This window comes from Lissotriton helveticus, chromosome 1_1 (assembly GCF_964261635.1).
Source record: "Lissotriton helveticus chromosome 1_1, aLisHel1.1, whole genome shotgun sequence".
NCBI lineage: Eukaryota > Metazoa > Chordata > Amphibia > Caudata > Salamandridae > Lissotriton > Lissotriton helveticus.
In genome coordinates this window covers 79517952-79590040 of record NC_136057.1, presented here as the reverse complement: position 1 = coordinate 79590040, position 72089 = coordinate 79517952, and positions in this window count along the sequence as shown.

Genomic DNA, 72089 nt, shown 5'->3' with positions numbered 1-72089 from the left:
GTTTGGGGCAGTGGCGGACCTCCTCCAGTAGCTCTAGCCTCGATTAGACACTTTGCAACCTTCTCGTTTGTCCATGATCTGAGATCTTGACATCGTTTTCTGATTTCCCTCAATGGATCTCTGCATCACACCAACAGAGTTGATTTTTTCTGTATTGCTTTCCATATTTAATTCTTTTGTGATAACGGCACTGTGAGGGATGATTTCCCAAAAGGTTTGTCATGGTGCCCAGCGCACTGCTCTGTCAATATTTCCAGTTTTTATCTTGAATATTTTATTTTGCGTTTCCAGGCCCCAGCCTCCTTCTCTGTGTCCTTTCTTGACATTCGATGTCTTTATCGGTGGATGCTACAAACACAGGTCGATGTTGTTTGGATACTTTCCACAATCTCCAGCATGCACACGCTGCTGTTTCCAATTGAGCATCAATGTTCAGTTGTGAGGTCATCAGGCTATGACAAAATACGACGGCCACTAATTCTGACAGAACTCACAATTATTGAAGTTGAAGAATGCGATTACCTTAGTAGCGCACCAAACAAATACTGATTCTCAAATTGTTGATGCAACTACTACTGTGCATTCTGAATAGAGATTTCCTAATTGCGAGGTGCTATTTGTCGCAATTAGGAAATCACACTCCAGTGCAGCAAATCTACTGGGCCTCTACACTCCCTGCTCCATTATATACTAGTGACTAGGCACTTATAGGTAGTCTGAATCCCCCTTACCTTATTATATCCTAGGGACTTACAGGGTCTCTCATTGCCAATTCTAATTATACGGAATTATAACATAATTTCAATCCAAACAGAGGCCCTGGGTCTGGTTAGCAGAGCCCATGGAGCTGTCAAAGTCACTAAACCAGCACCTAGTAGGCAAAACGGGGGCTAAAAGTGGGGGACACTGCAAACAGGCCCTGATTTCTCACAGTGCACAATTACTATGTATTTGCCTCTTTTACTGCATCTGTAATACAGCGTGGATGCAATGCCAGAAGGTTGCCTCGTTTCCCTGGTCCTTTACTTGAACCGGACGCCACACTGGCAAACAGCTGGAGCAATTGCACTCTAAACTTTTATATACAACAACCAACTTCAATACTCATCAAAGTAAGAAGTATAAATGTTGACAGCATGTGTACTAAGCCCTGAAGAAGTTCTTGGCGGACGAAATACATTGGCTACTGTTCGATTGAGGTGATTTTAAGAAAAATGGAGATGAATAAAGATTTACTGAAAGAAGAAATTATCTTCACATCTGTTTATTGAGACTAGATGATGACATTGCTTGAAGTTACAAATTGTGTACAATAGACTCATGTTTCACTATACACATTTAACAACTTTGGAATTGAGTGCTGAACCACTATCTTGTGTGCCGGGGCAGAGATGTTGGGGCCGATCCACAGAACTAACTTAAGACAAAATCCTAAACTTACTACTTTGGTATTCACAGAAGGCATTTAGTAGTAGTAAAGTTAGGATTTTTTCTTAAGTTTGACTTAAGACAAACTTAAGACAGACTTTAAGACAGACTTAAGACAGACTTAAGACAAACTGAAGACAAAATCCTAGCTTAAGTCTGTCTTAAGTCTGTCTTACGTTTGTCTTAAGTCAAACTTAAGACAAAATCCTAACTTTACTACTACTAAATGCCTTCTGTGAATACCAAAAGTAGTAAGTTTATGATTTTGTCTTCAGTTAGTTCTGTGAATCGGGCCCGTTGTGACTACTGCTGAAGACCTTAATGTCTGCAAATACAGGATACTTGGTGGTAGACTGGGAAAATATTAAAATTAGAAGCTGGCTCCCTAGCTGCTCTTCCAGAGAGGGGGTAAAACCTTGGACATTCTGTGTGGGCACCCTCCCTGCTTCATTCGTGGTGCAGGAGCATGGGCTTGCCAGAAGCTGGCTGGGAGCTGCAGACAGTGTTCATCATTATCCTCTCGGTGGAATAAATAATGTCTCATAACCATCCTGCTTCCACATGACTGCATGGGGTTTGCCATGATCAATAAGACTAGAATTAGGGGCAGTTACCACTTCCCTGCCACAGGGACTGCTTCTGTTCCCCTCACTGCCATTATCAAATTCATATCCCTGCATAAGCAAAGTTATGTTAGTTCAATTGTGTTATGTCATGTTGTTATGCTGTGCTGTGTTATATTATATTGTGTTGTGCTATGTTATGCTGTGCCATGCACAGAAGAATGTCATGTTGTTATGTTATGTTGTGTTGTATTGTGTTGGGTTGTGTTGTGGTATCCCATGTTATGTTAGTTATGTTATGTGTACAGCACACAAGTAACCATGGAGGGTATTCTGCCACTAAAGCTGGAGTTATATGGGCCGAGCCAGGCTCGGGGCTAAGGGAAGAGGCAGGGTTTCCGCTTCTTGGGGAATTCAAGAGCTGACGTACAAGGGCAGATCGTCCCAGGCTTTATCAGCGAGATGGGATGAGGCGCAAACTCCGGATCTGGTTCTGTGTCTGAAGGAGGAGGAGGGCAAGTAGGAGTCTGGCTGAACAGAGATGTCTGCAGGTTTGTGCAAGTAGATGATGTTGTTGAGGTACATAAGGCTGATGCTTATTTGCAGATAGGCAGTCAGTACAGCTCTTTGAGGTGTAACGTAATATACATGCAGGCTGGTGGGTTGAGGATGAGACTGCTGGCTGAGTTGTAAAGGTCTGTGAGGTGTAACATGCTATACATGTAGGCTAGTAGGTTGAGGATGAGGCTGGTGGCTGAGTTTTGTAAGGTCTGTGAGGAGTATTGTGTTATGCATGAGGCTGGTACGTTAAGGACAAGGCTGGTGGTTGAGTTTTGTAAGGGCTGTGAGGTGTAACGTGCTACGCATGCAGGTTGGTGGGTTGAGGATGAGACTGGTGGCTCAATGTTGTAAGGTCTGTGAAGTGTAACCTGCTATGCATGTGTGGGGTTTCGGAAAGAGGGGACATAGTAACAGGTAAGCCTGGAGGACCCGAGTCCGGGTCCCCCTCGTCACAGCATGCAGGCTGGTATGTTGAGGATGAGGCTGGTGACTGAGTTTTAGAAGGTCTGTGAGGTGTAATGTGCTATGCATGCAGGTCGGTGGGTTGAGGATGAGGCTGATGGCTGAGTTTTGTAAGGTCTGTGAGGTGTAACGTGCTATGCATGCAGGCTGGTGGGTTGAGGATGAGACTGGTGGCTAAGTTTTAAAGGTCTGTGAGGTGCAATGTGCTATGCATGAGGCTGGTACGTTAAGGACAAGGCTGGTGGCTGAGTTTTAAAGGTCTGTGAGGTGTAACGTGCTACACATGCAGGCTAGTAGGTTAAGGACAAGTCTGGTGGCTGAGATTTGTAAGATCTGTGATGTGTAACGTGCTATGCATGCAGGTCGGTGGGTTGAGGATGAGACTGGTGGCTGAGTTTTGTAAGGTCTGTGAGGTGTAACATGTATGCATGCAGGCTGGTGGGTTGAGGATGAGGCTGGTGGCTGAGTTTTGTAAGGTCTGTGAGGAGTAACGTGTTATGCATGCAAGCTGGTACGTTGAGGACGAGGCTGGTGGTTGAGTTTTGTAAGGTCTGTGAGGCGTAATGTGCTATCCATGCAGGCTGGTGGGTTGAGGATGAGACTGGTGGCTGAGTTTTGTAAGGTCTGTGAGGTATAACGTGCTATGCATGCAGGCTGGTGGGTTGAGGATTAGACTGGTGGATGGACTTTGAAAAGTCTGTGAGGTGAAACGCGCTATGCAAGCAGGCTGGTGGGTTGAGGATGAGACTGGTGGCTGGACTTTGAAAGGTCTGTGAGGTGAAACGTGCTATGCATGGAGGCTGGTGGGTTGAGGATTAGACTGGTGGCTGGTTTTTGTAAGGTCTGTGAGGTGTAACGTGTAGGCATGCAGGCTGGTAGGTTGAGGACAGGCTGGTGGCTGAGATTTGTAAGGTTTGTGAGGTGTAACATGCTATGCATGCAGGCTGGTAGGTTAAGTATGAGGCTGGTGGCTGAGTTTTGTAAGGTATGTGAGGTGTACCGTGCTATGCATGCAGGCTTGTAGGTGGAGAACGAGGCATGCCACTGAGTTTTCTAAGGTCTGTGAGGTGTAACGTGCTATGCATACAGGCTCGTAGGTTGAGGATAAGGCTGGTGGCTGAGTTTTGTAAGGTCTGTGAGGTGTAACATGCTATGCATGCAGGCTGGTGGGTTGGGGATGAGGCTGGTGGATGAATTATGTAAGGTCTGTGAGATGTAATGTGCTATGCATTCATGCATGCTGGTGGGTTGAGCATGAGGCTGGTGGCTAAGTTTTGTAAGGTCTGTGAGGTGTACCATGCTGTGCAGGCAGGCTTGTAGTTTGAGGACGAGGGTGGTGGCTGAGTTTGTAAGGTCTGTGAGGAGTAATGTGCTATACATTAACCCTGGGCGAAGCACTACGCTACTCTCCCATACTTGGTGAAGTTTCCGCTACTTCGCACTATGCGAACTGCACGTAGCACAATGCAAACACACGTAGCGTAGTGCAGCTGTCATTTTTTTGCTTGCTCGCGGTCCTTAACGTCAAGTTGGCGTCCGCGAGCAGGAAAATGACATTCCGGTGAGACTTTTTCCTTGATCGCGATCAGCAACATCAAGTTGCCGATCACAAGCGTGGAAAATAAACCTCCCAGCGAGATTCTCAACGCGGGGAGGTCAGGTTTCTCATTGCGAGCGGTAGCATATGCTTGCGACCGCTCGCGATGGGAAACTATCAGTCCGCGTTGAGAAAGCTGCCGCTCGAGTAAAAATCTACTTGAGCGGCAGAAAACTACAGCCCGCACTGTGCAAGATGCCATTTTCGATGATTGCACAGTGCCGGATGCTTGTCCTCACTGTGCAATCATTGAAAACTGCATCTTGCACAGTGCGAACAGGGTTTTAAGCAGTTCACGTAGTGCTATGCGTAGCTGGCGTAGTGCGAAGTGCACTTCGCATAGTTACGCATAGCGCTACTTCGCAAACTATACCCATGGTTACTATGCATGCAGGCTGTTGGGGTGAGGATGAAATTGGTGGCTGAGTTTTGTACAGTCTGTGAGGTGTAACGTGCTATGCATGCAGGCAGGTAGGTTGAGGATGATGCTGGTGGCTGAGTTTTGTAAGGTCTGTGAGGCGTAACATGCTATGCATGCAGGCTGGTGACTTGAGGATGAGGCTGGTGGCTGAGTTTTGTAAGGTCTGTAAAGTGTAACGTGCTATGCATGCAGGCTGGTGGGTTGAGGATGAGGCTGGTGGCTGAGTTTTGTAAGGTCAGTGAGGTGTAACGTGCTATGCATGCAGGCTGGTGGGTTGAGGATGAGGCTGGTGGCTGAGTTTTGTAAGGTCAGTGAGGTGTAACGTGCTATGCAAGCCAGCTGGTAGGTTGAGGATGGTGATGGTGGCTGAGTTTTGTAAGGTCAGTGAGGCGTAACTTGCTATGCATGCAGGCTGGTGGGTTGAGGATGATACTGGTGGCTTGGCTTTGTAAGATCTGTGAGGTGTAACGTGCTATGCATGCAGGCCGGAAGGTTGAAAACGAGGAGAGTGGCTGAGTTTTGTAAGGTCAGTGAGGTGTAATGTGCTAGGAGGATGAGGCTGGTGGCTGAGTTTTGTAAGGTCTGTGAGTTTCAACCTGCTATGCATGCAGGCTGCTAGGTGGAGGATGAGGCTGGTGGATGAGTTCCGTAAGGTCTGTAAGGTGTAACGTGCTATACATGCAGGCTTATGTGTTGAGGATGAGGCTGGTGGCTGAGTATTGTAAGGTCTGTGAGGTGTAACGTGCTATGCATGCAGGCTGGTGGATTGAGGACGAGGCTGGTGGCTGAGTTTTGTAAGGTCTGTGAGGTGTAACGTGCTATGCATGCAGGCTGGTGGATTGAGGACGAGGCTGGTGGCTGAGTTTTGTAAGGTCTGAGAGGTGTAACGTGCTATGCATGCAGGCTGGTACGTTAAGGACGAGGCTAGTGGCTGAGTTTTGTACGGTCTGTGTGGTGTACCGTGCTATGCAGGCAGGCTTTTAGGTTGAGAATGAGACTGGTGGCTGAGTTTTGTATGGTCTGTAAGGCGTGATGTGCTATACATGCAGGCTGGTAGGTTGAGGACGAGGCTGGTGGCTAAGTTTTGTAAGGTCTGAGGTGTAACGTGCTATGCATGCAGGCTGCTACGTTAAGGACGAGGCTGTTGGCTGGGTTTTGTGAGGTCTGTGAGGTATAAGGTATTATCGATGCAGGCTGGTGGGTTGAGGATGAGGCTGATGGCTGAGTTTTGAAAGGTCTGTGTGGTGTACCGTGCTATACAGGCAGGCTTGTAGGTTGAGAATGAGACTGGTGGCTGAGTTTTCTACGGTGTGTGAGGTGTAACGTGCTATGGTCATGCGAGGTCTCCACCTCACCCCTAAAGGCTCAGAAGCTGCAAGAGCAGAACCCTAGCACGCGGGCATCACACACCTGCCCAAACTGCAACATGCAAATGTTATGTTATGTTAAAAAGATTTCTGTAGCGCATCGCTGCCCCCAGAATGGGGCTTCCTGGTGCCAGTCACAAATAAGACGACAGCAAAAGAGGAAGGCAGGCTAGGCCAAGGATGAGAACAACCAGGTCTTTAGTTGCCTCTGAAAACTTAAGTGTTTTTGAGTCTTTCTTAGCGAAGCCGGCAGAGCGTTCTATACGGCTGGAGCAAGGATGGAAAAGAATTCCAGCCAATCCGGCTCTTGTCTGATGGGGAACGAAGGCCAGATTCAAGTCTGCTGTGCTTAAGACTCTCACAGAGGAATACAATTGCATCAGAGCAGCAAGGCTTGGCAAATGCAGGTAACCATGGGGCTTAAAAACTATGTGAGTACAAAGACTGAACTGCAGACCGAAGTTTAAGAATAAATCCACAAAGAGAAAAGGGAACTGAACTGTGGAGTGACCCCTCCAGGTCGCTCCACCTAATGCACGGCCCCCGTGTGCCAGGTCACCATTGCTGCCACAGCCACTGCTTCCTGATCGCCGTCCCTTAGGACTTCCCTCAGTCTCCCTGCTCGCGTGCTGCCGCAGCCTCTAGGGACTTCCCTCAGGCTCCCTGCTCGTGTGCCGCCGCTGCCTCCAGGGACTCCGCCCTCAGGCCTTTCCCCTCGCCGCCACCTCCGCTCTTCTTCCCGCAGTTTTTCCTTTCCTTCCCGACCCCCGCCGCTGCTCCCCTGCGGCACCGACCCCTTCCTCGTCCCCGATCCCCATTCGCCGCCCCGCTCCCGCCTCCCAGCTGTTCCTCCCTCCCAGTTGCACACATATATCTGGGACCGCACGGCAGTGAGCTGTGACCCCTCCAGGTCGTTCCACCTACCGCACGGCCCGTGTGCCAGGTCACCATTGCTGCCACAGCCACTGCTTCCTGATCGCAGTCTCTTAGGACTTCCCTCAGGCTCCCTGCTCGCGTGCTGCCGCTGCCTCTAGGGACTTCCCTCAGGCTCCCTGCTCGTGTGCCGCCGCTGCCTCCAGGGACTCCGCCCTCAGGCCTTTCCCCTCGCCGCCACCTCAGCTCTTCTTCCCGCCGTTTTTCCTTTCCTTCCCGACCCCCGCCGCTGCTCCCCTGCGGCCCCACCCCCTTCCTCGTCCCCAATCCCCATTCGCCGGCCCTCTCCCGCCTCCCAGCTGCTCCTCCCTCCCACTCTCCATTTATGGCAGAGTCCGCACGTACGCACAGCGGTCACGCGCAGCGGTCACGCTCAGCGGTCACGCCCAGCGGGCGCGCCGATTGTGCGCCGAAGGTGCGCCAAAGGCAAGCCCGACTGCGCCTGTCCGTGCCAGGCCCGCGCCAGCCCCAGAACCCCTGGCCCCTGCTGATGCAAGACCACCCGATGGACCTACGACGCCGCCACCCTCAACGCCCTCAACGCTGGCCGGAACACCGCCTCCTACCGAGTGTAGGAAGGTGGCTACCTGACTATGGTTACCCCAGATTTTTTTGCCTGTGTTTAGCTGGTTTTTTGGCTTAGTTGACCTGGTTCCCTGCTAATCAGGGCCCCAGGCCATCTGCTCTCTCTGTAAAATGGATTCCATGTACCCGAGGTACATACCACAATTGGAAATGGACCCCTTGTCAGCCCCTGTGTAATGCACTATAGGTGCCCAGGGCATAGGGGCCACCAAGGCCTACCAGGGGCTGCAGCATATCTTTTGCCACCCCTGGCTGGTTCTTAAATTGACACAACTGGCTGATCACTCAGCTGGGGTAAGGTGGTGTAATCACCCCTTACTTAGATATAGTATACCTATATCTAAACCTATATCTGGACACATATAAACCTGTGAGCCACTCCTATGGAAGGCCTCATCAATCCTGGAGGCAGAGTGCGTGGTTTAATGTGAGATGGAGCTCTAGCATGAGCTGAGCCTGTCTGCAGCTGTCGGGAACAACTCCCTAAGCTGTTTCAGGATAATGCCATACCATATACTCTTAAGTGCCTTATAATCCTCGCGGTTATATAGCAACTCTGGTTTGGCTTTATCAAAACATGTCGTGTAAGGTGTCATACGATTTGGAATACTATCCCCTCGCCAGTTCTGGCGACGGGGATAGCATTCCACCCCTCTAGAGGGGTAAGACATGTTACTTTACTTAAATGCGAATAATTTCTAAAAAGACCTTAGATCCACAAAATGGATGCCTCTGCCACAGTCAGAAGTCTGACCCCCTGAAGCTGACCGAAACTCAGCCAAATGGGGCCTGGACAAAGGGTTTCCTGTCGCAGGGGATTGTTACCACCCCTCAGACAGGAGATAGTGGATTGTAGCAGGGAGGTTTGAAAGAAACCAGACACTGCATGGGGAGCACAAGGCTGCCCCTTGCATAATCCGGCCAAACCGGTTCTGGGGCACTCCAGCCCTCGTGCCAGGGCGGCCTGGATCAAAGGAAGGGGGTGTATCCACCCACTTCCTGGGTCCCACCCATAGGAGGGGACCTAGCAGGTAATCCAGCCCCCAAAATTAGTATAAGACTGGGAGCAGTGCCAATGCACTTCAGATTATCCTGAAGAAACATAAGAAACGAAATTCTGGACCCTTTGACATCCTACTCGACGTAGAAGCCCGAAGAATCTCCCTTGTGGTCAAGGAGTGACCACCCTGTGCAAACAGGCACCATCCAGCCATCGACGTCTGCTTTGTCGCAGTTCCCGCCGGAACTCGAGCGACAGAGATCGACGAGATCAAGCTTGCCTGCCTTCCAACAGCCCGATCCACAGTCCCTGCAGAGCTGAGACCCGTGGAGGCGACCGGAAGCGTGGGGCACGCCATCTTGAATTGACCACGAGACGCTGACCGTGCAGCCCACGAGTGACCCTCGAAGCTGTACACCGGGGTTTAAGAAGCCCCAAACCTGAGCCACTCTTGCTCCGAAGTTCAGCCCTCCACACTCGACGAGTGCTGCGTGGGGCCCTTCTGCTCCATTTGGCTCAACGCGTTGGCCCGGTCACTTGCCAACCGGCTAGTGGCCCCTGTACCGACGAACTTTGAAATTCGACCTGTGAATCTGGTTGCTCCAGATCTGCACCAGCTCCCCTGAAAAGGAGCCCCCACTCTGACCCTCCTGGTTCAAGTGAGAAGCAATCTCCTGGTTCCGCGTGGATTGCTCTTGCCAAGTGTTGTTTGCTCCAAACTTGAAGCCGACTGCGCCGACGGTGAGAGCCCTCGTGGGACAGATCGTGACCCGCTCCTGGACGTCGCAGATGCCCCAGAGCCCACGTGACAGCGGAGAGAAGCTCCTCGACGACCACCTGATTGCGCCCGACATTGCCTGGTTCCGTCCTGGTTCCACCCTGGTCACTGCTGAGTGACCCAGACTCTGTCCCCTCTGCTTTCAGGTACTTTTCGACTCGAGTCCACCCTTGGACTCCACCGGACACTTCTCTTTCACCCCGCCTGCAGCCCTTTCAGCTTCAAGCACCAAGAGCCTGCGTGACGAAACCCGACTCAACTTCGACCCTGTGCACCCACTTCTTGTGGGTGAGGTAACTTTGCTCCGCCAGTGTTCCCACACTGGTACACATCTCTAGGGTCTGTGTCTTAAGTTTTGTTCCTCTAGGTTCAGCGGAAGTGTCCTTAAACTTTAACTTTACAACTTTTACGCACCATTGGTTAACATTGGTGCATGCGTGCGCTTTCCGCACTGCTCCCGAATCCCGTGGGCCTCTCCCGACTTCAGCATTGCTTGTCCCGACTGCTCCCAGCGATTCCCTAGGCCCTAGGCCTAACCACTGTTCGATTGGTATCTCTTATACCACTTGTTTAGTTTATGGTTTGAGTGGCCACCCGCCCTCATCCATAATTGTGCAACTTTGTATGTTTAAACTGTGCTTTTGATTTAACGCTTGTGCCCCTTTATTCATAAAGAATACTGGGGATTGTTTTTAGTAATAAATACATATATTTTTATAATATATACGTGTGTGGTGTCCTTTCATTTGATATTACAGGAATGTATGTGGTAAAACAGCTCGCTTAACACGACCTCTTAAGTTAAGCTTTTAGGCTGCTTAGTCCATGCTACCCCTAGGATAGCTTGTCTAACAAGGTTGACTTACAACCTGACACCATAAGGGATTGTTTGGTCTGATAATAGGTGGTTCCAGAATTGGAAACATCACCTATCAGGCCAACTTCTCACATTGGTGGCAGCGGTGCGGATTTGAGCTTGCTGTTGTTTTACCATTACAATCTTTTTATCAAATTGAAAGATCACATCAAGTACCTCTAGGTACATATAAATCAAAAGCTTAGCATATTAAGTTCTACTGAACTTAGTAGTTGTAGATTAAAGGGATTAGCACACCCTGACTACAACTCACTAGCAATGTACAGTAGGGAAACACTTAGTGTAGGTAGGTGCATCACTTACACCACACTAGAGTCATGTCTGACACAGGAAAAGCCTCAGGGTCTGCTCCTGTGACAGTTGACCTTACCAAGGCAACTTCCAGCTATGACAAATTAACCCGAAAGGACTTGATTGCCTTGTGCATATCAAGAGGGTTAAAAAGGGGCAGAAGTCCCACCTGTCCTATCCTGATAGCCATTCTAGAGCAGGATGACTTAGAGAAGGGAAATGAAGCTCCCTTAGAATCAGGAGATGGAGGTAACCCCCCTGTGACTGATACCCCTCCAGAGGAAGAAGAAGAGGAGGAAGAGGAGGAGGAGGACTCAGATGTAGAGGGTCCAGAAGATCAGGATCAGCAGGGTAGCCAGGTTCAAGTTGCCAGGCTTAACCAGGCCAACTTAGACCTACTGGGAAATGGAGAGGGCCAGCACCTCCCCAGATCCTACCATGTCATTCTCCCAAGCAACAGAAGAGTGAGATCTCCCTCAGGGGACTCTCATATTTCTAGTGCCTCAAGAGAATCTCAGAGAGGCATGACTGCCTCTCAGAAGATAGAGCATAGGGCCAGAATGAGGGCTGTCAAACTCCAAATAGAGAGGGAGGAGGTAGCCTTGGCTCAAGCTAGACTTGCCTTGGCAAGAGAGCAAAAATTGTGTGGCTTAGATGCCACTGGTGGCAGCAATATTCCTAAAGAGAAACCCAGGTCCTATGATAGTAGAAACCTGACAAAGATTGTGCCCCCCTACAAAGAAGGGGATGACATCCACAAGTGGATAACTGCTCTTGAGAGAGCCTGCATGGTACAGCAGGTTCCTGAGGAACAGTGGGCAGCAATCTTATGGTACTCCTTTTCAGAGAAAGGGAGAGATACGCTCCTCACTGTTAGACATGAGGATGCAAACAATTACAAAGTCCTGAAGAGTGTTCTGATAGATGGGTTTGGCTTAACCACTGAACAGTACAGGTTGAAGTTCAGAGACACCCAGAAGACACAGACTCAGGACTGGACTGATTTTGTTGATTGTGCAACTAAGGCTCTGGAGGGTTGGCTACATGGCAGCAAAGTACATGACTTTACAGGATTGTATAATTTGATTATGAGGGAGCAGATCCTAAGTAATTGTCAGAACCAGCTCTTACACCAGCACCTGGTGGACTCTGATCTGACCTCTCCCCAAGAATTGGGAAAGAAGGCAGACAAGTGGGTCAGAACCAGGATTAGGCCTAAGAATCAGGACAGTAACCAGAAGAAGGAGTCTACCAAGCCTCAAGAAAAGGGTGGGGATAAAAGTAAAGAAAAGACTTCCCCAGGGCCCCAAAATTCCAAGAATGGGGGTGGGTCCCAAGACACTTCTTCAACTGAGAAAAAACCTTATTGTTATGCCTGTAAACAGGTTGGGCATTACAAAACAGACAACTGTTGTCCCAAGAATAACAATAAAGAGAATATACCTCCAAAGCCAGCTCCAACACCTCCTGTTACTGTCAACAGTAATCCCCCAGGAAGTGGGAGCACACCCAGGAATCTGGGTGGGTTTACTTTTGGAGCCCAGGAGGACCCTGGCCTATCCAGATCCCCATCCCCAAATAATCTTGTTTATGAGACTGGCATGGGGTTTGCCAACTTCTCTGATTGCCCAAATACTTTGAGCAAATATAGACAAGAACCCATCATCAATGGTTTGAGAGTTGAAGCTTTTAGAGACACAGGGGCTAGCATCACCATGGTGGCTGATGGCATAGTCCCCTCTAAGCAACTTTTACCTGGTGCCACATACCAGGTAATAAACATTGATGGCATCCAAACAAATCATCCCATGGCAGTAGTAAGTCTCAGCTGGGGAGGTGTCACTGGCCCAAAGAGAGTGGCAGTGTCATCAAACTTGCCTGTGGACTGTCTACTGGGTAATGATTTAGAAATCTCAGCCTGGGCTGAGGTTGAACAGGAAACCCATTCTAGAATGGTGAATTCCAATGGAAAGGTTAGTGGGGCTGTAATGGCTACAGCCCCAATTCAAGATGTCCTTCCTGAAAAGGTTGGTAGGGCTGAGAAACTCTCTGCCCCATCTTTAGCAAAAGCTCTTCCTGAACAGAATAGAAAAGCTGTTATGAGAACAGCAGAAACCCAAACTGAGTCTCCTCCTGAAAAGGTTGGTGGGGCTGTGATGGCCACAGCCCAAACTCAAACTGATATGTGTGTTGTGAAGCCTGAAATGATGGATAACTCCACACAAACTGAGAGCATGGAGGAGGAAGAGAAATCTCCCCCTCACCAGACTTTAGGACAGGATCAGCCTCCTCAGGGAACTGATCTTACCCCTGATGAAGGAACTGCCCCAGAGGTGGTTGGGCCTAGCCTGACAGAGCCTCTGATGTCAGTGGACCCTTCTCAGGTGGGACCCAGTCTGGAGCAGGTAACCTGCCCCTCTCTCCCTTGCCTTAGCCAGCCCAGGGCTGCAGAGGACAAGAAGGACAGTGAGACCCAGAGGGCCCCCTGTCAAATAAAGCACCCCCATCAACAGATTAGGGGCACCAAAACTAGTAGCCCTAGTAAGGTGAAAACTTTAAAAACTCCTGAGGGAGCCCCCTTAAAAACAGTTAGGGACCTCCCACAGATGGATTCTGTTGGGCACAGCCACACCTGGGACCCAAAGGGCCCAAACCTGAACTGTCCCTCCAGCAAGCCAAACAGAGGGACCCAGCCTCCAGCTTTAGGTAGCCAGAGGCTGACCCTGAGAGCACAGTGCAACGCAGTTAAACAGAAAGGCACACATGGTGGAAGATAATTGGAGGAAGCTAAGCCCTAAATTAGTAGAGCCTCACTTCAATACTCCATATCCAAACCAGCCTTTAACTTTGCATAAACACACCCAAGGTAGTGATTCCCTATGGTGGAGACCCTCTAATACCCCACGGGTGAGGGACTGCTTAGTGGACCATGAGACAGGGGGTACCCATGCTAGTGCAGGTACTTCCTTATATGGCCACTCAGGCAATATAGGCTTACCTGGCCAAGGATAGCCTTATCTCCTTTCGTTTGGGGGGGTTGTGTAGGAAGGTGGCTACCTGACTATGGTTACCCCAGATTTTTTGCCTGTGTTTAGCTGGTTTTTTGGCTTAGTTGACCTGGTTCCCTGCTAATCAGGGCCCCAGGCCATCTGCTCTCTCTGTAAAATGGATTCCATGTACCCTAGGTACATACCACAATTGGAAATGGACCCATTGTCAGCCCCTGTATAATGCACTATAGGTGCCCAGGGCATAGGGGCCACCAAGGCCTACCAGGGGCTGCAGCATATCTTTTGCCACCCCTGGCTGGTTCTTAAATTGACACAACTGGCTGATCACTCAGCTGGGGTAAGGTGGTGTAATCACCCCTTACTTAGATATAGTATACCTATATCTAAACCTATATCTGGACACATATAAACCTGTGAGCCACTCCTATGGAAGGCCTCATCAATCCTGGAGGCAGAGTGCGTGGTTTAATGTGAGATGGAGCTCTAGCATGAGCTGAGCCTGTCTGCAGCTGTTGGGAACAACTCCCTAAGCTGTTTCAGAATAATGCCATACCATATACTCTTAAGTGCCTTATAATCCTCACGGTTATATAGCAACTCTGGTTTGGCTTTATCAAAACATGTCGTGTAAGGTGTCATACGATTTGGAATACTATCCCCTCGCCAGTTCTGGCGACGGGGATAGCATTCCACCCCTCTAGAGGGGTAAGACATGTTACTTTACTTAAATGCGGTTAATTTCTAAAAAGACCTTAGATCCACAAAATGGATGCCTCTGCCACAGACAGAAGTCTGACCCCCTGAAGCTGACCGAAACTCAGCCAAATGGGGCCTGGACAAAGGGTTTCCTGTCGCAGGGGGGTGTTACCACCCCTCAGACAGGAGGTAGTGGATTGTAGCAGGGAGGTTTGAAAGAAACCAGACACTGCATGGGGAGCACAAGGCTGCCCCTTGCATAATCCGGCCAAACCGGTTCTGGGGCACTCCAGCCCTCGTGCCAGGGCGACCTGGATCAAAAGAAGGGGGTGTATCCACCCACTTCCTGGGTCCCACCCATAGGAGGGGACCTAGCAGGTAATCCAGCCCCCAAAATTAGTATAAGACTGGGAGCAGTGCCAATGCACTTCAGATTATCCTGAAGAAACATAAGAAACGAAATTCTGGACCCTTCGACATCCTACTCGACGTAGAAGCCCGAAGAATCTCCCTTGTGGTCAAGGAGTGACCACCCTGTGCAAACAGGCACCATCCAGCCATCGACGTCTGCTTTGTCGCAGTTCCCGCCGGAACTCGAGCGACAGAGATCGACGAGATCAAGCTTGCCTGCCTTCCAACAGCCCGATCCACAGTCCCTGCAGAGCTGAGACCCGTGGAGGCGACCGGAAGCGTGGGGCACGCCATCTTGAATTGACCACGAGACGCTGACCGTGCAGCCCACGAGTGACCCTCGAAGCTGTACACCGGGGTTTGAGAAGCCCCAACCCTGAGCCACTCTTGCACCGAAGTTCAGCCCTCCACACTCGACGAGTGCTGCGTGGGGCCCTTCTGCTCCATTTGGCTCAACGCGTTGGCCCGGTCACTTGCCAGCCGGCTAGTGGCCCCTGTACCGACGAACTTTGAAATTCGACCTGTGAATCTGGTTGCTCCAGATCTGCACCAGCTCCCCTGAAAAGGAGCCCCCACTCTGACCCTCCTGGTTCAAGTGAGAAGCAATCTCCCGGTTCCGCGTGGATTGCTCTTGCCAAGTGTTGTTTGCTCCAAACTTGAAGCCGACTGCGCCGACGGTGAGAGCCCTCGTGGGACAGCTCGTTACCCGCTCCTGGACGTCGCAGATGCCCCAGAGCCCACGTGACAGCGGAGAGAAGCTCCTCGACGACCACCTGATTGCGCCCGACATTGCCTGGTTCCGTCCTGGTTCCACCCTGGTCACTGCTGAGTGACCCAGACTCTGTCCCCTCTGCTTTCAGGTACTTTTCGACTCGAGTCCACCCTTGGACTCCAGCGGACACTTCTCTTTCACCCCGCCTGCAGCCCTTTCAGCTTCAAGCACCAAGAGCCTGCGTGACGAAACCCGACTCAACTTCGACCCTGTGCACCCACTTCCTGTGGGTGAGGTAACTTTGCTCCGCCGGTGTTCCCACACTGGTACACATCTCTAGGGTCTGTGTCTTAAGTTTTGTTCCTCTAGGTTCAGCGGAAGTGTCCTTAAACTTTAACTTTACAACTTTTACGCACCATTGGTTAACATTGGTGCATGCGTGCGCTTTCCGCACTGCTCCCGAATCCCGTGGGCCTCTCCCGACTTCAGCATTGCTTGTCCCGACTGCTCCCAGCGATTCCCTAGGCCCTAGGCCTAACCACTGTTCGATTGGTATCTCTTATACCTCTTGTTTAGTATATGGTTTGACTGGCCACCTGCCCTCATCCATAATTGTGCAACTTTGTATGTTTAAACTGTGCTTTTGATTTAACGCTTGTGCCCCTTTATTCATAAAGAATACTGGGGATTGTTTTTAGTAATAAATACATATATTTTTATAATATATACTTGTGTGGTGTCCTTTCATTTGATATTACAGGATTGTATGTGGTAAAACAGCTCGCTTAACACGACCTCTTAAGTTAAGCCTTTAGGCTGCTTAGTCCATGCTACCCCTAGGATAGCTTGTCTAACAAGGTTGACTTACAACCTGACACCATAAGGGATTGTTTGATCTGATAATAGGTGGTTCCAGAATTGGAAACATCACCTATCAGGCCAACTTCTCACACCGAGCCACCCCGAAATGCACCCACGGACCCTTCACCTGCAATGCCTGCCGATTCACCTGCCTCCGAACCAGCACTGCACCCGCCAAGCCAAGCACCAGCAACAACCACCTTAAGTGCATCTTGCTCAACACCCGCTCCGTCCACAGACACACCGTGGAACTCTGGAACCTCCTTGACACAACTTCACCAGACGACGCCTTCCTCACGGAAATCTGGATGAATGCCTCCTCAGCCCCCGACATCACCATCGCCATCCTGGACGGGTACAAGATCACCAGGAGGGACCGCGTCAACCAGACCGGAGGAGGCATTGCCATCGTACACAAGAACACCATCCGCATCACGACCAATTCCGACGACACCCTCACCGCCGCTGAACACCTCCACTTCCAGATACACACCGACCCCAAGATGACCCTCAGAGGCACCCTCATCTACAGACCCCCGGGACCACGCACCCAATTCACCGAAGACATCGCAGACTTCATCAGTCCGCACGCCCTCCCCTCCACTGACTACATCCTCCTAGGGGACTTCAACTTCCACCTGGAGAACAACAACAACAGCAACACCACCACCCTGCTGGACAACCTCGCCAACCTCGGACTCAAGCAACTGGTGAACACCCCCACCCACTACGCCGGCCACACGCTTGACCCCGTCTTCTCCTCCAACAAGTACATCTCCTTCAGACACTCCACCGAATTTCTTTGGACGGACCACAGCTGCGTCCACTTCAGCTTCAGAAGAACCACGACCCACCACCCGCAACAGGTCCATCGCAGGAGCTGGAACAAGATCACCGCCGACCAGCTCACCACCTCCCTCAGCCAGAACCCTCCCGCCAGCACAACGGACCCCAACGAAGCAGCCAGCAACCTCACACAGTGGATCACCAACTGCGCAGACAACCTCGCACCACTGAAGGCCCCTCCCAGCAGACCCGGCAGCAAGAAAGCCTCCTCGTTCACCGACGAACTCAAGAACTCCAAGAAGAACTGCCGCACCCTTGAGAAAGCCTGGAGCAACAACCAGACCACAGACAACATGACTGCCCTCAAGCACACCGCCGCAAACACCACCAGCTGATCTGCACCACCAAGAAGACAGCTTTCAAGGAATGACTGGACAACAACGCCCACAACAGCAAGGAACTCTTCAGCATCGTCAAAGAGCTCTCCAACCCCAGCACTGGAAACAATGACATCACCCCCTCGCAAGACCTCTGCGACTCACTCACCTCGTTCTTCCACAGCAAGATCGCCGACTTACACAAAAGCTTCGGCGCACAGACCATGCACCCAACCACCGAACCAATGCCCCCCAACACCACTCTCCGCGCCTGGACTCCGGTCAGCACCGAAGACACCACCCGCGTGATGAACACCATCCACTCCGGATCACCAACTGCCCCCTGCCCCCACCACGTCTTCAACAAAGCCGACTCCATCATCGCACCCCAACTCCGGTCCATCATCAACACCTCCTTCAACACCGCCACCTTCCCGGAGAGCTGGAAGCAGGCCGAGCTCAGCGCCCTCCTGAAGAAACCAAGAGCGGACCCCACCGACAGACTTAAGACAAACTTAAGACAGACTTTAAGACAGACTTAAGACAGACTTAAGTCAAACTGAAGACAAAATCCTAGCTTAAGTCTGTCTTAAGTTTGTCTTAAGTCAAACTTAAGATAAAATCCTAACTTTACTACTTCTAAATGCCTTCTGTGAATACCAAAAGTAGTAAGTTTATGATTTTGTCTTCAGTTAGTTCTGTGAATCGGGCCCGTTGTGATTAATGTCTGCAAATACAGGATACTTGGTAGTAGACTGGGAAAATATTAAAATTAGAAGCTGGCTCCCTAGCTGCTCTTCCAGAGATGGGGTAAAACCTTGGAAATTCTGTGTGGGCACCCTCCCTGCTTCATTCGTGGTGCAGGAGCATGGGCTTGCCAAAAGCTGGCTGGGAGCTGCAGACAGTGTAACCATGGAGGGTATTCTGCCACTAAAGCTGGAGTTATATGGGCCGAGCCAGGCTCGGGGCTAAGGGAAGAGGCAGGGTTTCCGCTTCTTGGGGAATTCAAGAGCTGACGTACAAGGGCAGATCGTCCCAGGCTTTATCAGCGAGATGGGATGAGGCGCAAACTCCGGATCTGGTTCTGTGTCTGAAGGAGGAGGAGGGCAAGTAGGAGTCTGGCTGAACAGAGATGTCTGGCAGGTTTGTGCAAGTAGATGATGTTGTTGAGATACATAAGGCTGATGCTTATTTGCAGATAGGCAGTCAGTACAGCTCTTTGAGGTGTAACGTAATATACATGCAGGCTGGTAGGTTGAGGATGAGACTGGTGGCTGGTCTTTGTAAGGTCTGTGAGGTGTAACGTGCTACGCATGCAGGTTGGTGGGTTGAGGATGAGGCTGGTAGCTGAGTTTTGTAAGGTCTGTGAGGTGTAACGTGCTATACATGCAGGCTGGTAGGTTGAGGATGAGGCTGGTGGCTGAGTTTTGTAAGGTCTGTGAGGAGTATTGTGTTATGCATGAGGCTGGTACGTTAAGGACAAGGCTGGTGGTTGAGTTTTGTAAGGGCTGTGAGGTGTAACGTGCTACGCATGCAGGTTGGTGGGTTGAGGATGAGGCTGGTAGCTGAGTTTTGAAAGGTCTGTGAGGTGTACCGCGCTACGCAGGCAGGCTTGTAGGTTGAGGACGAGACTGGTGGCTCAATGTTGTAAGGTCTGTGAAGTGTAACCTGCTATGCATGTGTGGGGTTTCGGAAAGAGGGGACATAGTAACAGGTAAGCCTGGAGGACCCGAGTCCGGGTCCCCCTCGTCACAGCATGCAGGCTGGTATGTTGAGGATGAGGCTGGTGACTGAGCTTTGAAAGGTCTGTGAGGTGTAACGTGCTATGCATGCAGGCTGGTGGGTTGGGGATGAGGCTGATGGCTGAGCTTTGAAAGGTCTGTGAGGTGTAACGTGCTATGCATGCACCCTGGTAGGTTGAGGATGAGACTGGTGGCTGAGTTTCGTAAGGTGTGTGAGGTGTAACACGCTATGCATGTAGGCTGGTAAGTTGAGGCTGAGGCTGGTGGCTTAGATTTGTAAGGTCTGTGAGGTGTAACGTGATATGCATGCAGGCTGGAAGGTTGAGAACGAGGCGTGCCGCTGAGTTATGTAAGGTCTGTGAGTTGTAACGTGATATGAGGATGAGGCTGGTGGCTGAGTTTTGTAAGGTCTGTTGGGTGTTAACTGCTATGTATGTAGGCTGATAGGAGGAGAACGAGGCGTGCCGATGAGTTTTCTAAGGTCTGTGAGGTGTACCGTGCTATGCATGCAGGCTCGTAGGTGGAGAACGAGGCGTGTCGCTGAGTTTTGTAAGGTCTGTGAGGTATAACGTGCTATTTATGCAGGCTGGTAGGTTGAGGATGAGGCTGGTGGCTGAGTTTTGTAAGGTCAGTGAGGTGTAACGTGCTATGCATGCACCCTGGTGGGTTGAGGATGAGACTGGTGGCTGAGTTTCGTAAGGTGTGTGAGGTGTAACACGCTATGCATGTAGGCTGGTAAGTTGAGGCTGAGGCTGGTGGCTTAGATTTGTAAGGTCTGTGAGGTGTAACGTGCTATGCATGCAGGCTGGTGGGTTGAGGATAAGACTGGTGGCTGGTCTTTGTAAGGTCTGTGAGGTGTAACATGCTATGCATGCAGGCTGGTAGGTTGGGGATGAGGCTGTTGGCTGAGTTTTGTAAGGTCAGTGAGGTGTAACGTCCTATGCATGCAGGCTGGTGGATTGAGGATGAGACTCGTGGCTGGTCTTTGTAAGGTCTGTGAGGTGTAACGTCCTAAGCATGCAGGTTGGTGGATTGAGGATGAGACTCGTGGCTGGTCTTTGTAAGGTCTGTGAGGTGTAAAGTGCTATGCAAGCAGGCTGGTGGGTTTAGGATGAGGCTGGTGGCTGAGTTTTGTAAGGTCTGTGAGGTGTAAAGTGCTATGCATGCAGGCTGGTGGTTTGAGGATGAGGCTGGTGGTTGAGTTTTGTAAGGTATATGAGGTGTAATGTGCTATGCATGCAGGCTGGTGGTTTGAGGATGAGGCTGGTGTTTGAGTTTTGAAAGGTCTGTGAGGTGTAACGTGCTATGCATGCAGGCTGGTAGGTTGAGGATGAGGCTAGTAGCTGAGTTTTGTAAAGTCTGTGTGGTGTAACGTGCTATGCATGCAGGCTGGAAGGTTGAGAACGAGGCCTGCCACTGAGTTTTGTAAGGTCTGTGAGGTGCTAAGTGCTATGAGGATGAGGCTGGTGGCTGAGGTTTATAAGGTCTGTGAGGTGTAACCTGCTATGCATGCAGGCTTGTAGGTGGAGAACGAGGCGTGCCACTGAGTTTTCTAAGGTCTGTGAGGTGTACCGTGCTATGCATGCAGGCTGGTGGGTTGGGGATGAGGCTGGTGGCTGAGTTTTGCAAGGTTTGTGAGGTGTAACGTGCTATGCATTCGGGCTGGTACATTGAGGACGAAGCTGGTGGATGAATTATGTAAGGTCTGTGAGATGTAACGTGCTATGCAGGCAGGCTTGTAGGTTGAGGATGAGACTGGTGGCTTTATTTTGTATGTTCTGTGAGACGTAACGTGCTATGCATGCAGGCTGGTAGGTTGAGCACGAGGCTGGTGGCTGAGTTTGTATGGTCTGTGAGGTGTAATGTGCTATACATTAACCCTGGGCGAAGCGCTACGCTACTCTCGCGTAGTTGCTGAAGTTTCCGCTACTTCACACTATGCGAACTGCACGTAGCACAGTGCAAACACTCGTAGCGTAGTGCAGCTGTCCTTTTTTTGCTTGCTCGCTGTCCTTAACATCAAGTTGGCGACCGCGAGCAAGCAAAATTACATTCCAGTGAGACTTTTTCCTTGATCGCGATCAGCAACATCAAGTTGCCGATTGCGAGCGTGGAAAATAAACCTCCCAGCGAGATTCTCAACGCGGGACGGTCAGGTTTCTCTTTACGAGCAGTAGCATATGCTCACGACTGCTCGCGATGAGAAACTATCGGTCCTCGTTGAAAAAGCTGCCGCTCGAATAAAAATCTACTTGAGCGGCAGAAAACTACAGCTCGCACTGTGCATGATGCCATTTTCAATGATTGCACAGTGCCGGATGCTTGTCCGCTCTGTGCAATCATTGAAAACGGCATCTTGCACAGTGCGAACAGGGTTTTAAGCAGTTCACGTAGTGCTATGCGTAGCTGGCGTAGTGCGAAGTGCACTTCGCATAGTTACGCAGAGCGCTACTTTGCGAACTACACCCATGGTTACTATGCATGCAGGCTGTTGGGTTGAGGATTTAACTGGTGGCTGAGTTTTGTAAGGTCAGTGAGGTGTAACGTGCTATGCAAGCAGGCTGGTAGGTTGAGGATGATGCTGGTGGATGAGTTTTGTAAGGTCAGTGAGATGTAACGTGCTATGCAAGCAGGCTGGTAGGTTGAGGATGAGGCTGGTGGTTGAGTTTTGTAAGGTCTGTGAGGCGTAATGTGCTATCCATGCAGGCTGGTGGGTTGAGGATGAGACTGGTGGCTGAGTTTTGTAAGGTCTGTGAGGTATAACGTGCTATGCATGCAGGCTGGTGGGTTGAGGATTAGACTGGTGGATGGACTTTGAAAAGTCTGTGAGGTGAAACGCGCTATGCAAGCAGGCTGGTGGGTTGAGGATGAGACTGGTGGCTGGACTTTGAAAGGTCTGTGAGGTGAAACGTGCTATGCATGGAGGCTGGTGGGTTGAGGATTAGACTGGTGGCTGGTTTTTGTAAGGTCTGTGAGGTGTAACGTGTAGGCATGCAGGCTGGTAGGTTGAGGACAGGCTGGTGGCTGAGATTTGTAAGGTTTGTGAGGTGTAACATGCTATGCATGCAGGCTGGTAGGTTAAGTATGAGGCTGGTGGCTGAGTTTTGTAAGGTATGTGAGGTGTACCGTGCTATGCATGCAGGCTTGTAGGTGGAGAACGAGGCATGCCACTGAGTTTTCTAAGGTCTGTGAGGTGTAACGTGCTATGCATACAGGCTCGTAGGTTGAGGATAAGGCTGGTGGATGAGTTCTGTAAAGTCTGTGAGGTGTAACATGCTATGCATGCAGGCTGGTGGGTTGAGAATGAGACTGGTGGCTGAGTTTTGTAAGGTCTATGATGCGTAACGTGCTATGCATGCAGGCTGGTAGTTTGAGGATGATACTGGTGGCTTGGCTTTGTAAGATCTGTGAGGTGGAACATGCTATGCATGTAGGCTGGTAGGTTGAGGACGAGACTGGTGGCTGAGTTTTGTAAGGTCAGTGAGCTGTAACGTCCAATGCATGCAGGCTTCTGGGTTGAGTATGAGACTGGTGGCTGGTCTTTGTAAGGTATGTGAGGTGTAACCTGCTATGCATGCAGACTGGTAGGTTGAGGATGAGGCTGGTGACTGAGTTTTGTAAAGTCAGTGATCTGTAACGTCCTATGCATGCAGGCTGGTGGGTGTAGGATGAGTCTGGTGGCTGGTCTTTGTAAGGTCTGTGAGGTATAACGTGCTTTGCATGCAGGCTGGTGGTTTGAGGATGAGACTGGTGGCTGAGTTTTGTAAGGTATGTGAGGTGTAACGTGCTTTGCATGCAGGCTGGTGGGTTGAGGATGGGACTGGTGGCTGGTCTTTGTAAGGTCTGTGAGGTGTAACATGCTGTGCATGCAGGCTGGTAGGTTGAGGACGAGGCTGGTGGCTGAGATTTGTAAGGTTTGTGAGGTGTAACGTGCTTTGCTTGCAGGCTGGTAGATTGAGGGTGAGGCTGGTGGCTGAGTTTAGTAAGGTCTGTGAGGTGTAACGTGCTATGCATGCAGGCTGGTAGGTTAAGTATGAGGTTGGTGGCTGAGTTTTGTAAGGTCTGTGAGGAGTAACGTGCTATTCATGTAGGCTGGTTGGTTGAGGGTGAGGCTGGTGGCTGAGTTCTGTGAGGTGTAACGTGCTATGCATGCAGGCTGGAAGGTTGAGAACGAGGCCTGCCACTGAGTTTTGTAAGGTCTGTGAGGTGCTACGTGCTATGAGGATGAGGCTGGTGGTTGAGATTTGTATGGTCTGTGAGGTGTAACGTGCTATGCATGCAGGCTGGTGGGTTTAGGATGAGGCTGGTGGCTGAGTTTTGTAAGGTCAGTGAGGTGTAACGTGCTATGCATGCAGGCTGGTGGGTTGAGGATGGGACTGGTGGCTGAGTTTTGTAAGGTATGTGAGGTGTAACGTGCTTTGCATGCAGGCTGGTGGGTTGAGGATGGGACTGGTGGCTGGTCTTTGTAAGGTCTGTGAGGTGTAACGTGCTGTGCATGCAGGCTGGTAGGTTGAGGACGAGGCTGGTGGCTGAGTTTGTAAGGTCTGTGAAGTGTAATGTGCTAAACATTAACCCTGGGCGAAGCACTACGCTACTCTCGCGTAGTTGGTGAAGTTTCCGCTACTTCGCACTATGCGAATTGCGCGTAGCACAGTGCAAACACTCGTAGCGTAGTGCAGCTGTCATTTTTTTGCTTGCTCGCGGTCCTTAACGTCAAGTTGGCGACCGCGAGCAAGCAAAATGACATTCCGGTGAGACTTTTATCTCGATCGCGATCAGCAACATCAAGTTGCCGATAGCGAGCGTGGAAAATAAACCTCCCAGTGAGATTCTCAACGCGAGGGGGTCAGGTTTCTCATTGCGAGTAGTAACGTATGCTCGCGACCACTCGCGATGAGAAACTATCAGTCCGCGTTGAGAAAGCTGCAGCTCTAGTAAAAATCTACTTGAGCGTTAGAAAACTACAGGTCGCACTGTGCAACATGCCATTTTCAATGATTGCACAGTGCCGGATGCTTGTCCGCACTGTGCAATCATTGAAAACGGCATCTTGCACCGTGCGAACAGGGTTTTAAGCAGTTCACGTAGTGCTATGCGTAGCTGGCGTGGTGCGAAGTGCACTACGCATAGTTACGCATAGCGCTACTTCACGAACTACGCCCATGGTTACTATGCATGCAGGCTGTTGGGTTGAGGATGAAACTGGTGGCTGAGTTTTGTACAGTCTGTGAGGTGTAACGTGCTATGCATGCAAGCTGGTAGGTTGAGGATGAGGCTGGTGGATGAGTTTTGTAAGGTCTATGATGCGTAACGTGCTATGCATGCAGGCTGGTGGTTTGAGGATGATACTGGTGGCTTGGCTTTGTAAGATCTGTGAGGTGGAACATGCTATGCATGTAGGCTGGTAGGTTGAGGACGAGACTGGTGGCTGAGTTTTGTAAGGTCAGTGAGCTGTAACGTCCAATGCATGCAGGCTTCTGGGTTGAGTATGAGACTGGTGGCTGGTCTTTGTAAGGTCTGTGAGGTGTAACCTGCTATGCATGCAGACTGGTAGGTTGAGGATGAGGCAGTTGGCTGAGTTTTGTAAAGTCTTTGAGGTGTAATGTGCTTTGCATGCAGGCTGGTGGTTTGAGGATGAGACTGGTGGCTGAGTTTTGTAAGGTATGTAAGGTGTAACGTGCTTTGCATGCAGGCTGGTGGGTTGAGGATGGGACTGGTGGCTGGTCTTTGTAAGGTCTGTGAGGTGTAACGTGCTGTGCATGCAGGCTGGTAGGTTGAGGACGAGGCTGGTGGCTGAGATTTGTAAGGTGTGTGAGGTGTAACATGCTATGCATGCCGGCTGGTAGGTTGAGGACGAGGCTGGTGGCTGAGATTTGTAAGGTTTGTGAGGTGTAACGTACTATGCAAGCAGGCTGGTAGATTGAGGGTGAGGCTGGTGGCTGAGTTTAGTAAGGTCTGTGAGGTGTAACGTGCTATGCATACAGGCTTGTGGGTTGAGGATGAGACAGGTGGCTGAGATTTGTAAGGTCTGTGAGGTGTAACGTGCTATGCATGCAGGCTGGTAGGTTAAGTATGAGGCTGGTGGCTGAGTTTTGTAAGGTCTGTGAGGAGTAACATGCTATTCATGTAGGCTGGTTGGTTGAGGGTGAGGCTGGTGGCTGAGTTCTGTGAGGTGTAACGTGCTATGCATGCAGGCTGGAAGGTTGAGAACGAGGCCTGCCACTGAGTTTTGTAAGGTCTGTGAGGTGCTACGTGCTATGAGGATGAGGCTGGTGGCTGAGATTTGTAAGGTCTGTGAGGTGTAACGTCCTAAGCATGCAGGTTGGTGGATGGAGGATGAGACTCGTGGCTGGTCTTTGTAAGGTCTGTGAGGTGTAAAGTGCTATGCAAGCAGGCTGGTGGGTTTAGGATGAGGCTGGTGGCTGAGTTTTGTAAGGTCTGTGAGGTGTAACGTGCTATGCATTCAGGCTGCTACATTGAGGACGAGGCTGGTGGATGAATTATGTAAGGTCTGTGAGATGTAACGTGCTATGCATGCATGCATGCTGGTGGGTTGAGCATGAGGCTGGTGGCTAAGTTTTGTAAGGTCTGCGAGGTGTACCGTGCTGTGCACTGCGGCTTGTAGGTTGAGGATGAGACTTGTGGCTGAGTTTTGTATGGTCTGCGAGACGTAACGTGCTATGCATACAGGCTGGTAGGTTGAGGACGAGGCTGGTGGCTGAGTTTGTAAGGTCTGTGAAGTGTAATGTGCTATACATTAACCCTGGGCGAAGCACTACGATACTCTCTCGTAGTTGGTGAAGTTTCCGCTACTTCACACTATGCGAACTGCGCGTAGCACAGTGCAAACACTCGTAGCGTAGTGCAGCTGTCATTTTTTTGCTTGCTCGCGGTCCTTAACGTCAAGTTGGCGACCGCGAGCAAGCAAAATGACATTCCGGTGAGACTTTTATCTCGATCGCGATCAGCAACATCAAGTTGCCGATAGCGAGCGTGGAAAATAAACCTCCCAGTGAGATTCTCAACGCGAGGGGGTCAGGTTTCTCATTGCGAGTAGTAACGTAAGCTCGCGACCACTCGCGATGAGAAACTATCAGTCCACGTTGAGAAAGCTGCAGCTCGAGTAAAAATCTACTTGAGCGTTAGAAAACTACAGGTCGCACTGTGCAACATACCATTTTCAATGATTGCACAGTGCCGGATGCTTGTCCGCACTGTGCAATCATTGAAAACGGCATCTTGCACCGTGCGAATAGGGTTTTAAGCAGTTCACGTAGTGCTATGCGTAGCTGGCGTGGTGCGAAGTGCACTTCACATAGTTGCGCATAGCGCTACTTCACGAACTACGCCCATGGTTACTATGCATGCAGGCTGTTGGGTTGAGGATGAAACTGGTGGCTGAGTTTTGTACAGTCTGTGAGGTGTAACGTGCTATGCATGCAGGCTGGTAGGTTGAGGATGAGGCTGGTGGATGAGTTTTGTAAGGTCTGTGAGGTGTAACGTGCTATGCATGCAGGCTGGTGGGTTGAGGATGATACTGGTGACCTGGCTTTGTAAGATCTGTGAGGTGGAACATGCTATGCATGCAGGCTGGTAGGTTGAGGATGAGGCTGGTGGCTGAGTTTTGTAAGGTCTGTGAGGTGTAACGTGCTATGAGGATGAGGCTGGTGGCGTAGTTTCGTAAGGTCTGTAAAGTATAACGTAATATGCATGCAGGCTGGTGGGTTGAGGATGAGTCTGGTGGCTGAGTTTTGTAAGGTCAGTGAGGTGTAACGTGCTATGCATGCAGGCTGGTGGGTTGAGGATGAGTCTGGTGGCTGGTCTTTGTAAGGTATGTGAGGTGTAACGTGCTATGCATGCAGGCTGGTGGGTTGAGGATGAGACTGGTGGCGGTCTTTGTAAGGTCTGTGAGGTGTAACTTGTATGCATGCAGGCTGGTAGGTTGAGGATGAGGCTGGTGGCTGAGTTTTGTAAGGTCAGTGAGGTGTAACGTGCCATTCATGCAGGCTCGTGGGTTGAGGATGAGACTGGTGACTGAGTTTAGTAAGGTCTGAGAGGTGTAATGTGCTATGCATGCAGGCTGGTAGGTTGAGGACAAGGCTGGTGGCTGAGTTTTGTACGGTCTGTGAGGTGTAACGTGCTATGCAGGCAGGCTTGTAGGATGAGAGTGAGACTGGTGGCTGAGTTTTGTACGGTCTGCAAGGCGTGATGTGCTATGCATGCAGGCTGGTATGTTGAGGACGAGGCTGGTGGAGTTTTCTACGGTCTGTGAGGTGTAAAGTGCTATGGTCATGCGAGGTCACCACCTCAGACCTAAAGGCTCAGAAGCTGCAAGAGCAGGACCCTAGCAGACGGGCATCACACACCTGCCCAAACTGCAACATGCAAATGTTATGTTATGTTAAAAAGATTTCTGTAGCACATTGCTGCCCCCAGAATGGGGCTTCCTGGTGCCAGTCACAAGTAAGACGACAGCATAAGAGGAAGGCAGGCTAGGCCAAGGAGGAGAACAACCAGGTCTTTAGTTGCTTCTGAAAACTTAAGTAGTTTTGAGTCTTTCTTAGCGAAACCGGCAAAGAGTTCTATAGGTCTGGAGCAAGGATGGAAAAGAATTTCAGCCACTCCGGCTCTTGTCTGATGGGGAACGAAGGCCAGATTCAAGTCTGCTGAGCTTAAGACTCTCACAGAGGAATACAATTGCATCAGAGCAGCAAGACTTGGCAAATGCAGGTAACCATGGGGCTGAGTGAGAACAAAGACTGAACAGCAGACCGAAGTTTAAGAATAAATCCAGAAAGAGAAAAGGGAACTGAACTGTTGAGTGCATTTGATTTGGGGTTGACTGAGTGAACAGAGCCTGTGCCTAATCAGTGCAGTCGCCAAGATTAGATGCCAGGGATTACTGACTGCCAACGCCATTAGTGGGGTTGGGAACAGAAAGGTGTAGTGTCCAAGATTGTAAACAAGATTTCCACCATGTATTGTATTCCTATAACTGTCCTGTGCATTATAAGTACCGCTTTGTAACTCCAGTCTGTAATGGCACAGACAAGCTGTAAAACAATGGATTGGAATGGCAGCTAGAGTAAATAACAGGGACTAAGATTAATTAAAGTATTCCCTTCCATCAGTATGCGCGGTTGTTGTGAGAACTTCCTAATGTGTGACAAGATTACTTGAAATAAATGCTATCAAGTTTAGCAAATAAAATATGGCTCCAGAACAAAACTCTTGCATAAAATAACCATATTTCACGTGTAGAGCTGCAGCACAGCTCCGCAGGCTGCCAAGGCTTCTATTCTCATTGGAAGGGTGGGCCCTTTGAAACAACTCTCGGTGCCCGAGCAGTTTCACTCCTTCTGCCCTTTTAACATGCAGCACGGATGTCCTGAGGTTGTCTTCAGCAGAGCCAGGAAGCAGAGTCAGCGCCCTGTCGTCATGGTTCATGCCAGTGCCCGAGGTCAGGGCATCGCTCGAACATCCGCAGATACTGTCTGTGCATCTTGTGCAACCGGCCCTTAGGGACAAGGAGATCAGATGCCAACGAGGGAGGGTCCCCTCTGCTGGGAACTCAAGCCTTCTGCGGGACCCCTGTCCTCCTTGTCTCTGGGATGGGGCAAGTAGGGCAGAGGGTCTCAGAGTTCAGGCAGAAAGGAAAGTTCAGAGAAAGGCATGGGCAGTCCTCTGCAGTTGTGCTACCTGTGTTGCAAGTTCAGATGCCCAAGGCACACAACCTTTGGGAGTCTTTGTCTGGATTATGACCGGGGCAGACAGGGCAACCCCTCGCTAGTGAGACCATCATGGGCAAATGTGAAAACTAGGCTTGGTCGTGTATCAACAGCCCCTGTGCTGAGCAGAATGGCATCCAAAAACCTGGTACATCCGGGCCCGGTTACTCCTTCCATGCTCATGACAAGGTCAGCTCGTCATGCACTGCAGCCAAGCCGACCATGTAATTTCAATGGAAATTAGAGTAAAAGCAGGAATTGCCTTAGCACCAAAGGGGTTAAGGAATACGTCCACCCAGATATCTTCGGCCTTGTGGTCCTGGAAGGTCAACTCAGATTTTCATCTTTCCAAGGTCAATGCAATGAATAAGATTAAGTATGGAATCAATAAAAGTCTGTTATTCAATGCCAAGATGTCCAAGGGGTGAAAGCTTGCATTATCAATACTTATGTAAACATAGCCTGAGGTAAACACACGTGCAGCTCACAGATTGGACTCTCACCATGGGAATCTCTGCCTTGCATCTTCTGGGTACCAGTACATTTGGTAATATCAAAAAAAGTGTTCTGGAGGAGGAGCTTCGCGGGCATCCAAGATGGTCGCGTGAGCAGAGAACTCCCGAGACCCGCGCCGCCCTTTCGCAAATATCCTTATCAAATCCTGATTCTGACTATGGGCTTTTGAAGAAGAACTTTTGCTGACCTAAACATTCTTTTCAAGATTGAATTTGGACGTCGGGAGCCGTTTCTACATCGATTCGAACTTTTTGGCCTGCCACGGGACGTGGCCGGGGTCTCTGCTGCGCTACTGCCCGAGGAGTAGTTGAATAACAACGGCCAGAGGGGACTCCCCCCAGGCAGCCTCACTTCAACTTTCAGTTTCGTTTCCTACTCCTGGCTCCGATTGACGAACACTCTCTCAGATCCAATCTCGATCTGGCTTGGCTTCACTCTTCTGTGGAGTCCTAGCCTACCTGAGCGTATACCTCCTGCCCTATTGGCAATATCGCTATTTTGGCCCATTTTCGTCAACTTTTGACTCATTACGATCGGCCATTTTCACCAGGTCTCGAGGGCCCCTTCGGGGCACTCTTTCCAATATGGCAACCAGACCAGATACCGAGAAGCGCAAGACGAAGATGCCTATCCGAGGGGGACAGATCCAGACCAACATTATGGATCACTACACCCATTTGAAGGGGTTCCCCAGCTGCACCGGTCGTACTTCTGATGACTCTCTTGCAGATCTGGCTGCGCCTGCGGAGGTATCACTTCAAGATGTTATGAGTGCCATTACGAGTATGAAGGCCTCTATGGGACAACAGTATGAGGCGCTCGCATCTAAGATCGATACGGTGGCTGTGGATGTTACGCTGATTAGAGCGGACCTGGCTAAGACTAATGAGAGGGTCAAGGCGTTGGATCTGAAGACCTCCAGCCTGACTACGGATGTCATGGATGCACAGACTGAGATTGGCAACTTGCGTTCATCACAGCACTTGATGGCCCGTCGGCTTGAGGATTATGAAAACAGGGCCCGGCGTAATAATGTACGCATTATTGGTGTGCCGGAAAATCCCGAGAATTCTGCTACCGACCTCCTTGTGGAAGATCTGGTCCTGAACCCTCTCGCCCCCGCCGGACTCAGTAAATTCTTTGCTGTCGAACGGGCCCATCGATTCCCTGGCGGGAAGCTGAAGCCGGGTGCCCCCCCGAGACCCATCATTGCTAGACTCTTCCACTTTCGAAATAGAGATGCTATCCTTCAGGCCTCTCGAGAGTGCGGCCCAGTGAAGTTTGAAAATACCACCGTGAACTTTTATCCCGACTTTACTCCTTTGGTTCAAAGACAGAGAATGGGGTTTCAGGGAGTAAAGCGGCGGCTGCGAGATCTGGGCTTCAAGTACGCTATGTTGTTTCCAGCTCGGCTGCGGATCGAACATGAGGAACAAACGTTTTTCTTCGATCGTCCGGACAATGTCAGTGACTGGCTTGATTCCTTGCCGAAAAGGGATGATCGAACTGAGCACCCCGGTGGTGCCGATGGGGGCTCGCCGGAGTAAGAGTGACATTATGGTTCCCGACGTCAGAACTTTCTAACTATTTGTCAGCTGAGTTTGGCTATTTGTTCTTTCGTATCTATTTTTGGTTGTCCCAGGGGTGGCTGGGGTGTAAGGGACTCTTCCTCCTCCTGGGTTCTTTGTGTAGATTAGATTTATGACAGGGCGATAGGCACACTGCAAGTTGGGGTGGCTCTTGAGTCGTACGCAGGGGTGCAGGGTGGGGGGTGTTGTAACGGGTTCTCGTTGGGGGATGGCAGGGGGGTGTTTGTGTGTTTGTTTTTCTTCACATGGCATCGTATTGTTTTCCTATATTCATTGCTCTTTGGGTTCCGTGAGGGGGTGCTCTGTGTCCTTCTCGGGGATGGGGGTAGTGAGTTGAGACTGCTGTCCTGGAATGTTAATGGGTTGGGAGATAGAATAAAACGAGGGGTGGTGCAACAGTTCCTTCGACGCCATTCCCCAGATATTGTCCTTCTGCAGGAAACACATCTAATTGGTAACGCATGCCAGGCGAAGAATAGACGGGGGTATCGACTAGTCGCTCATGCTGGATTCACCTCTGGCTCCAGAGGGGTGGGCATTCTGATTCGGTTCTCTCTCCCCCTTGAAATTGACGAGGTAATGCTTGACGACAGGGGACGATATGCTGCGCTCACTTGGAGATGGGAGGGTAAGACGCTCTCTATAATTACAACATATGTCCCTCCGGGCTTGCAAGCGACCACCTTTGCCGACCTTGGGCGGCTCATATTGGGGCTTCCTGAGGGTTTCCTGATTATGGGTGGAGACTTTAACGCTGTGGTTTCTGGCACGTCAGATCGCTACCCTCCCAGGGATTTAGCTAGGTCTCAAATGTGGTTGAATGAGCTGCTGGAAACCTTTGGGCTTGTGGATAGTTGGAGACTGATGCACCCTACACAGTTACAATATACTTTTCACTCGGGGGCCCATGGTAGCCTTTCCAGGTTAGATTATTTCTTAATGCCAGCAGCTCAGTCTTCCTCCATCAGAGAGATTCGTCACCTCCCTAGGGGCATTTCTGATCATTCCCCCCTGTGGTTCTGTGTTGAGGCCGGAGTGGGTAGCGAGGGTAGAGTTGCTCCTATAAATCGTTGGTACTTTCGCAACCCTAAAACCCATTCTGAGCTGATCAAAGCTATTGACTATTACTTTGATGAAAATGTGGGTTCTGTTTCTTCTTCCGTCTCACTGTGGGAGGCCTTTAAGACGGTCAATCGTGGTCGCTCTTTGTCGTTGATTGCTGCTGCCAAGAAGGCTAAATACGAGGAACTTGTACGCCTCAAAACCGAAATTACTGTGCTTGAGAGTGATCTTGAAGATGATGTTACACGTGCTAAATTGCATTCTCTTAGTCTGAAACAAGCCGACTATAAAGCTCTTGTGACCGATGCTGCAAAAGTGATGAATAGAGAGCAACAGGGCAGAATATATGATGTGGGCAACAAGGCGGGTAAACTGATTGCGTGGTTGGACAAGAAAGAAAGAGTGAATCGTGTCGTTCCGGTGATTGAAAAGTCGGAAGGTGAGCGTGTTTCTTACCCGACTGGCGTTGTCGAATGTTTTGCCGACCATTTACGGACTGTGTATGCCTCGGTTAGTGATAGGGATGAGGAGGATTCCCAGTTGTTGTTGTGTGACATTGCTTTGCCTCGCCTTTCTGACGAAGATAGAGATTTAATGGATGCACCTCTGTCAATAGATGAAGTCGCTGTCCCCTTACGTTCTCTCCGTTCTGGTAAGGCCATGGGCCCCAATGGTTTTCCCATTGAACTTTACAAGTTGCGCCCTGACAAAATGGCGCCTCACTTGCGGAGTATGTTCCTTGAGGCTTTTGACTCTGGTTTCCTTCCCGCCGATCAGCGCCTGGCTACCATCGTTGTAATTCATAAGGAAGGTAAGCCGCGCGATCGTTGCGCCTCGTATAGGCCTATCTCATTGCTCAATGCCGAACCCAAAATTATCGCCAAACTATTAGCTAATCGATTGTTTAAGGTGATCAGTGACTTGATTCATCCGGATCAATCTGGCTTTATTCCACACCGGAACACCGCCCTTAATCTTCAGAGACTCCATGGAGCTCTCGCGAGAGCTGGGACTCTTACTGAGCCGGCCATTTTGGCCTCCCTTGGCGCCACTATGGCTTTTGATACCAAAGAATGGCCCTATCTATGGGCGTCTCTTTCCAAATTCGGGTTCGGCCCGACATTCATCGCCTGGGTGAAGCTTCTTTATGAGAGGCCTTTGTCCCAGGTGGTTCTTAATGGGAAGGTTTCTAGTGTTTTCACGCTCGGGCGTGGCACTCGGCAGGGTTGTCCGCTGTCCCCATTGCTTTTTGCTCTTGCCTTGGAACCGTTGGCGGAGTGGCTCCGTTGGGAGCCCTCGATGAAAGGCATTCGGTGGACTCCCGACTTTGAGGATCGAATCTCGCTATATGCGGATGGCATCCTCCTTTATCTTACATCCCCTCAGAAATCCCTTAATGTGCTTTTTGATGTTCTTTTATTTTTTTATTATTATAACACAAGAGGAGAAATATACATATTGGGTGTCATTAAACGAAGCACAGCACAGCTGTGGACGGGCAAATGAAGTGAAGAAACACCATACAGTTATGAGCAGCAGAAAAATCAATACCAGCGAAAAGCTGAAGCGAAGCAGTTAAATATCAATGACCGCAGGCATCCCCCCACACCATCCACCCACCGGAAATACAGGATATACGAAGCATACATGTGACACCCAGATATGATGACGAAAAACAGGAGAATACGCCACAGCTCTTGTGAAGAAGGGAAAAGGGAAATAGAATGGTCATAGAAAATTACAAAGAAAAAACAAACCCCCCCCCCACAACCCCCCACCCTACACCCCTGCAGATGGCTACGACCTAACCCCACTAGCAGTGTGCCTGTCGCCCCCTAAACTACACCCCAAGGATGGGGAAAAGGTGGAGGAGGAGAATGTTACAATACGATACGAGCTCCCAGACTCCCATCCCCCCGCCAAAAGCAGACACCCCCTACCGTAAGAATAGCAAGGCATAGCAAACCAAGAGACAGTCTGTAGGGGAGCCGCAAACAGAAAAAAGGGAACATCCCGTCCGACCCCCGGCACCACAGAGATAGCAGACCCCGTCTCAGGCACATCAGAAAAACAGTAATCAGACTAATCAGATGCACAGCCGGCCCCGCTCCCACAGATACAACCCAGCAAAAACAAAAGGAACATTGCATCGAAGCCCAATCAAGTTCAGCCCAAACCCTCACGATCCATCACGTAGACCCCTTCCAGCACAAACAGGTCGCCGCGATTCTCCACGTTGGTTACATCCATTCGAACCGCCATCACAACAAGAATATCCGAAAATAGTAGTGTCAAAGTCAATTCGAAGGGAGGGAAAGCAGGATAGACATTCACAGAGTTCAAAAGTCAGAGCAAGTCCACTGCCCACCAGCGATAAAGCATCAAAGCGGTGTTGATCGATCACCGAAAGAGGCAAAGGTTTAATTCGGCAGTCGTAGGAGAAGGCACACTGTCTCATAAGGGTAGTCACATCCATCTCGAGCGATATCGATATAGGGCTAAACACACATCCAGTCCTTTCGGCCACAATCGCCGCCATCTTAGGGTTGCGGGAAGTTTCCAAATCAATATTCTGCACGGGGTACCCGGTGCCAGTCAAGACATTATCCGCGGGTGGAGTATCTCGACTTTCTAGCAACAAAGGGTCGAATCCGGTCTCAGGCTGATACGGTCAACAGCCACGACCATCCCCTGGAGGGTGGCGGTGAATCGTTTGTGGAGCTCCAAAATGGCGGCCATTACAGTGCATAGCGACGGCGTAGTTTCAGCCCGCTCCATCGCCCTTGAATGAGCAACCGGGCGGGTGTCCGAACCCCAGAGGTCGACTTCTCCGGGGCACAGGGCAGAAGCAATGTAGAAACCACTGTAAACACGTCTAAAGCACGATAGTTGCACCGTCGCCTCCCACGAGGAACCAAGCCCAGAGAACCACCGGGAGCTCAACGGGGTCTCCGGGCAGCGGATCCCCGAACAAATAGTCGGTACTAACAGGCCACCGTAGTTGCAGGGTAGAGCTGTCACCGGATCATCGTCCAATAAGGGAGAAGAAAAAGGGCCACTTCGGGAGACCGGATCAACCTACTATTTACAGCCGATGTTGTTCGACTCCAACCCGGCCAAGTTAAAACTCGAGGCCCCGGCGTCAGATCCGGGTTATGCCAAGAATGGCGCACGGCATATCTTCGCCGTCCGGGCCGCTGGAAATTTTGGGGTTGCACCTTTCAGATCAGGCACAGTTCACCTGCACAGGAGTCCGGAGGGAAATCAGAATGAGAGTCAGGATTTATGAGCCTCTGGCGGAGGTCGGCGGAGCCGGGAGCTTATGCGGCCATCTTGGTTACGAGCGTAGCTCCTCCTCCGCTTTTTGATGTTTTGACCTCCTTCGGGAAGAACTCGGGTCTCATTATTAATTGGACTAAGTCCTGTGTCTACGTTTTGGCTGGAGAGCTTCCTCCGTTGCCTCGTAGATTTCCAATTCAGAACGGCTTCAAGTATCTAGGGATATACATTTCTCTGGATCCCACCGTTCGCTACGACCGCAATTTGTTGGCCCCCCCTTCAGCGGCTCAAGCTTGACGTCGCAAGATGACGTCAGTTGCCTCTGTCGCCACTCGGTCGTGCAGCTCTTTTTAAAATAATGTCGCTGCCCAGATTCTTATACGCACTCCAGAACTCTTTTGATCCCATTCCTTCGAGTTACTTTCATGAAGTGGAGAGCCTGCAGAGACGCCTGATCTGGGACGGGCGTGCGCGTATTGCCCTACATAAACTTACGCTTCCGTGGTACGATGGTGGTATTGCCCTACCGGATATCAGACGTTATTACTGGGCCTCTCAATTGAGTGCGGTCAATCATGTAACTTATACTTCCGGACCTACCCCGGCCTTTGCAATGGATAAACACCTCTTGCCAGGTGGGAATTTTAATAGGGTGCTATATTCTAAAAGGGCCCTATAAGACGCCGGCCGGGCCCACCAATATCGCTGTGCGAGTGTGGCGTGATGCGAATGCTGCCATGGGATGGGGGTAATAGATTGACCCGCGCGACTCCGTTGTATGACTCTGAAGACTTGGGCAATTTGTGGAGGACGAAAGGCTTTGACAAATGGGATATGATTGGGTTGAGCAAGGTAGATGACCTCTGGTCCAAAGGAAATGTCAAGGCTTTAGAGGCGCTTAAGACAGAGTACGAGCTCGGAGACAACGAATATCTTAGATACGCTCAGGTACGACACGCCTTGTTGTCTGTCTTTCCTTCAGGGATGGATATTCCTGAATCCTCGCCCCTCGAGGACTGTATCCTAGACGGCTACGTGCCTGACAGTACGATCTCATTGATCTATAAAAAACTGATCAATAATAGAGCCGACCTGCTTGTGCGCCTCAGGACCTTATGGACAGCCGACGGATTGGAATTGGACGATGAGGACTGGCAATCTGCACTGTCCTCGCCTAAAGTTGTCGCTATTCCTGCCCGCCTTTGGTTCGTCCAGCTTAAGATCCTTCATCGCGTGTATGTCACTGGTCTGAGTCTGGTACGTATGGGTTACTCTTCGGATGGTCAATGTAAGCGCGGCTGTGGTGGGAGTGCTACTTTCCTTCACATATTGTGGGAATGTCCTGAGGTGGCTGCATTCTGGTCCCGAGTGCATGTAGTTATGGAAAGGGTCACGGGGGTCTCACTGCTACCCGAGGCCCGGCGTTGTCTTCTGAATGCATGGGAACCGAATGACTATACTACAGCGCAGATCAGTTGGGCAACCCTTGGTAACATGATCACAAAGAAAGACATTGCGCAGCTATGGGGCTCTCATAGGCCGCCTACTGTATCGGCCTGGAAGGAGAACATGGATTGGTGCATGTTCGGAGAAAAGACAGTGTATCTATCACGGGGCAGACCCAAGAAATGGAATAGGATTTGGTCACAATGGAATGCTTATCGTGGAAGTGTATGCACTCGCCCGCATGATTTTACCCTTGATGTTCCCCTGTCTCCCTAAATAACATTCCAAGTTTTTGCATATCAAATGTATATATTGCTTGGTTTCCTCGCTGCCCCCCTCCTCATAATTGACGTCTATTATACTGTGCATACATGGTTGCTGGAGCTATTCCCCACGGACTCATGATCGCTAATGTTGCTCTTGCCTTGTGAACGTATTTTGTTGTTTGTTGTTCGTTTACAATAAAAAATAAAAAAATTACAAAAAAAAGTGTTCTGAAAGTGCAAAGGGGTCGGTGTAACTAGACTGGTTGTGCGCCCGGGTAATTTTGCGCCAATTCTTTGCAATCGTATCACAAACTATGCAAATTAACACAAAGTGCTCTGGGATCTTGGATTGCGCTGGTGCATTTGTTCTCTGGGACCTTGGATTGCGCTGGTGCATTTGTTCTCTGGGGTTTGGACTGAGCAATGAGTATAAAATGTTGGTTTCTACATATGATATGGTGAATGATTTGGTGAAAAACGTCAACACCGGTACTACAATCCAAGTGATAGGGGAACGCCGGAACAAAAGTGCACCCGTGCAACCTGTCTGATTTCACCACAGACCCCCAGTCTGCTTGTGATGTGCATGATGCAGTAGTCTTAGATGGAGAAGTCACGTGGTTCTCTTGAGTCCTTCAATCCAAAGAGCTGAGCCTTGATGTTGCAGTGTAGTTCCTCTTTCCCTAATAGGCTCTGCACATTGGAATAATATACCCTATAGTTTTGGCATAGGACTGAGGTCAGTATGCCCCATATCGAGTAAATTAAACTTAATTACTTTGTGTGCCAGCTAACTCAGAGGCCACTAGAAACTCCTTGTAAACAAGAAGGGAGTAGTTTCTGGAAACCGCATAAACATGAGAACTTTGTTTCCCTTTAGAATCGGAATACTAACAGAATCGTGGAAACAACAGATAACAGTTTCACTCATCTTTTCATGCATGCTTAGTTTCTTCAGAGTTACACAGAAAGAATAGCCTGGGGTTTCAATAAAAGGATTTACTGAACAGTCTTGTTTCTCGTGTAAGAGATATGAGCTGTTACAATGGTAAGACAGTATGCGAGATATATTATGTACAGCGTAAGCAATAGAAAGAAATAATACTGCGCTAGCATTATCTTTTAGCTATGACACATATTCATATACATAAATAACACAAGCTAAAATGTGAGTACTCATAAGATGCTTCTCTAACTAGTTCTACCCCGGTGTACCTAACCTAAGTGTAGTACAAGGTAATGCCAAGAGCCCCTCTAGGTTCTAGTCAGCTCCATACCGTAGAATGAGAGAGGTGGGAATCTCTTTCCGGGTCTCGAACTCTAACACCCCGCGAAGGTAGGCAGAACACTGGAAGCCGGATTCTCTGCGAGCAGGGATGACAGCGCCTCTTGTCAGTGCGTCAAGCCAGGACACGGGCTCCTCTAAAGTCGAGGTTTCCTCCCACTTGCTTGGGCAAGGGAAGGTATCTTTATACCTGGTGGGTGCCTTGAAATGTTAGCATTGACGTACAGTCATGCACAGGAAGACGTCAGGAATGAACCCGTAAGGAATAGCGGTTCATGCATAATAAATGAGTTCTTGGAGAAATCAATAATAATAACTCCCAAGAGCTTACGGGTCTGCTTTCTAAGAACTCGTTGGGGTGCCTATGTGTTGGTTGCTTGTGTCCCTGTGCAAGTTCTCTAATTGCGCATTAGGTTTGTTCAGGTTTGATGTTGGCTGTTTAAACAGAGCGCCTCTCTGCATTTCTTTTTCTATTCAGTGGCTATAGGGTTGCTGATGGACCTCATTAACATCAGGTTGCACTTCTTTTGATCTTGAGAAGTGGTCCAGGAAGTACAGTTGAGGTTTTAGAGTTTTATATGTTGGCATCGCCACCCACGCATAGTTTTTGTTCATCAAAGTTGCTTTGTCTATTAGAAGTTATTGCAGCCTGATGGCTTTGTTAGTAGTTTGTTTGAACTCGGAGTAGGCCCATACTGTGTGCCGACCCTCTTCTAACTTTAGAGACGAAAGTGATTGCAGTAGAACAAAGTGAGCTGAGTTCCTTTGTGTAGATTGTTGTTTGATCTCCAGTCAACAATGATGGGCGAGGGAGTTTTCCTCTTCTTCCCTCATTCTCCAGTAAAAAGGTTATGAGGGCGTCTTGTCTTGCCTGAATCTGGATTTTTAATCCGAACTCCAGCCTGATGTGAGCTTGTTATGTGCATCGTGGGATCAAAAATAATTTCTTGAAAAAGCTAGATTGAGTGCTGTTCAAACCTGATGCATCATGAGTTTTAAACAGTTCGGATCTGTACAAGATTGAGGGCAAGAATTTAGCTGCTACGACCTTCAGCAAATTATTTGTTGAACAGTCTCTGATTTTTTTGTAAGATTTTGAATGCAAATGGCAGCTGGTTTGCTTTTAATTGCCTTGATACCAAATATGGCTTATAGTTAAGGTGCCGATCAAGTAATATCCCTATACGTCTTTGGATGTCACTAAATTTGAGGCATTCCTGTGCTGGCTCCAGGATACCTTTGTAATGAAACAAAAAATGTATACCAGGACTCCTAGGCCTCTGGATATCTCACAGAGATATAGAGCTACCAAATGTTCTAAGTTAGAAAGGAAAATTAATAAATCAACCAAAGACGCAAAGTTATGATCTGATCTTCAGTCTGCGGTTTCTTCTCGCGATATGCGTCTATTCTGACTCATAATAACCAGAAGTTTGGGTAGAGCTCACCTTCAAAACTCCAACTCCTATTGACGAAAATCTTTTATAAGCTCACTTTTGTGCTCTGTACACATCGTCTTCTTCCGTTATATCCTATTTGTGAATTGAAAAAAATTGGAGGTGGTAAAACTGGACACATATTTAGGTGCAAACATCTCAAATAATGTTTCTTGAGTCCCATATAATACCTCTCAGGCTGCAAAGTCTGCGAGAATTGGCCTTTTACGTGTTTTTTAATGTACAAAGAAGGAGGGACATCTTTTTTACTGTTAAAGGTGTATATTGCTAGCGTGGTTCCTGATGCTTTATATGGAATAGAAGCTTTCTTCGTTTATCTCCAATATTGAATCAGTTTCATGGAAGAGCTACCTTGGTGTAAGCTCCTCCAGGTCTGTTGACATGATCTGTCTTGAGCTGGGCTTGATGGGTATTACCTTCCGTGCCCACTGCCAAATAATTTAATATTTACAATATTTATTCAGAAGTCCTAAAAATGCATTGAAAAATGTAACTTGGTGGGAACTTATATGGGATAATAAAAAGATGTAAACTTTTGGGTCTGTTTACTCCTATTGTATACCAAAGTTTGCCTTAAATCATGATGGGGTGTTATTGTGTCTACATAGTAGTGCCTTAAAGTGTCACTTAAAAAAGCGTGCTAGAAATGAAAGTTTCCAGCTTGACTTGGAACATTGTCTAGAAATAAGAAGATTACAGCTGGGCTGTATGTTAGCACGAAGTGGTGAGATGCAATTGTATTTAAAGTCCATCATTTGTCCCCTTGGGCGTGGATTTTTCATGATATTCAGGTAACCACATGCTGTGGGGTGATAATGTGTGGATCTAGAGGGATGGGGTCTCCCCACATTCATGCTATCAATATTGTGGAGTTGTTGCACATCATTTGAATAATGTGCTTTTTATTCTGTCTTGATCTTTTTTATCTGCAGAATTTTTTTTTCTATCCTGTGATATTAAGGTATTCTGTAGTAACGCACAAACAAGCACTTAACTTTTTTTAAACCTTTCCTCTGTGAATATTTGCTATCATTTAATTAGGTTTTTGGGTGCTTTCTTAATATAAATTGACCTATTTGTATTCACTACAATGTATTTTGCTTGCTGTAATCAAGTTTTGTATTGTTTTAATTACATGTATTTTCAATTCACTGTATTTATTTATGATTGATTGTTGTGGTATTTAAGTTTAATATGTGGATGCACTTTAGAGTCAATCATTTTTATTGTGCAGAAAGACATATGGTACACAGCCCAGCTGCCCACATCAACTTGCCGGTAGGGCGAAAACACAGTGCATCAACACGGCGTCTGGACCTACATCCCGGAGGACGGCCCCGCGAAATGCTATGAACCGAAGTGACCGCCCCGCCTGTGCTGAGGCCACTGCCTTTTCAGGAAATGAACTAATGAGAATGTAAACACCCTCTCCCAACTCCCCCCCACTCCCCCCAGAAACACACACACACACACCCTCGCCCCTCTCCCTATCCCACCCGCACTCCGCATCAGCTTTAGCTATACAAGTACTATAAAATCCAGCAATGATCCAAAGGAAGGTTCAACCCCCTGGGTAAGCCCTGTCCGATTCTAAGGGAATGAGTTGTAGGATCTGAAGGTATTTCGGGCAAGTTACTTCTCGTAGGTCCTTGGACAGGAGATGCAAGAACGGGCCCCACAATTTAGCATACTCCGAGCCTTTCCCATCCATCCCCATCGAGAGCCTTTCCATTGCTAATATGTGCCAGAGCCGTTGGAACCAGTCTCGGGGATCCGGATTGTCAACATTAGGAGTCATCGGAGAGGGAAACGTGGTCCACCCCATTTGTTGCGCCAGCTGGTTCCATGCCCTAAGAGTCGGTGCCGTCACTGGGGAAGAGTACAGGCCCCAGGCTCTATGCTTGCGGGGCAGCCACAGCTCCCGCCAGATATTGCAACCCGCCACCGTATGGTCCATAAAGTTCCAGTGTTTACTGGACATGGGCCTGTTCCATTCCACTATGTAATGCAGGGTGGACGCTTGAAGGTAGGCTGACAGTAAGGGAAAACCCAGTCCCCCAGCCGCTCTCAGAGCAACCGCCACGGACAATGCCTGTCGCGGCCGCTTGTTGTCCCACAGGAATCTATGAAGGAGCCCCTGCAGTTTCCACAGGATGCCCTGCGGCGGGGTCAGCGGCAGCATTTGAAACAAGTACAATATGCGGGGAGAACAGTCATTTTCAGAGCTGCCAGCCTCCCATAACAGGCCAGCTTGAGCCAGGACCAGTATGAGAGAGCCTTGGTGACCTGCTCAACCAGCATCTTATAGTTCAGGGACACTGTTTTAGGGATCGAAGGTGCCAGGCGGACAACCAGATACTGAATATCAGATGGCGCCCCGCCAGGTAGGAGAAGGATCTTTCTCCGGTGGTGGTTCTGCGAATGCGTGGAATGGTGGCGAGTGCGAGGCTGGTGGATCGGAGCTGGCGTGTGGGTGTGTAGAATGTGAGGCGTTGTTGAGGTATTTGGGCCCCATGTCATGGAGAGCCTTGTGTGCGTGGGTGAGGAGTCTGAACGTGATCCTCTTGCTGACGGGGAGCCAGTGCAGGTTTCTCAGCTGGGGAGTGATGTGGCTGTGGCGGGGGGTGTCCAAGATGAGTCGTGCAGAGGAGTTCTGTATGCGTTGGAGTCTTTTCTGTAGTTTGGCTGTGGTTCCAGCGTGGAGGGTGTTTCCATAGTCCAGTCGGCTGGTGACGAGGGCCTGGGTGACCGTCTTCCTGGTGTCGGTGGGGATCCACTGGAAGATCTTGCGGAGCATGCGCAGGGTGTTGAAGCAGGATGACGAGACGGCGTTGACTTGCTTGGTCATCGTGAGGGAGGAGTCCAGGACGAAGCCCAGGTTGCTTGCATGGTCCGTTGGCTTGGGGGCGGTGCCCAGGGCAGGGGGCCACCAGGAGTTGTCCCAGGCGGAAGGGGATGTTCCCAGGATGAGGACTTCCTTCCATTCCTTCCTGGAGGTTGGCTCTGGCGGTGGCGGGGTCCTTGGTAAGGGACAGGGTCAGCTGGGTGTCGTCTGCGTAGGAGATGATGTTTAGGTTGTGTTGGCGTGCGATGGCTGCGAGGGGGGTCATGTAGACGTTGAAGAGGGTAGGGCTGAGCGAGGATCCTTGCAGGATGCCGCTGCACCTATGTGTGAAGCTGAAGTGAAAAATAGTGAGAGGCAGGGAACGTAAGCTACTGTATGTGAGTGTTTAGGAAGTGTGTAAATACATTTCAGCATATGTGAAAGCGTTTTGGTGTCTTGTGTGTTTAACAGACTGCTGAGACTGTGTCCTCACAAGCATGTAGCTGCCATTATGAACTCCAGGGCCCTCTGGATAAGCTCGGCGGGCCCCTGCCACCCTCCCTGCCACCAGGGGCCGGCACCCTGGTGGTGCCCCCCCTCTTCTGGGACAGGCTCTGCCCAGGTGGTGCCCATCACCGGCAGCGCCCAGGGCAGCCTCCTTCCTGTCCTCCATGCTCCTCTGCCAGTCAGATGCCAAGGGAGGCGGCTGCGAAAGATCACATTTCAGCGTACTCGAGTGGCCACGGAGATGTGCTCTGTGAACTTTGGGGAAGGCAGAGGCACATGCTGTAACTTTAGGAAAGATGCATATTGAAAGATGCTGTTTGCGGCACTGTGTACCAGGTTTTTCCGGCTCCCAGTTCAAAGGGCATACTTTCAAACACAGCGAAAGGAAGAATTGGGGTGCCACTTACCAGCTGGAGCGGAAGACAAGCGTGCACCTGGCGCAGTGATGAAAACGGCGGGTCCGGGAGCCACGTCACGTGAGAGACCTTTCGAACATCCTCGACGTAGGGACGCTGGCGTCGTAGCCTGATTGGACAATATTCTTGGCCTGCGGCCGGGTAAGGTTCGACCGTGACACCAAAATGCAAAATAATATTACTGTCTGTCGAACCTTACCCGGCCGCAGGCCAAGATTATTTTCGACTTGTCACCCTATGTGATGGTGTCACCCGGTGCGGTCAGCACCCCCCGCAACCCTCTAGTGACGCCACTGACCATAGTACCATAATTTTAGTACTCAATACTGTAGTCAACTCTCTAAGCACTAAGTTGATTTTTGCCACCGTCTTTTGTCCTACAGCAGCCTTCCTCATCTTTCAGTCCCACCTGCGCCCATTCAGTCAGCTCGCTCTGTGTGCCTGTCGTCTGTATGTCCCTTATAGTCGCCCTAGCGTCAGTCCAGTGTTCTGCTTGTGTCCTGGTCACATACATGCGTGTCGTGGTTCTGTCTTGTGCTGTGGTTCGGGCAGTAATGTCTGCTAGTGCATTTCCCTGCCCAATGAGATCAGTCACCTTCTTATGAGCCTGACACTTAATTACTGCTAGCTGCTTGAGGAGGAGGACTGCTTCTGTCAATGCGGAGACTAGGTCCCCGTGTAAGATGGGCGTGCTGTGTGACGTCAGGAACCCTCTTTCCCTCCAAAGGAGTCCGAAATGATGAACTACCCCAAATGCGTACTGGCTATCGGTGTATTTGTTGGCTGTTGTGCCAGCCGCTAGAATGCATGCTCGTGTAAGGGCAATGAGCTCAGCTGCTTGGGCAGATCGTTGGGCAATGCGGGCAGTTTCTAGGATAGTTTGAGCTGTGGTCACGGCATACGCTGCTGAGGTAGTGCCATCAGGGAGCTTGAGGCATGAGCCGTCTACCCATAGTTCCCCGTCTGGTTCTGGGAAGGCAGTGTCTCGGAGATCAACTCTACTTTTAGTCTGCTCATCAGTGAGGGTTACGCAGTAGTGTAGCGAAATTGTATTAGGGTCATTTTCTGGAAGAGGCTGCAATGTGGCTGGATTGAGGATGGAACATCGTTTCAGCGTACTGTGTGGTGCTAACAGGGTCAGTTCGTATCCAGTCAGTCGGGCACTCATCAAATGTTGCGTCTTAGTCTGGTTTAGCAATGTGTCAACTGCATGTGGTACTAGCACTGTGATGGGGTTGGAGAGCACTATTCCCTCGCTCTATCGTATGGAGACTGCTGCAGCTGCTACAGCGCGCAAGCACTAGCTACTGGGTCGAGGGTGGCAGAAAAATACGCACAGGGGCGTGGCTTGTGGCCAATTGATTGTGTCAGGACAGATAATGCACATCCCTCCCTTTCGTGTGTGTAGAGGGAAAATGGTTTGGAGTAGTCTGGTGTCCCTAGAACAGGTGCTGAACAAAGGGCATCTCGTAATTCCTCGAATGCTGACTGGCTTTTGGGTGTCCAAGGGAGTGGAAAGGGTGTGTCTTTGGCTAGGAGGGAGAGAAGGGGTTTGACAATGAGGCTGAAGTTTGGTAACCATTGTCGACAGAATGAAGTGAGGCCTATCAGTGAGTCGACTTGTTTCTGGTTTTTGGGGACAGGAGTGTCTAGAATGGTCTGGATCCTGTCTGGTGTGAGCGTTCTTCCTTCCTTTGACAAAAGGTGTCCTAAATACGTCACTTGTGGTTGGCAGAATTGCAGTTTCTTGCGGGAGACCTTGTGACCATTTTCGGCAAGGAAATGTAGTAACTGAATGGTGGCAGCGACTGGTATTGGAGTGGTGTCTGCTGCTAGCAAAATGCCGTCTACGTATTGTATCAGTGCTACTCCGTCTGGCAATTGTATGGCATCCAGCTGTCGTTTGAGTGTCTGACTATAGATGCTTGGACTTTCTGTGTACCCCTGCGGTGCTCTACAAAATCTAAATGAGCAGGATCTTAGTGTAAATCCAAAAAGATAGCGGCTGTCCTCATGAATGGGTATAGAAAAGAATGCATTTTTGAGATTGATAACAGTGAAAACGGTGGCAGTGGATGGGATGAGGGTCAGGATGGTGGTAATGTCGGAAACAACTGGATATTGGATCTTGTTTACCTCTCTTAGGTCAATGATAAAGCGGTAGGCTTTTCCATCTCCCTCTCCCTGTTTCTTTATGATCGGCAGAATAGGACTGTTACAAACGTTGCTCACCACTTCTTCTACCACCCCTGCTTCTACAAGTGAGAGAATGATATCTGTGAGTGCTCTCTCTCCCTCTGGTGAGATTTTGTACTGCGGTATCTTTGGCAGAGTCACGTCTTGTCGTATTGTTACATGCACTGAGTATATCATCATTTGTCCTACGTCTGAGTCAGCCCTAGCCCACAAGTGCGATGGTAAAGTGGCCAGTAGGGATGTGTCTGCTTTGGAAACGGGATACATGCGTTGGAGTGGACTATCTCTCTGGTGTTGGTGATTGTCATATAAGATGACTCGCACTCCGTCCGGGGAACATCGAATAGTTGCACGGACGTGCTTCAGTAAGTCGAGACCCATAATGGCGTCTGGGGTGTTGGAAGAGAGAAGGAATGTCGTGTCGATGATGTTATTTTCTAGATTAAAAGGGAGGGGTCTGGACAAAGGGTTAATGGAGGGCGTACCATCAAATCCTATTGAGGTAACATGTGAGCCAGACAAGGGTGCCCTTGGAATCAGTCATTTGGATAGCGCACTACGTGTTGCTCCTGTGTCTACCAAAAATGGCGACTCTGTGCCCAGAACCTTTGCGGTAACATAAGGGCCTTGCTGATCAACATAGCGCTCGACTGGATCCCTCCCTTACCCTTGGCTGTCCTATGCAAAGTCGTATGTGTTGTCGTAGTCTGATTGCTGATACTGGTTCTGTCGGGGCTGTCAAAAGCATTTGTCCTACCTGGCCTCTCCTCACTAATGTTGTTAGTGTACCCTCTTCCTCGTCCTCTACCTCTTGGCCCATTTACTAATTCTCTTGTTCCCTTTTCTTTATTTATTTCTGCCAGGATCGGGCATTGGGATTTCCAGTGTCCATAACCTTTACAAAATGCACACTGATCTTCCCCTAAGTCTCTGCGTCCGTTGTATGGGGCAGGCACGTTATTTCTAGGTGGTGGTGGCGCTCTAGGGGTATTTTGCTGATATCCTCCCTTGTCCTGTTCCCTTCCTAAATTTACACCCTGTAGCTGCGCTATCATGACTCTTTCTTTCAAATCTTTCTTTTTCTTTTCATTGGCTCTTTCGTTTTCGTTTTTCTGGTGTTCATAGTATTGGGCCATCTGGAGGATGGCTGCTGGTTTAGAGGCCGCCCAACTGCTCTCACTGGTCTATAATTTCTGTGAGACTTCTGGCATTCTGGCAACAGTCCCTTAACTTAGTTCTGTACGAACAAGTGGTGTCCGGTCGCAGTGGACATGTCTTGTCCACTATAATCGGAGAACACTGTCTCAAACCGGGAGAAGAATTCCGAAACATCTTCTTGAGGTTTCTGGCGGCAAGCTGTTACGATAGACCAATCTATCTTTTTCTCGGGAATCAGGGTCTTTAACTTCTGCACTATTTTGTCAGGGAGGTCTAGTATGGCTTTCAAGGGTTTCTGACCAGGGTTTCGCTGTTTATCCAGCCCATCGAGTTGTCCCCAGGTATGACCGAATAGGTCTGTGTGGTCTATTTCCTGATCTGTTTCCACACATCGGCTGGCCGACATAGCCCAAAGAACAAATCGATGTCGGCTAGCGTCATAATTGTCGACCCTAGGGCTGTACCTAACTCCATGAAAAAGTGATAGGATTCTTTCATAAGTCCGGCAGGGATTTTCGGAACGTCAGAATGTCCTGTCTATCCCAGGGCTGTTATAGATCACCCTTCCCTTAGCGTCTTGGTGATTTATGTCATCGTGAGTTCCTTGTCCTCTAGGGGGGACCCAATAGGGGGCAGCTTCCTTAATGGGCATCATGTTATCTATTCTCTCTATCGGGGGTTTCGTCATTGCAGATGTTGTATTTTTGTCTACCTGCCCTTGCTCCATGAGGTGGCGGAAGACTTCTAATGTATAGGAAAAAAGTTTCGCTACATCGGATTCACTCTCATCTCCTGTATCTAACTTTCTGTACAGAGTCACGAGTCGGTCGGGTCCTTTATTCCTATACTTTTCCTCATACGCTGTGAGTGTGTAATAACAAAAGCGCACGACAAAGTGTTGTTTGCGGTTGTCGGCGTAGGAGTTACATATATCTGTTATGTATTCCTCTGTTTCTTTCCTGTCTACTAGGGTTTTAACTTTCCTATCGATGCCTGCTCGCTCATTTTTACTTAATCGTGGGATTCTCACCAGCCCTTTCACTTCGATTCTTTCTGATGTGTCCTCTGGCAAGGCATTAGGCGTGAGAGGCTCGCTTGGCGCAGAGGCCGTGGATACCGAGGCCCTGTCGCTACCTTCAGTTGTATTCTGAGATCCTTGTTGTTGCACTAGAGGATTGGTAGGGGCATGTGGAGGTGGCATGTAGATCATCGGTGGACCTAGGAGTAGATTGTCGTCTACCCTGTGTTTCGATGGGAGCTCAGGGTAAAGAGTTGAGGGAGCTCTAACCGGGTGTTGACCTGAGATCTCTGCCTCTCGCTCCTTCCTAGCTTTTTCTCAACTTCCTCTTCTAACTTTTTGCCAGCTAGGTGAGCTGATTTTTGTAGTTCTTTTTCTATTCTCGCTTCATCACTTTTCTTTCGCTGTGTTGTTTCTTTTCGCCATAAGCCGAAGCTGTCAAGCATAGTCGGCGTGGTTTTCTTTTCACGCAAGGCTATTTCTAGCGTTTCTATTTTAGCAGGATCAAAAGATCCCGTCAGTGGCCACTGATTTTCCTGATCCTTCCTAGTGTGCTTGTGCCATAGTTTGCTATAAGCTACAGCGACTAATCCATACTTCAGATACATGTCCTTATTAGGGGTGCCCTCCGGTGGAGCCGGATGACTGACCTCTAATAAGCGGTCCGTGCTGAACCAATTACAAGTCAGTGGGGAGAAGATAGGCATGACGTATAATCGGACAAATAAAGATCTCAAACAATTGTGGTCAAAGGTCCGCACTACCTATCCTTCGCTGCCTGCAAAGAGAGAGACTATTCCTATTCTTCGTTGTTTGCAAACAGGGAATATCTCAAAAAGAGCCAACGTACCAAAATAGCTAACAAACCAATAAAGTGCAATACTAGTATTGAATCCAAACAATTCCAATACAATCAATCATTCGACAGCAGTCGTTTTCACGACCTTACCCGGACCGCATGGACAGTTCTTTGTCTTCCACTTCCAGCGCCCGATCGTCCTGTTTTCTCCGTATTAGCCGCGGCACTCCTGTGGGATCCCAGTCAGGACCGTAGGTCACTCAAGAGAGGTCCGTTCGGAACCGGTGAAGTTCGGATGATTGGCTGCCAGACGAGGGTCTCTTTCAGGCAAGTGCACTTTCCCGATCGTTGCAGTCGTTCACTCCGTCGTAAGGACCTCTCCACCGGACCCCGTGTCGCTGATGGGCCCCGCGTTGGGACGCCAATTTGTGGAAAAAACAGCCAATCTCTTACGAATACCCAGGCTGCTTGGCGCAAGACACCTCTAATTCCCAATATCGATAGTTACCAACATAAAGAGGAAACTGGAAAGCATGAACAAGTTTATTGCTCTAGAGGAGAACACGTCAGGTCTGACACAAGGGATGTCTTGAGGAGATGTTCTAACAACTTCTCTGCTGCTCTCCTTTTTATACAATTTACAGTAACATTATTGGTGGTCAAACATCCTAGGAATTCCCGCCTCCAGCAGGTTCTCACAGAGTCCCAACAATTTGTCGTCCCCCCACCTGGGTCCTAATTAATGATTGATATCTCGCAGCTGGACATTCCAACAGGATCTGTAAATGTGTGTGATTAGTCACATCTAAGGGTTATGTAAGTGATAAGATCAAGCATTTCTGTTCATGCAACAAGTCCTGCCTTGTGGGGGTAATAAACTACGTCCGCAGGGCTTGGTTTACAGCCTGGGACTGGATCGAGTGGCCAGGTGCAGTTGGGGGTTATCAGAAGGGCCTGCTCGAGTGTGGAGGATGAAAGGACAAACATGTTTAGGGCGGGAAGTGGCTCCAGGGTCTTGTCACGAGGACAAGGTTTTATGACCTTAGTGCATTTGGTCATGCTGAATCAGGGCACTGGGGATGGTTGCGAGGTCAGGGTGAATCGTGGGTGACTTACAAAGTGCGAGATGGCCGTGGCACCTAAAATGGATGCCGTTTACTTGCGGACAATGGCTCTTGTTAGGCAAGATGGCACCGGTGATGTTCATGTTTGTAAACTGCGATTTAACACAACCTTCCCCCTGGCTGGACCTTACACTCGAACACTACACTTCACGACCCCCCCGACACTACCCTGAAACCTAAAACACTACCCTACATGACACAAACACCACACCACTACACTAAACCCTAAAACACTACCGCCCTGCACGACCCTCACCCTTCCCCAGTTCACTCCCTACACTGCAACACTACCCTGCACGACACCCCAACACTACCCTGAACCCTAAAACACTACCCTACACTACACAAACACCACACCACTACCCTAATCCCTAATACACTACCCCCTTCACGACCTTCACCCTTCCTGGACCTTACACTCAAACACTACACTTCACGACCTCCCACACCACTACCCTAAACCCTAAAACACTACTCCTTGCATGACCCTTACCTTTACCCCAGTCTGCTCCCTACACTACACTACCCTGCACGACACCCCAACACTACCCTAATCCCTAAAACACTACCCTACACAAATACCACATCACTATTCCCCAACACAACACTTCACGACCCCCGACACTACCCTAAACTCAAATATACTACTCTCTACTACTCAAACACAACCCAATAACCTAAAAAAACCACCCCTGCATGACCCAAAAAAACTACACTTACCTCTCTCTCTCCTCCGTGGTTCCTCTCTTCTCCGGCTTCCAGCGACGTCAGATCTGCACTTCGTTGTTTGCAAACAGAAGCGCCTTACAAACAACGATGTGGATAGCGAATACCATGAGAACGCATGCATTGTAACAACGCTTGCAATGTAACAACTTGCGTACTTATGGTATGTGTTGTAACATCGCAAGTGTAGTAACGTTTGAGAAGTAATGATATGCGCACTAGGAGCTGCGTACAAAGGGCCAGATGTAGATAGGTAAATACCGGTTGGTAACGGCCGAAATTCGGTAATTTCGGCCGTTACCTACCGGTATTTGGAAAATGAGATGTAGGGCCACCTAAAATACAGATTCAGTAATTTTACAGATTCTGTAAAATTACAGATTCTGTAAAATTACCGAATCTGTATCATGAGATGTAGGTAGCACTGTAATCAGTGCTACAGGGCTTTAAGAATTCGTTATTTACCACCAACTAGAAGTTGGTGGTAAATAATGAAAAGCCTTGAAAAAGCATTTTTTTTGCTTTTCAAACGCTGCCATGTTGCAGACATACGTCTGCAACATGTGCACCCATAAACGATTGAGGGGTGCAACAGGGTGTCAAAGTGACACCCTGCTACCCTTCAATGTTTCCCCCAATTACCGAATCGGTATTTACCGATTCAGTAATTGACATTCATTCCTATGGGCCTCCAGGCCCATACGAATGAATGGCAATTACTGAATCGGTAAATACCGATTCGGTAATTACCGAATCTTACCGATTCGGTAATTTAAAAAGAGAAATTACCTACATCCCATTTACCTACTCTTAAATACCGAATCGGTATGATTCGGTATTTAAGAGTAGGTAAATCGAGATTACCTGAATCTGGCCCTAAATGTTGTTTACCAGACAGAGTACTCCATTTTATTTAATGGAGCGCTGAACATTCCAATGTTTAATCATAGCCTTATTGCTCTACTCCGCCCATTAAAGGCCCACTCCAGTGTTAAAGGCCCAAGCCGAAGGTAAGGGCCTTTAAAAAGGGAGCAGGTCTTTAATGGCTGGTATAGCCCTGCTACAGCAGGTTGTAAGGCTATGTTGGACTTGGCCCTCTTGGCAGGGTCATCCCTGAACTTTTCGCCATCTCCAATATTCTCTCTGACCTGTTTATGTTGGTTTAATGACTCTGGGCACTTTACCACTGCTGACCAGTGCTAAAGTGCATATGCTCTCTCTACTGTAAATTGCTACATGTGATTGGTTTCCATGATTGGCTTATTCGGTTAACTGTCAGTCCCCAGTAAAGTGCACCAGGAGTGCCAGGGCTTGTAAATACAAAGGCTGCTGGTGGTCTTGCAGCACTGGTTGTACCAGCCACAGAAGCGGCCTAGTAAAATGTGCCTTAGGTCTGCCATTGCAAGACCTGCGTGCAGTCTGGTACTGTCATGCTAACTGCGCAAGTACACCTACTTGCTAGTCCCTAAACCTTTCCTTAACTTCATATTAGTCACCCCTATGGTAGGCGCTAGGGCAGGGTGCATTGTAAGCATAAGGTAGGACATGCCCTGATGTGTGTGGCATGTCCTAATAGTGAATCACAGCCAATTTCGTTTTTCACTATTGTAAGGCTACCTGTTCTCATAGGCCAGAATGGGCTGCTGGAATTATTACATTCTATAATCCCAGCAGGCTCAGGGAACATGGTAGAAGGTCAAGTTTAGTATGCCTGAACTCAGAATAATAAAATACTTCTTTTAGTAAAGTTTATTTTAATATCCTGTGTTTGCAAATGCTACTTTTAGAAAGTTAGCATTTGCTTGCCTAACCATTTCAGCCCGCCTCTGCTCTTATGTGTATCTGCTGTCTGGGTTCTGTGAGTGACCGGGCTAGGGATGACAGGTGGAGAATAGAGGGATTACACCAGGATGGGTGGGGGGAGTGCCCCTTGACTCTGAATAGGGCTCTGCTCTGCCACCACAATGCTGGCTCCACCTCCTGGGGAGCGACTGATGACTCTGCCTGCACCTGGCCCAGGAAGAGGGAAGACTGTCAACAGAGTCCTCCTGGCTGTACTTGTCATCACAATGCTGGCTCCACCTCCTGCGGAGCGTCTGATGTCCCTGCTCCTCACACTGGAAGGAGAAACCAGAGCCTGAAAAACCAAGTGCTCAGAGACTGACTGGATTAGGCAAAGGCCCCCCTGGCCTGCAAGAACAAAAGAAATGTCCTATAAAAGTAGGAGCCCTGCTCCTAAGAAATCAGATCCTGTTTGCGCTAAGAAGAAACTCTGCCTGAAGAGAAGGACCTGGGAAAGCTGCATGGAGGACTACTGTCTCTAATCCTGAGAGACTGGCCTCTGGTGGGTGCCTTGCTGCAAGAAGGAGAGGAGACAAAGACTGAGAAAGAGTTTATTTTATTCAACTGGTGCATTCTTCTACAAAGATCTCCAAGGGCTTGCTTGTGAACTTGCCCCCTGAACTGCACCCCAGGAACATTGGGCGCTACCCCCTGAAGAAGGAACTGCTGTGTGTGCTGCTTGTCCCTGCAGCGCTGATCGAGGAGACTGAGAGCGTTGTGCACCCTCGCCGCGCTCTCCGTGATTCAGTGTACCCATGTCCCCCGAGCACCGTGACTTTGGCCTGAGCGTGCTGCAAAAACAAAGTAGAGACCAGCCCTCCGCTGGCCCGAGCACCATGACTGCATCCGCACCAAGCCCTAGCTCGCAAAGTGAAGGAGGACCCGTCCGGTCCAAGCATCGAGATCTACTGAGCCCCGCGCCGTAGATCACAAAGCAAAGACGGATCTCGGCCCTGCATCACCTCCCGCTGATCAAGGTCCTGCCTGAAGTGTCCCCCGCTGTGAAGTGCACAAATGCGACCCGCACTGCGGCTGGGTACGTCCCGCACTTGGGGACCGTACTGCCGCTTGTCCCGCAATCTGAGAGCCTGTGCCCCCACCTGGTCCAAGCAACTTGAATCCGTGGCCCCCGAGCTGCAGGAACGCACAGTAAAGACTGGTGGCCCCCGGACTCGTCCTTCCAAAGAAGAGGCCTTGTTCACAGCATATCGCCGCTGGGAGTATCTCCAGCCACTGCCCCCTCTTCAGGTCGCGGACTCTGCTTATGAGCCTGTGTCCCCCCGATCACCGCCAACCAAAGGAAAAGTGATCCCTTGGCCCCCGCGCCGCAACACTCTTCTGGACGGCACCGCAACGTGGGATGTCAGCCTAGCATCGTCCGCATCGCACCCGCACATCAAGGAAAATTTATTGTGCGCTTCGTGTCCAAGATCGACTGTGCGCGGCGTACGGCTGCATTGCTAAGGCCTGTACGCCTCGCCTTTGGCATTGAGACTGTGCACCTCGCATTTGACACTAGCCCGATACGCAGCTCACCCTTGCTTTGAAGAGGGCCGTGAGTACAGCACGCTCTGTATAGCGAGATGCGTGTGCATCGGTAGCGCCTTTCAACTCGCATAGAACGAAGCGCTAGTAAGCACCGTACCTTACAGGAACTTGCCTAAAAGAACTGAATTTTGCCTATAAAGAACTGTGACCTATTTTAAACGGTACTCAGGCACATCCTAAAGCCTAATGACTGTATTTTTGAAGCCTGCTTGAAAGTTATATATAAAGGATATATATATTTTTACAAACCTACAGTCTTGTGTCCCTGTGTGGTGGGTTGATGGTCATTGTGGGGGATGCCTCAAATGCTTAACCGTATGTACTCCAGAGATCAGCCTTGACTGCTTGCGCCACACTACCTAGAGGGTGAGCAGGGGTTATTTCCTGAGAGTAATCCTTTGCCCTAAGTTAGAGGAGAGGGTCCCTGCTTGTCACAAGTGCATACTTGCGCCAACCAGAGACCCCTAATTCTAACAGGCTATTAGGAATCCCCCCGGGCTCCGTGAGGCCTTGGTTCAGAGCTGTTGCTGTGAAAGACAAACCCTAACATGTGGGAGCTCCGGGCTTCTAACAGCCATTAGAAGCCCCGCGCCTCTCATGGCCTTCAATGGAGGGCTCCACATTCCAATGTCTAATTAGCAATAACCACCCCCCCCCCCCTTCCAGAGTTTGCTCTTGATTTCCGACAGGCGTGTCCTATCACTGATCTTTCTTCAGGGTTCGTAGAAACATTTCAAACAGAAAAGCAGACCGTGAAATCTTAGGGCAGTAAACATGTACATACATGTGTGCAGGCGCGGTGCGTCCATAGGGGCGTGGGGGCGTAGCTCCCCCGCCCGCAGCCGCCCGCAGGAGACGCCGAGGGAGAACTGACAATGCATGCCAGTCAGCATGACGTCGGACCACCCACCCCCTTCAGAGACTGAAGGGGGTGGGCGGTCGGCGTCATGTTGATTGACATGATTGTCACCGGACACCAGGGCAAAAGGGAGGCAGCAACACAAGTGCGCATGAGTGGGGACGGAGGGTGAATTGTTTACCCGTGCCCACGCATGCGCACTTGTGTTTCCGCTTTTTTGCGCAAGGGCGTGCTGCGGGCGCAGAGTAACCTGTGCCCCTGCAGTGCCAGGATTGGCTGCAAGGGGCTGCCAGTGGCATTCGAGGACGTGAAGGCGCCAAGGGGTTGAGGAGCAGAGGAGGTGCGGACCGGGACCGGCGGTGATGTAAGTTTTATTATATATTTAATCCCCCCCCCCCCCCCGCGCGACATCAACCCCCCTGATGTACAGGGCTTTTATACATCATGGGTTTTCAACTCCAAATGACTGCCGCAAGCATGTTTGTTCACAGAGCGCTTCATGCTGCTATGTGTTGTTATGTGACCTTCAGCTAGGTATTTTTACATAATGCCAGGTAACTGGTGATCATGTAAAGCGCTTCAATGCATTCTTCTGGCCGAATTAGCGCTATATAAAACTGTAAAAAAAAAAAATAGCATGATTTCATTTAGTGTTACGAAATGTTTTTGATTTACTTCCACATTATTTTAATAAGCACCTATATGTCAATGCAGTGACTTCGAGTCTCTGAACAGTGTAATGGGAAAAACCTTTCCACGTGCTCGCCATAGGAACTCAAACTTTTACGCCCACCCCTTTCAAATGTCACCAGCCGCCCCTGCATGTGTGCATGTGTCAGTCTGATTCCAGGTGCCACAATTGAACTCCGTATACTAACACTAAGTGAACACAAAGCCCTCAAGGCGCTGTAACCCTACAGTCTGCACGGACCGGCATGCACTGCTCGACTTCCAATCCCGGCTCCCCTCGAGCACCGTTTGATCCTCCGCACATCGGAGGCCTTCATGCATCTTTTTCCTTAAACAAGCAGTTTGAGAGCGCCTCGAAGTCCTTGGGAACAACATGCTGATGTATAAAATAACATGGATTCACATTCCATCCTAATCGCGGCTCTTTAAAGGAGGAACATGACGCTTCAGGTGCCTCGAGGCAGGGCCGCCAGGGATTGGTGGACGTTTCATGGTTCAACCTCTGACCTTCGAGAAATGTCGCTCCTTTCGGAGGTAGAATCGTTCACTTCATTCAGACACTAACACGTGAAGGTGTTTACTTTTAAAGTCTTTGTTTTCCTGGCAGTTGTTGCCCGAGTTACATCTTCTGATCCCCCCCTGGGGAGGGTTTATGACGTGCACTGCCCCCCCTGGGGCAGTGTCTATGACGTATGACGGGCAGTGTCTATGACGTGCACTGGCCCGTGCAGGATCACACGCCGCGTCGGTGGCACCGGGCACAGCGCCCAGAGAGCCTGAGAGGAATATATGATAATACAACGCTTACCTGTACCACACATGGCTTTACCACGCGTATTTTACTACGCATGTGTCTTTACCACGCAGCATTTGAGCACGCAAGACTGTACTCCGCCATATTTACGTTACGATAACCAGCGTCAAAACACGTCTTTCAAAATAGAGATAGGACTTCTATTTTGACGTACACGCCACGTCATTGTTGAGGTTCTTTCCTTTCTCTCAATTTGCACTGAATAGCGTTTTTTTTCTAAAGTTTTCTTTTTTTTTTTATTCCGCTTTTTTTTTTTAGGGGGGGAGACCCCCCCCAACCCCCCCTTTTTATTGTCCCTTTCTCCTAATGATATACACGCAGGACGAAGCGAAGGAACGAAGACTGGAAGCAATGAAGCTTGCGTTGTAAAAACGTTCGTGGAATGCACCCGCGGTGAAAAGACGTTTGCGTGGTAAGTGACCCGTTGTAAAAGTAACGCGTGGTAATGCGTTCGTGGTAAATGATGTTTCCCGCCCGAGAGGAGCTCAGGGCGCAGCCGGGGACACGGAGGGCAGAAAGAACAGGCAGCGCCAGGGCGAGGACGGGCGGTGCCCTCTGTTCCTGGAAACAGCTCTTGGAGAAAGCAGAGAACCAGCTGTGCCACAGGGTACATGGGGACTTCCATCTCATGGCACAGCGCCCACAGGCGAGGCCTGGCACCGCGCCCACAGGCGAGGCCAGGAACTGGGGAGGAGGGGGGTACGTCACACAGCGCCCAGAGGCGAGGCCTGGCACAGGGGAGGAGGGTACATCACACAGCGCCCAGAGGCGAGGCCTGGCACAGGGGAGGAGGGTACATCACCCAGTGCCCAGAGGCGAGGCCAGGAACAGGGGAGGAGGGGGGTACATCACACAGCACCCAGAGGCGAGGCCTGGCACAGGGGAGGAGGGTACATCACACAGCGTCCAGAGGCGAGGCCTGACACAGGGGAGGGGGGGTACATCACACAGCGCCCAGAGGCGAGGACTGGCACATGGGAGGAGGGTACATCACACAGCGCCCAGAGGCGAGGCCAGGAACAGGGGAGGAGGGGGGTACATCACACAGCGCCCAGAGGCGAGGCCAGGAACAGGGGAGGGGGGTACACCACAAAGCGCCCAGAGGCGAGCCCTGGCACAGGGGAGGAGGGTACATCACACAGTGCCCCGAGGCGAGGCCTGGCACAGGGGAGGGGGGTACATCACACAGTGCCCAGAGGTGAGACCAGGAACAGGGAAGGGGGGTACATCACAAAGCGCCCAGAGGCGAGCCCTGGCACAGGGGAGGGGGGTATATCACACAATGCCCAGAGGCGAGGCCAGGAACGGGGCAGGGGGTACATCACACAACGCCCAGAGGCGAGGTCTGGCACAGGGGAGGGGGTACATCACACAGCGCCCAGAGCCGAGGCCTGGCACAGGTGGGGTACATCACACAGCGCCCAGAGGTGAGGCCTGGCACAGGGGAGGAGGAGGGTACATCACACATCGCCCAGAGGTGAGGCCTGGCACAGGGGAGGAGGGTACATCACAAAGCGCCCAGAGGCGAGGCCTGGCACAGGGGAGGAGGGTACATCACACAGCACCCAGAGGCAAGGCCTGGCACAGCGGAGGAGGGTACATCACACAGCGCCCAGAGGCGAGGCCTGGCACATGGGAGGAGGAGGGTACATCACACAGCGCCCAGAGGCGAGGCCTGGCACAGGGGAGGAGGGTACATCACACAGCGCCCAGAGGCGAGGCCTGAAACAGGGGAGGGGGGTACATCACACAGCGCCCGGAGGCGAGGCCTGGCATACGGGAGGAGGGGGGTACATCACAAAGCACCGAGAGGCGAGGCCTGGCACAGGGGAGGGGGGTACATCACACAGCATCCAGAGGCGAGGCCTGACACAGGGGAGGGGGGTACATCACACAGCGCCCGGAGGCGAGGCCTGGCACAGGGGAGGAGGGGGGTACATCACACAGCGCCCAGAGGCAAGGCCTGGCACAGGGGAGGAGGGTACATCACACAGCGCTCAGAGGCGAGGACTGGCACAGGGGAGGGGGGTACATCACACAGCGCCCAGAGGCGAGGCCTGGCACAGGGGAGGAGGGTACATCACACAGCACCCAGAGGCGAGGTTAGGAACAGGAGAGGAGGGGGGTACATCACACAGCGCCCAGAGGCGAGGCCTGGCACAGGGGAGGAGGGTACATCACACAGCGCCGAGAGGCGAGGCCTGGCACAGGGGAGGAGGGTACATCACACAGCGTCCAGAGGCGAGGCCTGGCACAGGGGAGGGGGGGTACATCACACAGCGCCCAGAGGCGAGGACTGGCACAGGGGAGGAGGGTACATCACACAGCGCCCAGAGGCGAGGCCAGGAACAGGGGAGGAGGGGGGTACATCACACAGCGCCCAGAGGCAAGGCCAGGAACAGGGGAGGGGGGTATACCACAAAGCGCCCAGAGGCGAGCCCTGGCACAGGGGAGGAGGGTACATCACACAGTGCCCCGAGGCGAGGCCTGGCACAGGGGAGGGGGGTACATCACACAGTGCCCAGAGGTGAGACCAGGAACAGGGAAGGGGGGTACATCACAAAGCGCCCAGAGGCGAGCCCTGGCACAGGGGAGGAGGGTACATCACAGAGCGCCCCAAGGCGAGGCCTGGCACAGGGGAGGGGGGTATATCACACAATGCCCAGAGGCGAGGCCAGGAACAGGGGAGGGGGTACATCACACAACGCCCAGAGGCGAGGTCTGGCACAGGGGAGGGGGTACATCACACAGCGCCCAGAGCCGAGGCCTGGCACAGGTGGGGTACATCACACAGCGCCCAGAGGTGAGGCCTGGCACAGGGGAGGAGGAGGGTACATCACACATCGCCCAGAGGTGAGGCCTGGCACAGGGGAGGAGGGTACATCACAAAGCGCCCAGAGGCGAGGCCTGGCACAGGGGAGGAGGGTACATCACACAGCACCGGGAGGCAAGGCCTGGCACAGCGGAGGAGGGTACATCACACAGCGCCCAGAGGCGAGGCCTGGCACATGGGAGGAGGAGGGTACACCACACAGCGCCCCGAGGCGAGGCCTGGCACAGGGGAGGAGGGTACATCACACAGCGCCCAGAGGCGAGGCCTGAAACAGGGGAGGGGGGTACATCACACAGCGCCCGGAGGCGAGGCCTGGCACAGGGGAGGAGGGTACATCACACAGCGCCCAGAGGCGAGGCCAGGAACAGGGGAGGAGGGGGGTACATCACACAGCACCCAGAGGCGAGGCCTGGCACAGGGGAGGAGGGTACATCACACAGCGCCCAGAGGCGAGGCCTGGCACAGGGGAGGAGGGTACATCACACAGTGTCCAGAGGCGAGGCCTAACACAGGGGAGGGGGGTACATCACACAGCGCCCAGAGGCGAGGACTGGCGCAGGGGAGGAGGGTACATCACACAGCGCCCAGAGGCGAGGCCAGGAACAGGGGAGGAGGGGGGTACATCCATCAGCGCCCAGAGGCGAGGCCAGGAACAGGGGAGGGGGGTACATCACAAAGCGCCCAGAGGCGAGCCCTGGCACAGGGGAGGAGGGTACATCACACAGCGCCCCGAGGCGAGGCCTGGCACAGGGGAGGGGGGGGTACATCACACAGCGCCCAGAGGTGAGGCCAGGAACAGGGAAGGGGGGTACATCACAAAGCGCCCAGAGGCGAGCCCTGGCACAGGGGAGGAGGGTACATCACACAGCGCCCAGAGGCGAGGCCTGGCACAGGGGAGGGGGTACATCACACAATGCCCAGAGGCGAGGCCAGGAACAGGGGAGGGGGTACATCACACAACGCCCAGAGGCGAGGTCTGGCACAGGGGAGGGGGTACATCACACAGCGCCCAGAGCCGAGGCCTGGCACAGGTGGGGTACATCACACAGCGCCCAGAGGTGAAGCCTGGCACAGGGGAGGAGGAGGGTACATCACACATCGCCCAGAGGTGAGGCCTGGCACAGGGGAGGAGGGTACATCACAAAGCGCCCAGAGGCGAGGCCTGGCACAGGGGAGGAGGGTACATCACACAGCACCCAGAGGCAAGGCCTGGAACAGGGGAGGAGGGGGGTACATCCATCAGCGCCCAGAGGCGAGGCCGGGAACAGGGGAGGGGGGTACATCACAAAGCGCCCAGAGGCGAGCCCTGGCACAGGGGAGGGGGGGTACATCACACAGCGCCCAGAGGTGAGGCCAGGAACAGGGAAGGGGGGTACATCACAAAGCGCCCAGAGGCGAGCCCTGGCACAGGGGAGGAGGGTACATCACACAGCGCCCCGAGGCGAGGCCTGGCACAGGGGAGGGGGGTACATCACACAATGCCCAGAGGCAAGGCCAGGAACAGGGGAGGGGGTACATCACACAACGCCAAGAGGCGAGGTCTGGCACAGGGGAGGGGGTACATCACACAGCGCCCAGAGCCGAGGCCTGGCACAGGTGGGGCACATCACACAGCGCCCAGAGGTGAAGCCTGGCACAGGGGAGGAGGAGGGTACATCACATATCGCCCAGAGGTGAGGCCTGGCACAGGGGAGGAGGGTACATCACAAAGCGCCCAGAGGCGAGGCCTGGCACAGGGGAGGAGGGTACATCACACAGCACCCAGAGGCAAGGCCTGGCACAGGGGAGGAGGGTACATCACACAGCGCCCAGAGGCGAGGCCTGGCACATGGGAGGAGGAGGGTACATCACACAGCGCCCAGAGGCGAGGCCTGGCACAGGGGAGGGGGGGTACATCACACAGCGCCCAGAGCCGAGGCCTGGCTCAGGGGAGGAGGGTACATCACACAGCACCCAGAGGCGAGGCCACGAACAGGGGGGGGGTACATCACACAGCGCCCAGAGGCGAGGCCTGGCACCGGGGAGGAGGGTACACCACACAGCGCCCAGAGGCGAGGCCTGGCACAGGGGAGGAGGGGGGGTACATCACACAGCTCCCAGAGGCGAGGTCTGGCACAGGGGAGGAGGGTACATCACACAGCGCCCAGAGGCGAGGCCTGGCACAGCGCCCAGAGGTGAGGCCTGGCACAGGGGAGGAGGGTACATCATACAACGCCCAGAGGCGAGGCCTGGCACAGCGCCCAGAGGCGAGGCCTGGCACAGGGCCCAGAGGCCAGGCCAGGAACAGGGGAGGAGGGGGGTATATCACGCAGCGCCCAGAGGTGAGGCCTGGCACAGGGGGGGGTACATCACACAGCGCCCAGAGGCGAGGCCTGGCACAGGGGAGGAGGGTACATCACACAGCACCCAGAGGTAAGGCCTGGCACAGGGGAGGGGATACATCATACAGCGCCCAGAGGCGAGGCCTGGCTCAGGGGAGGAGGGTACATCACACAGCGCCCAGAGGCGCAGCCTGGCACAGGGGAGGGGGGTACATCACACAGCGCCCAGAGGCGAGGCCTGGCACAGGGGAGGAGGAGGGTACATCACACTGCGCCCAGAGGCGAGGCCTGACACAGGGGAGGGGGGTACATCACACAGCGCCCGGAGGCGAGGCCTGGCACAGGGGAGGAGGGTACATCACACAGCGCCCAGAGGCGAGGCCAGGAACAGGGGAGGAGGAGGGTACATCACACAGCGCCCAGAGGCGAGGCCAGGAACAGGGGAGGGGGGTACATCACAAAGCGCCCAGAGGCGAGGCCTGGCACAGGGGAGGAGGGTACATCACACAGTGCCCCGAGGCGAGGCCTGGCACAGGGGAGGGGGGTACATCACACGACGCCCAGAGGCGAGCCCTGGCACAGGGGAGGGGGTACATCACACAACGCCCAGAGGTGAGGCCTGGCACAGGGGAGGGGGTACATCACACAGCGCCCAGAGCCGAGGCCTGGCACAGGTGGGGTACATCACACAGCGCCCAGAGGTGAGGCCTGGCACAGGGGAGGAGGAGGTTACATCACACAGCTCCAGAGGTGAGGCCTGGCACAGGGGAGGAGGGTACATCACAAAGCGCCCAGAGGCGAGGCCTGGCACAGGGGAGGAGGGTACATCCCACAGCGCCCAGAGGCGAGGCCTGGCACATGGGAGGAGGAGGGTACATCACACAGCGCCCAGAGGCGAGGCCTGGCACAGCGGAGGAGGAGGGTACATCACACAGCGGCCAGAGGCAAGGCCTGGCACAGGGGAGGGGGTACATCACACAGCGCCCAGAGGCAAGGCCTGGCATAGGGGAGGAGGGTACACCACACAGCGCCCAGAGGCGAGGCCTGGCACAGGGGGGGAGGGGGGTACATCACACAGCGCCCAGAGACTAGGCCTGGCACAGGGGAGGGGGGGTACATCACACAGCGCCCAGAGCCGAGGCCTGGCTCAGGGGAGGGGGGTACATCACACAGCACCCAGAGGCGAGGCCAGGAACAGGGGGGGGTACATTACACAGCGCCCAGAGGCGAGGCCTGGCACAGGGGAGGAGGGTACACCACACAGCGCCCAGGGGCGAGGCCTGGCACAGGGGAGGAGGGGGGTACATCACACAGCTCCCAGAGGCGAGGCCTGGCACAGGGGAGGAGGGTACATCACACAGCGCCCAGAGGCGAGGCCTGGCACAGCGCCCAGAGGTGAGGCCTGGCACGGGGGAGGAGGGTACATCATACAACGCCCAGAGGCGAGGCCTGGCACAGCGCCCAGTGGCGAGGCCTGGCACAGGGGAGGAGGTACATCACACTGCGCCCAAAGGCGAGGCCTGGCACAGGGGAGGAGGGTACACCACACAGCTCCCAGAAGCGAGGCCTGGCACAGGGGAGGAGGAGGGTACATCACACAGCGCCCAGAGGTGAGGCCTGGCACAGGGGAGGAGGGTACATCACACAGTGCCCAGAGGCAAGGCCTGGCACAGGGGAGGAGGGTACATCACACAGCGCAAAGAAGCGAGGACTGGCACAGGGGAGGAGGGTACATCACACAGCGCCCAGAGGCAAGGCCTGGCACAGGGGAGGAGGGTACATCACACAGCGCCCAGAGGCGAGGACTGGCACAGCGGAGAGGGGTACATCACACAGCGCCCAGAGGCGAGGCCTGGCACAGGGGAGGAGGGTACATCACACAGCACCCAGAGGCGAGGCCTGGCACAGGGGAGGGGGGTACATCACACAGCGCCCAGAGGTGAGGCCTGGCACAGGGGAGGAGGCGGGTACATCACACAGCGCCCAGAGGCGAGGCCTGGCTCAGGGGAGGAGGAGGGTACATCACACATCGCCCAAAGGCGAGGCCTGGCACAGGGGGGTACATCACACAGCGCCCCGAGGCGAGGCCTGGCACAGGAGAGGTGGGGGGGCGGTATATCACACAGTGCCCAGAGGCGAGGCCTGGCACAGTGGAGGGGGGTACATCACACAGCACCCAGAGGTGAGGCCTGGCACAGGGGAGGGGGTACATCACACAGCGCCCAAAGACGAGGCCTGGCACAGGGGAGGAGGGTACACCACACAGCGCCCAGAGGCGAGGCCTGGCACAGGGGAGGAGGAGGGTACATCACACAGCACCCAGAGGTGAGGCCTGGTACAGGGGAGGAGGAGGGTACATCACACAGCGCCCAGAGGTGAGGCCCTGCACAGGGGAGGAGGGTACATCACACAGCGCCCAGGGGCGAGGCCGGGCACAGAGGAGGGGGTACATCACACAGCACCCAGAGGCAAGGCCTGGCACCGGGGACAGCCCACAAACTGTAGAGTGGGGGGACTCAAGACACAGCGCCTAGAGGCAAAGCCTGGCACGGGACACTGTCCGGGATTGTCAGGTGGGGGTATACATGACCGAGCCCTCAGACTTGCGTGTGTGGCAAGGGTCACAGACAGCGCTCAGACTGGAAACATGCCAGAGCCCTCAGACTTGCGTGTGCGGCACGGGTCACAGACAGCGCTCAGACTGGTTACATGAATGACCGAGCCCTCAGACTTGCGTGTGCGGCAAGGGTCACAGACAGCGCTCAGACTGGTTACATGAATGACCGAGCCCTCACACTTGCGTGTGCGGCAAGGGTCACAGCGTTCCGACTGGTAACATGACCGAGCCCTCAGACTTGCGTCAGCCCCAGAGACAGTGCAGCCAGTGTGGGCACATGACTTGACTGAATCGTCACTTCAGTGTTGGGTTTGAACTGCAGACATACAGAAACCAGCGCAGGTAGGCTCTTTTATTTCCCAAACAATACATTGATTTTACTTTTGAATCGTGTGTGACACGTTTATTCTCCTTTTTTTCCATTCCTCTCCTTTGCCCCATCCTCCAAATACTCCCACCTTTATTCCCATTTCCGTTACTATTATGGGTCAGTCCGCTGCTCCATGTGTGCTGCAGCTGCCTGTTTCCCAATTGTTTCCGCCTTCCAGCTACGTAAATAAAATGAAAACCATAGAGCCTTTTTCTGTCAATGGGCTGTTACAATCAACTTTGCAAAGTTTTTCTGACTGACCTGCTGACTTCATATGCCAGTATTGTGTACCACGGTTCTTTCAGAAGCAAAAACAACTGTTGATGGACAGAATGCAGAACAATGTCATACATTCACACCAGTACAGAGATCTGGGCCTAAATCCATCCTTTTTTTGCACTGCACACCACCCCAGTTCAGACATGGCTATATGCAAATCAGCCTTGACCCTGTGCCTCATGGGAACAGTCCAGCTGGAACTGCCAAGCCATGTCTTTCCTGGACCGGAATAAAGCATCCTAGGAAGGGTTTCTGGCTATCAGCCGTCATCAGCCAGGATAGCTTGACTCCAGTGGTGTGGAGAGCATGGGACTCACGTCTGAGCATACCCATCTGTGAGAAGTTGGCCTGGTATATGATGATCACTATTCTAGTGAACACCTTGCACCAGTCCAAACAACCCTTATGGTGATCGTTGTAAGTCAACCTTATAGACCAGCTATCCGCGTGGTAGCGTGGACAGAACAGTCTTAGGCTAAAAGACTTTTGAGGACGCGTAAAGCCAGCTGTTTTACCATATGTAACCCCTTGAATACCAAATGAAAGGACACCACACAGGATATATATAAAATATATATGTATTTATTCACTAACACACTCCTCTGAACTCTTTATGAGGTCAGAGGCAAAAGCACATAACAAGTTACTCTTAGAAATACTTTAAATAGCACAATTTACAGTTAGGCCCAAGGGGCGCGTAAAACCATATACTAAGCAAGTGGTATAAGAACCACGACTTTGTGAAAGGAGAAGGCCTACGGCCTAGGGAATCGCTGGGTCTACACTATCTGACCCTTAGGTTAGGAGTAGGAGGCCCACAGGCGGCGCGTGCAGTGTCAGTACACTCACGCGAGAGTCAATAGAAAGTCAATAGGAATGTAAAAGGTAAATAAATGGAGTTTTAGGACACTTCCAGTCTAACTAGGAAGATACAACTAACAAAACCAGACACTAGGATAGTCAATCCCTACAGGAGCACCGAAGTACTCGCGTTACCTCACCCACGGGCTGCGGATGCATAGGTGTCAAAGTGTGTCGGGTTTTCTCGTTGATTCCTATGGAGCCTCGGAAGAAGATGCTGCAGGCGACCAGGAGGAAGATGTCCGGTTGGATCCAAGGGTGGATCGGAGTTGAAGAAGACCGGAAAGCAGAGAGGACAGAGTCTAGGTCATTAGCCAGTGACTTTGTGGAACCAGGAAGGAACCAGACGTCGTCGAGGAGCAATCAGGTGCTGTCGTGAAGCTTGTCTTTGCAGCCACGCGGACCAGGAGGCATAGAGGACGACCAGGTGCTGGAGAGGAGCTGTCCCACGAAGGTTCTCGCAGATGGAGGGGTTGACTTCAAGATCAGAGCCAACAAGCCTAAGCAAAGGCAGCCCACGCCGGATACACAAGGAGCTTCTGGTGCAGACCAGGAGGGGCCGAGGTACTTCACCTTTTCAGGGAAGCAAGTGCCAGTCTGGAGCAACCAGACCAGCGATGGATTTTCAAAAGGATGGTCGTCACAGGGCCACTAGCCAACTGGCCAGCAACCGGGACAACGCGTCGAGCAGAACACAAGCAGAAGGGCTGGTCTTCGGTGCAGGTGGAGGTGTCTCAGTCCCCAGGGCACAGCTTCGAGGATGCCTCAGGAGCTGCGCTGTTAGCAAGTTGAAGACTTTCCAAGTTGCCTGGTTCCACGGGTTCCGACGCCTTCCACGGGGCTCAGCTGTGCTGGAGTCGTGCAGTGGGGTGAGAGAGGTCTGGGAGTCAGGGTCTTGTCAGGCTCTGTGCTCGGGTTCTGGCGGGAACGGGGACAAAGCAAGCCGTCGAGTTGCTGGATGGTGCCTGGTTGCCCAGGGTGGTCACTCCTTGGCCACAAGGGAGATTCTTCAGTCTTCAGCTCAGGTGAATGTCGAAGGGTCCAGAGTTTCATTTCAAGTCGATTCCAGGATTAATCTAAAGTCCTGGGGGTCAGCTCCTACCTTTATACAACTAAATGGGGGTGGATTACTGTCTAGGTCCCTCCTATGGGTGGGACCAGGAAGGGGGGTGGTTACACCCTCTTTCCTTTGTCCAGTTTCGTGCCAGAGCTGGGGCTGGAGTGCCCCAGCACCGGTTTGAACTGGACTATGCATGGAGCACCTAGTGTGCCCCAGGCAGTGTCTCATTCTATTCAGCCCTACCTGTCCAAATACACAAAGTCCTGTCTGGGGTGGTGCTCGCACCTCTCCAGGCAGGAAACCTATTGTCCAAACCTCCGTGACTGGAAGGACTCCCAGCAGCAGGAGGTCAGACTTGTGTCTGTGACAGCAGCGCCCATTTTGTGATGCTGAGGCTCTGGTCAACTTTAACCGGGATAGTCAGCACTAACATGCTTTCTCCCTCTAGAAGGGTGGAATGCTACCCCCGTCGCCAGAATTGGTGAGGGGGTAGTATTCCAAAGCGTATGCCACCTTACACGACATGTTTAGATAAAGCCAAACCAAAGTTAGCATTCAACCGCGAGGATTATAATGCACTTAAGAGTATATGGTATGGTGACATCATAGAACAGTTATAAGGACTTGGTTCCGCAAGCTGCAGACAGGCTCAGCTCATGCTAGAGCCTCATCTCACATAAAACCAAGCACTCTGCCTCCAGGATTGTTAAGGCCTGCCACAGGAGTGACTTATAGGTTACTGTGTGTCTATATATAAGGGTAGATATAGGAATACTATACCTAAGCAAGGGGTGATTACATGACCTTGCCCGAGCTGAGTGATTAGCCAGTTGTGTCAGTTTAAGTGGCCAGCCAGGGGTGGCATAATACATGCTGCAGCCCCTGGTACGCCTTGGATGCACCTATGCCCTGGGAACCTATAGTACACTGTACAGGGGCTAATAAGGTGACCCAATTCCCAATTGGAGATGTACCTAAGGTACATGGAGTCCATTTTACAGAGAGAGCATATAGCCTGGGGTCCTGATTAGCAGGATCCCAGGCCAACTAAGTCGAAAACCAGCTAAACACAAGGCAAAAAATCTGGGGTAACCATAGTCAGGTATCCACCTTCCTACACCATCCCACTCGGGGTGACAAATGCAAAAACAACAGTTGATGGACAGAATGCAGAACAATGTCATACATTTACCCCAGTACATAGATCTGGGCCTAAATCCATTGTTTTTTTGTGCACCACAGCACCCCAGTTCAGACATGGCCATATGCAAATCAGCCTTGACCCTGTGCCTCATGGGAACAGTCCAGCCCGAACTGCCAAGCCATGTCTTTCCTGGACCGGAATCAAGCATCCTAGGACCGGTTTCTGGCTATCAGCCTTCATCAGCCTGGATAGCCTGACTCCAGTGGTGTGGAGAGCATGGGACTCATGTCTGAGCATACCCATCCCACTCGGGGTGACAAATGCAAAAACAACAGTTGGCTTGGTGAGCAAACTAACGATGGATTAAACCCAGATCTGTGACTGGGGGTGGATGGTTTGCCATTGTGCAACATTCCGTCCATCTTGTGTGTTTTACGGTTCTTTCAGAAGGCACAGGCCGGCTGACGAAGCTTGCAGTCAGTTTCAGCATGACTGCCTCCGTCACCCTGCTGAATTGAGTCTAACCTCCCATACACAGAAAAAGGCTCTATGGTTTCCATTTGAATTATGAGTGTTATCTTATGAGAACACGCAGCACTGAAAGCTGCTGCTCGATGTTTGAAACAATTGGGAAACAGGCAACTGCAGAGATGAAGCAGTGGACTGAACCCATGTTAGTGACTCCGTGCCGGACACCATTGCAAGAGACACCTGCACAGTAAGTACAGGCAGCAAGACTCGAGCACAGGTGACAGCTTAGGTCCGTGTGTTTCATGTTAGGGCCTCACAGCCTTAGACTGGACTGAATGCTGGCGGCAAGCAGGATCCACGGGGCAGTGTGGGTGAAGCCTGGCTACCACTGCTCTAAATATATTACATGAAGGCTTCAATTGTTCTGAGCTGCCTATAGCTCTAAGAACTGTGCAGTCAAGCATTGAAATATGTAAAACGTGTGTGAGTACTCATGTAAACTATGCATTAATGTCTATTTACCTACCTGTCGGGCGCTGCCAAGAGCGTCCATTTACAGATGTCACTTCATCCTCATTGAAAAGTTGGCGCGCACATTTATAAACGTTCGATAATACCCGCGGTGAAAAAAAAAAACACACACACTTTGGAATGCGACTATGAAGACATGCAGGCTGACTCTGCTCAGCTCAATTTTTAGCTGCCTGTCGTAGGCCCACTTTATTTCTGTGACATCTTAGCTTCTCAATGCTCAAATGGATGTACTTTTTGATATTTATATGTTTACCTCGTCTAAATGGCTTCATGTTCTGGTGTGAAAGAGTCACTCATAGCATTACATTCTCTTGTCTCCCAGCAGTGGTAGCAGGCCTTGTAAGCATGGCCCCAATGAAAATAGCACGAGCTGCTAAGTGCCAGAGTTGTATTGAAGTGTAATAAATTTGCAGCAGGGGTGGAGGTAGCAATGTGCTCATGGGGCATCACAAAATAGAGTAATCAGGTGTTGCAACATGAATGGAGCAGAGCACATCATACTTTCCTTACTTTGAATCATGCAGGCCGGTATTTAAAAAATATTTGTGATAAAATTCGAGCATCAACGTGTGCAGTGAATATATTATGAAATATGAAGGGATGAAGTAATAGCAGCGAAAAAGATGACGCGACGAATGCATGTGACACAAGTAATTTTTAATTTCACTAGAACGTGCTTTTGCAGTCTGACCTCTTCAAACTAAAGATATACTTGGCTATGATTTAATTTTAGTGGTTGTACAATTATGTGAGTAAAGATCTCTCTCATGAAATGAAAATACAATGTGCTGCTTCCTCACGGGTATTTCCTATCAAGCAGCTTTACAAACTAAAGGCTCTGGGTTGAAAGCTGTGGTTTCACACTTTTCCAAGTTGTGCCATGTATATGTTTTTACAACCTTCAACTGTATGCAACTTGAACACATGCGGGGGCAACTAGTTTAATTATTTTATGTAGGATGGATAGGAGGATGAATGCAGGTGTTTTCAATTCTGTGGCCATGTTTGTTGATAGGATTCAGACTACTTTTGTAGGAAAGGCCTGCACTTTTTTGGTAAATTCAGGTGGTATGTAAGGAGCAGGCACAGTGACAAGATGGACATGGTTTGGGTGAGGGAGGTGGGCTGAGTAATTACCAGGAGCAATGAAATATGCCCCAGACTGTCAGAGTCTTGTACCCAGTCATACCAGTTGAGGGACGAAAAAGGCACAGAATGCTCAGCCCGTTTTTGATATAGCACCTGATGTCACAAGCTGTTATCATTTAGCAGCTCCAAGGAATCTGCTCGTACAAAACATAACCAGAGACCAGTGTGGCTACAGACACCTGGCTCCTATTACCTACTACCTATCAAATGAATATGGTCATAGGTGTGTGTGTGTGTGTTTTTTAATGTGTTTGATGTTATGGTTTGATATCACAATCATACAACTTATTTTTTTGCTGACTAGACACCTAATGCATTCAAAGACACACTAGTATTTACAAACCAAGGCACAACTGCAGACCACGAAAGCAACCGGCCTCTGTTTACTCTTGAGAAGCTTGGTTTCCTACCCATCTTCAAAAATAGATGCATGCAACATTTTAATGCACTTTGCTTAATCTATATTCCTGCTTCTTTTCTGTTTCCTGCACTCTCCTGTGCTCTGCTCGTCTTCTCTTTTTCACCTTTCTCCCACTCTCCTCCTTTCTTGCTCGTTTTCCCCACTTCTGCTACCCCCGCGATCCCTCCCCCCAGCACGACCAGCGCGACCAATCCCCTACTTTATGGCAGCCGCTGCAGGGACAGGCGAGCAAGATCACTGACTCTTGTCAAGGAAATTGCTCTCCCACCCTCGCAGCTCCACCATTGAGTGAGGCCTCCCCCAGCCCCTGCACTCTACAGTGTGAGTGTTCGAGGCCCTCCTCCACCTGCAGGTTCACCTGCGCTTCATCCCTGGTGGTCCAGTGGACCCCTGTCTCCCACTTTCCGCTCCGTTTTCCACTCGTTTTACTCGTTGGTCACTAGTTTTTCATCATCTTTGCCAAATCTATATTCCTGCTTCCTTTCTGTTTTCTGCACTTTCCTGTGCTTTGCCGGTCTTCTCTTTTTCCCCTTTCTCCCTCTTTCCGCTCCATTTTTCCACTTGTTTTACTCTTTTTTTCACTTGCTGTTCACCATCTTTGCCTAATCTATATTCCTGCTTCGTTTCTGTTTTCTGCACTCTCCTGTGCTCTGCTAGTCTTCTTTTTTTCACCTTTCTCCCACTCTCCTCCTTTCTCGTCTGTTTTCCCATGCTGCTGCTGCCACCGTGGACCCTCCCCCCAGCACGACCAGTGCGACCAATCCCCCTCCCCATTTCCATCTCCCAGCTGTCCAGCCCTCCCCGACCCCTACTTAATGGTGGCCACGCCAAAGGCAAGCCCGCCTGCACTCGTCCGCGACCCGACAGTGCCAGGGACTCTGGACCTCCACCCGCCAATGATACGACCCAGCAGCACTCCACAAACTCAACCCATGCCGCAACAACAACTGCAAGCAATTTCACCATCCAACACCCATGGACCCTTCAGCTGTCACCTCTGCCGACAAACCTACAGCACCACCAGGAACATGAACCCAGCACAACCCGACCGTAAGAACACACCCAAACCGAAGACCATGCAATGCATCCTCCTCAATGTCCGATTCCTCCACAAACATGCCACTGAAATCTGGGACCTCCTCAACAGCACCACCCCGGACATAGCGTTCTTCACCGAAACCTGGACCAACACCACCTCGGAACTGGATATCAACATCGCCATTCCCCAAGGATACAAGATCTCCAGAAAGGACCGCCCCGCCCGCCCGGGAGGAGGAATCGTTATCATCCACAAATCCACCCTCTGCCTGAGCATACTCCCAGACAAGCCCACAGACTTGATGCAACATCTACAATTCAAAATACAGACCAGCCCTACCAGCACCAACCAAGGAACCCTCATCTACTGACTTCCCGGACCC